At 37.2% G+C, this 72,089-nt stretch overlaps 1 long non-coding RNA gene and 1 pseudogene across 2 annotated transcripts; one reads left to right on the top strand and one right to left on the bottom strand.

Moving 5' to 3' along the window:
* Positions 1-30,040: 30,040 nt before the first annotated feature.
* Positions 30,041-31,640, top strand: LOC308562932 (coatomer subunit gamma-1 pseudogene; annotated as a pseudogene). Its single transcript has one exon. The product of its transcript is annotated as a coatomer subunit gamma-1 pseudogene (transcript).
* A 3,670-nt stretch (positions 31,641-35,310) lies between these two features.
* Positions 35,311-57,554, bottom strand: LOC308562667. The gene is made up of 4 exons (XR_013999644.1): positions 57,372-57,554; positions 53,458-53,508; positions 37,878-37,928; positions 35,311-36,524 (listed from the first exon to the last, which is right to left on the bottom strand). It is a non-coding gene; the product is annotated as an uncharacterized lncRNA (long non-coding RNA).
* Between the last annotated feature and the right edge of the window lie 14,535 nt (positions 57,555-72,089).

Here is a 72,089-nt window from a genome sequence, read left to right on the forward strand (position 1 = left end):
TTGGTATAGAATGGATTCATATAGTACTTTTAGAGTACTGCATATTTTAACATAAAAATTGAGTTTTATAAGAAAACTTGCAATGTGAAACAAATTACATATAGTTTATTTATTTTATTTTATTTTATTTTATTTTATTTTATTTTATTGTATTGTATTGTATTGTATTGTATTTTATTTTATTTTATTTTATTTTATTTTACTTTTTAAATTTATCTTTATTGTTGAGAGTATTACAGGTATACCATTTTCCCCTGCAACTGACCCCCTCCACTTCGCTCCCACCCCCACCCCAGGCCTTCACCCTGTTACTGACTGTGTCCATGGGTTATGCATATATGCATATAACTTCTTTGGTTAATCTCTTCCCACCCTCCACCCCCCTTCCCTCTTCCCTCTGAAATATGATCGTCTGTGACATGCGTCAGTGTCTCTGGATCTATTTAGTTCATCAGATTCTTTTGTTCATTAGCTTCTTCTTAAAGAAGACCCAACATTTCCTGTAGTGCTGGTCTGGTGGTGATGAACTCCTTTAGCTTTTTCTTATCTGTGAAGCTCTTTATCTGACCTTCAATTCTAAATGATAGCTTTGCTGGGTAGAGCAATCTTGGTTGTAGTTCCATGTCTTTCATCATTTTGAATATTTCTTGCCACTCCCTTCTGGCCTGCAAAGTTTCTGTTGAGAAATCAGCTGACAGTGGTATGGGTGCTCCCTTGTAGGTAACTAATTGCTTTTCGCTTGCTGCTTTTAAGATTCTCTCTTTGTCTCATATAGTTTAAAATTATAGAAAGTGAGAAATGTTTTATATACACCTACAAATATATGTGATGAATGAAAGAAAATGTGTGATAATGACAAGTGACATATTAAGGGTAGGAGATCTGGTGGAAAGAGGGAAATAAATGAGACTGAGAGCAACCTTATAGCAGGCTTCAAACATATTTAGTGCTTTACTGATAAGTATATAGCTCTTTATTTTATAATTAAACCTTTGTTTCTAAAATATTTTTAGAAAAACTTTTTTAAAAATTAAGAACCTACCCTTCCTTATAGTGAATAGTAAATATTGTTTTATATTTTCTCTCAAATGTTAAATTTTACTTTTATATTTTTTGTCTATAATACACCCAAGACTTTATGATGTTAGAGGACCAGTTTTATATATATATATATATATATATATATATATATATATATATATATATATATATAATCATTAGCTCCAATATTGCTTATTGAATAATTCATTCTATTTCAAATAATTTTTTAAATTATTGAATTTTTATATTTTTTATATTTGGATGCTTTTTCCTGGGGCCTTTATTCTACTTTCCTGCTGCATTTGCTAATTTTTCCTATAAGATAGCACAGTTTTAATTACTCTAGTTTTAGGTTGTATGTATATATATATATATGTATATATATACACACACACACACATACACACACACAATAAATTAATGATTATATATAATCAGATGATATACATAATTTATACCATCTGATTATATATATATCTCCTGATTTCTCAATGCTTGGTGGAGAATGTGACAGTCCCTCAAGAACTTATATTCTAGTAAGGGCTGCAGAAGCCTAGAAGGGAACAGAGAGCAAGGAAGCTAGACACCATCTTTAACTCACTTCCTTCCTACTATCCTGGATCTTGCAGCTTCTAATGAAATTGTTGAGAAAGCACTTAAGTTTTATCAACTCTAAAATGTTTAATGTTTAGCCTTTCTTGTTCTGGATACTGGGAATTCAAAAATATAACTAATAATAATATAATATAATAATTAAACTCAATTAAGCCAATATCAATATTGCAGGTGGCTCTGACAAGCCTGTTTGCTTATTGAGATACGTAACTATATGACAATGAAGTCATCAGATCTTACCAAATGCAGAAAATTGCTGTCTTATCTATTTTGAGAAGTAAAGAGCTCCTGTCTAATATCTCCTGTTTTATTTACCTTTCATGAAAGAGCTAGCATGGTGGATTGTATACAGTACAGGCAATAAAATAAGTGTGACTTGAGTTTGAACCCTGCCTTCTCATTTTTAATTATTGTATTGGCTTAGACAAGTCACTTACATTCTAAGCCTTGGTTTATTTTTCTGCTATATGAGGCCACTAACACTTAGCTTGCAGAGTTATAAAGATTAGGGATAAGCTACTAAATTATCAGGCACAGTTCCTGGCAAATCACTGTCATTATTATTATAGGTAGAAAAAGAGAAAATAATTTAAAACAGCAGTATGGTTATTACCAAAGGGAAAGGGAGTGGGGCGAGGTACAAAAGGGGGAAGTAAAGAGGGGGGTAAACGGTGATGGAAGGAGACTTGACTTTGGGTGGTGAACATACAATACAGTGTACAGTTGATGTATTATAGAATAGTACACTTCAAACCTACATAATTTTATTCAATAATGTCGCCTCAACAAATTCAATATAAATTAAAATAATAAATACATAAGCTTTTTAGTTGTTTGTGACCTTGTTTAATCTGATAATCTGAGATTAGAGTATATGGTTATGAGTTTTAAGGTCTCTCATAATTCTCTTGCTTTAATAAGGACTCATTAGACAATTTGCAAATAGGTCTTTCCTGCAAATGAATCATAATACATACATAAACTTTAAAAATGTGATGAATTCCTCCCCTTTTAGGTAAAATAATGTTCTTCCTTGTGCTGGAAAGTTAGAGGTCACTAAGTATCTAGGGATGATCTCTAGTCAGGTTTGGAGAACACATGGAAATTATCTGGTAAGGCTTTCTACTGCAGAGAGAGTATACGGTAGACTTCATAATTACCCTTTGAGCAGCATAGGAATAATTACTAACAGTCTCTTGGTTGATTATTTGTTGACCCTTGTTCCATCAAGACATCTGAAATATACCCAAAAAGATTATAAAAAATTTCCAGAGCATTATATAAGATGATAATTGGAATAATTAGAAAAAATATATATTCATTTGTTACTGGTTGAAGCTGAGGTCTCCAAAAACATTGTATCAACTCTTAATTGTATGTGCTAATAAAATGTTAATTTTTTAAAATAAGATGCTCAGAAGTCTGATTTAATGCAAATGAAATGTGAATTTGGAAACGAGTACATCATTGCTAATTATTTCCTTCTGGATCCTTGACAAATTGGCCTTTTGTAGTTCCTTTAATGTTGAATGTAGGCCTTCAATTATCTTTCTGTTGAGGCATTTTTCTTCTATGATTTCAACAAAAGCTATGTCCCGGAAATGAAGTCAAAAGGAATGATGCCAGAAAAAGGACTGTTTCTGGAGGAAAACTTCCAATGGGTATCTCCATCAATACGACAGATGGGAGTGGGACCTCAGCCTGTGTGTTGCCTGTCAAAGGCCAAAGAAATAGCAAGGGCCTCTGAGATCACCCGTCTCACCCAGACAGGAGTTATCTCTCTTTCCGCACACAAGAAACGAGACAATAAGGCTTAACTCCTGCTCCTTACTCAGCTGCTACATCCGCTTCAGCTTTCCCCTCCCATTTTAAAGTATAACTGTGGGGACATAAATAGTATAGAGGGGTTAAAGCACTTTCACTCTGCTTTATTTTAAAATACAAATGCCTGAGAGGGGAACACATGGGTCCCCTAGCCTTTGGCCTGAAAGAAATTGAATTTTCTCATGATGGCGTGACTTTGTTTAGCATGATGCTAAGGGCAAGTGATCTCTCTCTCTCTCTTTTTTTTAATATGTTTTTATTGATTTTTTATATAAAGAGAGGAAGGGAAAGGGAGAGAGAGATAGAAATATCTATGAGAAAGAAATATTGATTGGCTGCCTCCTGCAGGCCCCCTGCTCGGGATCAGGCCTGCAACCAGTCATGTGCCCTGACTGGGAATCAAACCAGCGACTTCTTGGTGCATGGGAGGGCACTCAATCAACTAAGTCATGCCGTTGGGCAGGGCAAGTGATCTCTGAGAGAACAGACAGGAAAACAGAGGGGCAGAGTTGTTGATGACAAGGAAAATGTCACTAACATTATGGTTTAAACCATTAAGGACTACTGATTTAGTATTTGGATTTTTTTATCTTTACCTCTAAGCCCATATATTCAACTGGTTATTTGACTGTTGTTACATCACCACCTTCCAATTAGGATAAAAACATAATGTTGAATATCATCTCCTAATTTGGAAATAATTGAATGAGAAGAAAATGCAACCAGTTGTTATGGTTATGGGCCAGAATTAAATCATTTGCATTTACATCAGCATGTGGAGGTATTGATAGAACCTGAAAAGTCAACTAAAATTCCATATTTGTGATAGGTCTCTTCTGTGTCAGGCCTCTCTAACTGAGCTTTGCTTGGCCCCTATTAATGATGGTCTCCTAAGTGACACAAAGAGAGTTTAGAAGAATCAATGAACAGTTATGTTTTCACTTAAAATGTCAACATAAGGATTGCTTTGCTGACAGCTAAAGGGAAATAAAAAAACACTACTAAATATAGAAATGCTTTCCCAAATAAATTTATTTTCTTCTTTTGCCCTTCATGCATACTTGCTAGCAGACCATGGAAAATTATAAAAACACCACATTAAAAATCTATGATTCCATGTTTAATGCTAACTATCACATGGGATTCATAGTATCAGAAAGCAAAAGCGATGAAAAGTTAACACAAAAATGGTTAATCAAATGTTTCTTCATTTAACTGAGAAAAGTAAAGAAAAAATAAAGAAGAAACCTAATTAAAGGGGTAGAAATTGAAATAATATTTCAAAATCATTTTTATATTTCTATATTATTCCTGATATCTTTGTTGTAATCATCAATATAATTCACATTATTTGTGCCTGTTGTGAATTTCTATCAAACGTCAACATTTGAGAGGCATTGCCACCACTTAGCCTTATTTCCTATCATTTATTTGAGGAGCTGGGGAGATAAAGACAATGTAAATCTTAAAATAATATAGCTTAGGGAAAAATGGCTCCTACATATTTAGTGGTGTGAACTGAGGACTAACAGAAAAAGAACTGTAACAAACATGCCTAAAACAGGTCACATTGAAGTGCCAAAAGTCTCCACACCCACCACCTCAGTGTACGGCTAAGAATTGAAAGGCCTCGTAGAATGTTGGCATAAGGTCAACAAATTAATGTATGATTATCAAGTACTGATTTAGCTTGAGGTAGTTTATGAAACTCATTTAACAGAAAGCACACCTGTGGGTTAGAGTACAGCACAGATCAGTTTAGAAACGGAAGGGAAATGTCTAAACCAAGAGACAGCATGAAAGGAACTGCATCCCGCCCCTGAATGCTGAAAACATTATATTGAGCATTTAGCTAATTAACCATTTTATACAATATACAGTAAAGAGCATGCATGTATCTTAACTAGCTCAGGTAGTTTCCAAAGTTGGATGCACTTTTATAGACCATATATCCAACATTTCTACCTTCCTGTCATGTAAGAATCCTAATGATATGACAGATAATCATTTAGTTTCTTCTAGAACAAGTCTAGTGATGTGTGGACCATGACTTCTAACGCAGCCACTCGCTTGGATCTGCCTGGCCCTGGAAAGAGCTCTTCTTTTCATTCCCAGTTTTATCTTTGGAACTGTCCAGGGCAGTGATTTTCAACCTTTTTCATCTCCTGACACACAGGAACTAATTACTAAAATTCCACGGCAACCCCCCTATATATATATATATATAATTTTTTTTGCCTATCCTGCAAAAAAAAAAAAAAAAAAGGTATGATTTTGATTCATTCACACTGGACAGCTATTGTTGTGTTAGCTGTTATAATTTTTTTTTTTTAATTTGACAATCTAAAGGAAAAGAGGTTAGAGCCCCTGACTGAATCCTCAAGTACTGTATGTTTTAAAAATTCTTGCATCGTGCTGTTTGAAAATCACTTGGTCCAGAGTAAATTTAAGCCCATTCCTACCCAACAGCCTTGTGCACATATGAAATGTCTTTCAAAGCCTTCTTCAAATAAGATACCTAGAATTTCTTCAATAATTCTTTATCAAATATGATTTGAGGGGCAGTTTTTTTTAGAGTAACTCGTAGAGTGCAGGGCCCATACCATTGCAGGTGCTGCTGATCTGACCAGTGCATACACAAGTGGAATTTACTGAGGGTTATTGACATGTGAGGATGGTGTGAAGATCATAAGTCATGAGTTAGACAGACTCTGAGGTACAAATAATATGATCTTCTGAGTGTCAAATTGTATCTTCTTCTTTATCTCATAAATTTGTTGAAAGATACAATAAAATTAAGTATGTAAAGTGCTATAGAATTGTTGGGATATAACAAATAATAAACATTTCTTTTATTCCTCTTTTTCCATTAAATACGACAAGCACAAGTAAATAAGCAAATTACTGGGTAAAGGGGGGGGGGTAAGGTAGTCAAGATCTATAATTTTTTTTATGAGCTAAAGATACAGTCTCTAAATCTTCCCCAGCAATATATTCATACTATTATCTTTAAATTTGAGGATAATGCTCTCTCATCTTAAATTTGTATTATGTAGCTGAAGAGCTGAATACTGTCCCCAATAAATTACATAAGTTTTGATTGAAAGAATATTTGATTCTTTCTTGTTAATAAAAACTCATTTGCTTGGGGCAGAAAATGAGGTCCATCTGAGAAGCAAAAGTTCCCTTGAAACAATGAATTACTATATAGTAATAACTGTAACGATAGCAACAAAAGTAGGCTGCACACTTTCTTGAATCAGGCAGCTTTCCTGTCTTCCCTCTTTCTTCCTTCTCCTAAAAGTTCAAGCATGACATTTTGTGTCTTATGTGTATCAGGCACAGCACTGACGCTTCGGGAAGCAGATGCAGCCTGTGCTTGGCCCATGATAAACCAAAATGATAGACGAGGGTTGAATTTCTTGTGGCTTCATTGAGATGCTCCATGGGGCATATCCTACACATTGACCTCTTGTTATGTGAGGCAAATAAACTCCTCTTGTTTAAGCTACTATTAGTCATATTTTAGGCAAAAAGCATTCTTAAGTGATAAATCTCACTCTGCACATACCATGTACTTTGCCCAAGGAACAAATGTAAAATGTTGAAATGGCTAGATTTATATGCAATTTGCAAAACAAAAGAGTCATACTCAACACACAGCACAATAAACATCCCCCCAAAATCTTCAAACTTGGCAAAAAAAAAGCACCCCAAAACCCTATTTTTGCATGGATTTACACTTGGGCTTAGAAAGATTAAAACAGTTTAAGTTTCCAGGTACTAAGTGTCCAGTTTTTATTCCTTAATTCAACAAATATCTCCTTATTGTGAAGGCATATTTGCTTCACTCTTAGAGCTTCAGTCAGTGATTTTCATAAATGCATGTTCAAAATTGCTGCTTTCCTGTCACTACATCCCTGTATCATCCTCATGTCTGAATGTCATATCCCAGTGCTATATTATTATTCCAACTCAACCTTATTTTATTAATTTCAGGGACATGTAAACTGACATTTAGACTAATTTTGTCATTTTTAATCATCTCTAAGTCATATATTATTGTGTTAACTTTCTAACAGGTCATTTTTAGTTTTATTGAAAATATCTTTTAATATTTTATGTATAACATTTCTGGTATCATATTTTACATCTTCAGCTCTAAACTTCCATTGTGTCTTTCTCTTTGTCTCATCTTTTTCAAGGATCGTATAACATGTTACCATTTTAAGAAAGCTTAGTGATCATGGGTTACAATTTTTATCATATTAGAACAAGAAACAATGAAAATGTTGAAAAAATTAAATGAAATCAACTATGTAGAAATAAAAGTTAAGTTATAGATCATTGATAGGCAGACAAATAATTTTTGTCCTCAATAATTCAAATGGATCTTGTTCAGCAGAGATAAAATTGCTTTCTATCCCAAGAAAAGATTATTCCAAATATTACATTTTATTTCCCTATAGGGTATTAATCAGTTTGCTTCTATTAGCAAATGTATTTTATCATTACTGATTGTCTATATATGTGACTATTCTTCAAATTCAACTTTCACATTTACTGATTTTCGCATTAAATTGAGCTCAACAAATTATTAGCATCTAAAAATGTTATATTGACATGAGTCATGATTTCAACTTGTTGAAAAATTCATACTTTGGTGGTACTACTAATCCCATTTTATAAGCAACTGTGATGTTTTAATGTTAAAATAAATAGACGATTGTCTAATTTGATTACTTGAATACTAGCAAGTCACAGACTTTAGCTCTTACCAGTTCTCTCCTCTTGCCTACTAATGCTTGATTAGTGATGTATCTGAAATTTCAACTTATGTTTATGACTTTCCACTCCCTGTAATTCTATTTTTACAACTGATTATCTATATATTGAGTTGTCTTATTAACCATATTAACAAAAACAGACACTCATGTCCTAAACAAGAAAAGAGATACCTAAAAATAATGTGAAGTCCAGGAAAAAAACCCTCAAACTATTCTATTTCATTGAATCTGTTTATTATTTTTCTTTTCATTAATGGTAAAGGAGGAACTACTAGGCAAGCAGGAAGGACCTCATCTTAATGAATGGAAACATACAGCATACACTATTTCTGCTTCTAGTTACTAAATTGCTACAACCCTTAGTAAATAGTGATCATTTAACTGTGGAGGGGTGTTAAGGGCTATATTTTTATTTTGTTTTATTGTGATACTTATGTATACAGGTTTATTATATTTTCAACCTGCTGTCCATTTGTTGTTGTTTTTTGTTTGTTTTGTTTGGTGTTTTTTGCAACAGTTTAAGTTTAATGCTTTCCTTCTGGAGTGAAAGATGTTTTCATTTGAAACAATGGTGGGCAAGTAAAAAAAACAAACAAACAAAAAAACACAAAGAATTTGTTTTTAAAATACCATATTTTCTATATTTAAAAAAGAAGGAAAAAATAATGGAGTGTGGCATTCTGTTTAAGGATAGCACAGGGACAGAAAGATGTGTCTCATTAGACCTACTCGTTCTCTGTCAAAGACTGAGAGCTGCACAGAAAAATAAATAATACCATTTACTCCCTGGGCAGAAATATTCCATCAAGTTTATTTTTCTCTTTGAATAGCATGGTGAGTAGGAAGAAAGGAGAGAGAGAACTATGGTTTGAAAGACATTTCAAAATTATTCTTTGCAAAATATTTCTTTTGGAAAGAATAGCATATGCATAAAATAGCCCATTAGCTCTTGCTCAGCAGTGCTCCAACCTCAATCTGATATCTGGTTATGTTCCTTTTGTCAGCAATCCTCAGCTAATGAGGACCTTAGTTTAAACCAGTGTTTCCCAAACTGTGCAGTGGGAAAACTTCTTCTCCAGGAGTTAGCAGTTACTAGGTTGGACCTGACAGGGACATGGGTGGGTAGTTCACAATTAAATATGCTTGTGAAACCCTGGGCTGATTAAAATGAAATGCTTTTTGCAGAATATTTTGGAGACTTTGTTATCCTAATTTAACGTTTAAAATTTATTTTAGTTATTTATATTAACAGCCTACTGAGGTTATGTTTGATGGAGGATTGATGAGTGCCTCTTACCATCCTGCTGTCTGGAAAGGGTGGATCTAGAACAAAGCTAATCCTTGATGCTAAATTGAAAAGTCTATGCTGGAATACCATCCCTCTTTTGTTTATCACCTATCCCCACTGGCCATACAATGCCATCTTGCCCTGGCAGGTGTGGCTCAGTTGGTTGAGATCGTCCCATGCACGGAGGGGTCACTGGCTCAGTCCTGGGTCAGGGCACAGGGCAGGGTTGTGGCTGTATCCCCGGTAGGAAAGGTGCAGGAGGCAGCTGATTGACATTTCTCTCTCTCAATTCTCCCTCTCCCTTTTTCTCTTTATAAAACCAATTAAAAACATATTTTAAAAAAGCACAATACCATCTCTTTTTTAGCCAATCCTATTAATCATATACCTTTTACATTAAACAAGTCACTTAACACCCTCTCTGGTAAATGGAGTTGTTTTGATAATCAGATTACATCATGGAAATGAAATATCTTTGACAACCTTGAACAGTATTCAAATATAGCACAATGGTATGCTGAAATCCATCACTGAGGGTTATCTGGTTCAGATAATTCACGTGGCATTCAAGAAAATGGAAATTACTCGAACAAGGTTACACAGCTTATTTTTGCCAAACTGCAGCTGGAACCGAGGTCCCATCATTTCTAGTTCAATGCACTTGACACTATGATTATTATGCCTACTTGGTATGGGTTTTAGAACATTTTTTAGATAATAAATTTTGGGGGAGGAGTATATCATATTTACTTGTAGAGCATTTGAGACCACCTGGGAGAAAATAACAATAATTGTCATATTTAATAGTATATCTATAGTAACACCGTGCATACTAATAAAAACTAACAAACATTATATATATCAAATGACCCCTAAAAGAGTCCCTAAGGACATATATTTTTATAGTTTTGAACTCACAGTTCAATGTCCTGAGCCCATAGCATTTTATAAAAATATATAAAATAGTAGATTAACTTGATTTAAATGCCAAGGAGATGAAGATTTGGACGGACAGTGTTTGCGATGTCCATAGCTTTCTCTCTCCCTCTTTCCCTTAACATAATTGGCTTTGACTGGGCAAATCATGTTGTTTTCATTGTAATGTTATTGCAATTTATGATTCCATAAGACACATGAATAGATTTTTATTTCATTTGCTTTGCATTTCATTTTAAATGCCACCCAAGAAAATTACCTATACAACTATGCATACCACCTTTTATTAGCTTCACCATGTCTCCATTTTTGTATTTTTGATCACCATTAAATTTTGTTTTAGCTGTACTATAAAATTAACTCTTCTTTCACAATTTAATCATTTACCTTTACACCCGTTCCTTGTGAATTCTTTATCTGTAGCATTGTATTAAATACACGCATATATCCAGTAAAACAAAACTATAACAATAATAATCTGCTTATTATTACATTACATTTATGATACAATTTTATTTTATTTCCAAACAAAAATCTTGCCTTAAACATTATCTTAGTCATTCTTTTAATAATCTTTAAGAAGCAGACAAAGATATAAAACCCTGAAGTGAAGATATATTTTTTGGTTGACAAATTAGTTGTATCAACCTCTTATTATATGTAAATGCACAGTTTCTATTCATAGTACTAAACACAGACACAATCAGATAATGCCATTTTCATATACTTTATGGCAAATGAAGACTCAGTGATGGGATTGGCAAGTACTGGGGAATTAATGTGACCCTGTGAATTATGTTCCAAAAAAATAAACAATTTCCTTTCATTATTTTTCTCCTAGAATTGGAGATAAATTATTTTCTCTCTGCATTCTGTTTATTTGCAAGCTCACATTTGTCCATTTGTGTTTGGCACTGGCTTACATTTGAAATTAGATTTTTTTCTTTTTAGTTTTATCCACAAATGGATGTGTTTTACAAGATCCTTAGTGTTCCAGTTTCTCTTTTACATGTAGTGGGAGATTCTGCAGAGAAAGGAAAAACCAGCAAAGAAATGAGCATAATGAAAACTGGACATATTCTTACAAATGCCACCCCAGACGTTGTAGTCAAACTTAAACCTTATTGGAGTAGAGAGAGTTTGGTGTAAGCAGTGATAAAGGAAAGATACTGTGTTGTACCTAAATCATAATGTCTGTCATTCTTTTAGCTATTAACATCCATTTGCCGTCAGGTGTGGATCTTTCAATAAATTGTATTCCTTAAATTACTGAAGATTTCATAAAGTAGACTCTGTTGAGGCAGTCATGTGCTATGGCTTTTTAAGGCTTTGGGGGAAATAGTGGGCATTTTAATATTTGCCAAGTCCTCGATTAATGACCATATTTTATTTTTATTTATTTATTTTTAAAATATGTTTTTATTGATTTCAGAGAGAGGAAGGGAGAGAGAGAGGGAGAGATGAGAGAGAACATCAATGATGAGGGAGTCATTGATCGGCTGCCTCCTGCACGCCCCCTACTGGGGATCGAGCCCCAGCTGGGGCATGTGCCCTGACCAGGAATCAAACCCTGACCTCCAGATTCATGGGTCAACCACTGAGCCACCTTGGCTGGCCTTAATCACCACATTTTAAAGAGAATCTGCCATGACTGCAGCATTCTCCTAGCCCTAGGAAAACTGTGAAGAAGAAAAAAGTAGCGCTCCTTCTACTAATGGCCTCCAGACTGAGAAGAGAAAACTTGAGGTAGCCTAACCTGTCTAAAATAGCGTGAGATCACAGGAAGCAGAAGGTGTTTCAGACTAAAGATACTCATTGGATGACACCCAACCCTCGGTTATCCAGCCAACTCTGCTGAACACTATCAGCTCAGTGTAAAAAATGTCAGCTTTCTTTTTTAAAAAAATCTATTGGGGCAACACTGGTTGATAGTACATCATATAACTTGCAGGAGTACATCTTTATAACACCTCTTTAGGCCCTACGATGTGTTCTTTATGCAAAGTCTATCCACTTTCTTTTAATATGTATCTATGATGAGTCTTTTCTTTGAACATCTCCTTTCAAATAACTTTGGAACATCTCATTGTTTTTTACTCAAGATATATTTATTGAATTCCTACCTGGGCTAAGAACTCTCCTGAGGGCAATGGATACATAAATAAATAAAACCATAAAGCTGAACAAGACAAAGTAAACCAACCAACAAAAACACCAGTTTTCATAGATCTTATACTCTAGTGGGAGAAGAGAGGCGATAACTTAGGTTAAATACACAGCGTCTCAAATGGCTATGCTGATGATCACAACTGCAGCTGAGAAAAGCCAAGAGTCCAGGTGACAGGTCTGTGGGAGAGTCTGCAATTTTAAGTGGGGCGCATCTGACAGATCTTGCCCTAAGGGGGGTTTGGGAGCGAAGGCCTTCTAGACACCCTGGAGAGCCCCAGGAAGCTCTGCGGGGAGAAAATGAGCACCAGCTCCCTGTGGACACCTGCATCCGGGACGTCCCAAGGAGAGAAGGAAGCATGTGGGGAGGTCTGGGGAGCAAGGAGGAAAGAAGCAGGAGGTGAGAGCAGCAGGGCCATCAGACTAGCAGAGCCGCACGCTGCTGTAGTAACGTCGGCGGGTGTCAGGGAGCCACGGAGGGCTTTTCTTCAGAGCAATAGCAGGACTGGACCAGACCTTTGACAGGATCACATTAGCTTCCCTGTTGATGATAAGGCACAACGAAGCCATGGATCCGGTGGGAGGCCCGTCCAATAATCCAGGTGACATCTGATGTTAGCTTGACAGAAGAGCTGGTTCAGGATGATCAGCATGGAATAGTGACACGTCGTGGGATTTTGAGAATACATCTTTAAAACCAAGCTAGCAATTTGCTGACAGATTAGACACGGGGTCTGAGACCAGAGAGGATCCAAGACAAACCTGGAACAATAGCTAGAGGAGCTTCGAGGACGAGAGGCCATGAAAACCATGGGGGAATTGATCTATTGTAGAGCGAGTCGTGACAGCGAAGAGAAGTGAGGAGCTGGGGCGATGGCCTCCCAGAGAGAGATGGGGCCTCGTGGGCCGTGCGGAGCTAAGCCTGGGGAGCACAGAGGAAAGAGGAGAGCGAAAGGGAAAATCAGGGGTCAGGATGATAAAGAAAAGAGGGAGAGGAGGGAGCGAAACATGAAAAAAAAGAGACAGAGACAACAAAGAAACACTAAAGATTCAATGATTAGGGCTGCATGTTTCAGAAACCAAGGTGAAAAGAAACAAAGATTGGATTGGAATTGATAAGTGAAAAGCTTGGTTGTGGCAAGAATTAATTTTTTTAAGGCTAGCTAACAGTGAAATTTGCATAGCTGTCACTCAAAAATATTCACATAATTAAGTGTTCAAAGTGGCAGAATTTTAAAGAGGGAGGGAGTTCATCTGTATTTATGTATTTAGAATTTAACCTGGAAGCAAAGGGACCCAAAGCTGTGCAAAAGGCCTAATTTCCAAAAGCAACCTCATAGATTGAGGATAAACAATATTTGTGACAGAGCAGAGTTTATAACAGAGGAGTTAATATGTCTCTTACATATTTGTTCTCAGATATCCAGTTTGCTCTCAGGAGTCCTACCATCTAAAATTTACATAATATATGGTTTTAGAATTTATAAGAGAGTATATCAAGTTACAAGACCTTGTGTCTATCATGCATATACACCTGAATTGAGCAGTTTTAGCTGAATTTAAAGACAATCCTGAGGTAAGAAAAATGTTCCTCCCTTCAGCATAAAAAAGAATTTACATTTGCTCTTGGAAAGCTGAAGAGATAATATCTATGCACATTATATTTTATTTGCTATCCTGAGGGTAAATTCAGAGACTATAAATATGTGACTTAAGAGTTGGGTTAGACACACAACACCAATTTAGAGAAGGTAGGGACCTAACGTGATTTACTGAGTAGATATCTAATAGCCTAAGGTATTACATTATATATATCCAAAGTAGAAGAAAACAAGAAATGGTGGAAAAAGCTAAAAAAACCCAAGTGGTCAAAGACCATACAAGCACTGTCCAGGGAGAGAGGCCCTATATCCCAGTCTTGGGAACTATTAACTTTATGGCCAGAGAAGATTAATCCGGGAATATCCAAAATATTCTGATTCCAGTCCTCCAAACAACCTTCCAATAATAATCTGGCCCATCCTTTGTAACACACTTAGGTGGAGCGATGGGCCACCTCAGCATCTTAGTTTACATCACAGGTGCATTCTCATTAGACACCAGGAGATTTTCTTCTTCATTTTATATCACTTCCTGGGAGCTTAGATGAGGAGCATCCACCTTTGGGAGGAGGTGGGTTCTATTCTTGGTGAACTCACAAAATCAGGTATGTGAGTACAAAACATCCAGCAAGTAATTGGTACCACTACAATTTTGATGATGGTTACCTTATAAAAATGATAATTCCATGGAGATTACTTTATATTGTTTTTAGTTTGTGAGTGAAATAGCAGTTCAGAGCAGTTCCTATCGCTCCCTTCTGCATTGAGCAAGGCCTAGAAAGATAAGGAACTGCTTCATCTACACGAATGTATATGTCAGTTCACTCTGTGAGTGTAATTGCTTATCCTGGTTACGGGTCACTTGCAGACATTATCCAAAAAGAGGTTTAATTTACTTGAACCTCACTTGATTTTAGAGAAAGTGAGAGAAAGAATTGAAACAGACTCAAAATCTAGAATTTGGGGCAATTGTACATAAGATGAGGCTCTGAGTGGAATTTCACACTCTTAAAATATCTTCCCATGGTCTGTAAACATTCACATTTACTTATTCCCCTGGGTTTTTATTTTCATTATTTAAAAAAACAAACAAAAAACAGAACTAAGAGATAAATATTTTATACTCCTAAATTCCCATGCCAACATAAGTGGTCAGGAAAAAAGTAGGAGGAACACAATATTGATTAAAACTAACTTTATGCCAGGTAATTTTAGAGATACCATGACACTTATGCCTCACAATAGCCCTGTGGCTTAGGAATCAGTATCCCCATTTGGTAGAAGATGGAATGGAGACACAGGAAGGAAAATGCCAGCTTATTAAATGACAGAAAAGAAATAAAAACCCCAAAATGATTAACTTCCAGGTTTTTATGCTCCTACCCCTCCTTTACCATAGATATAGCGAGAGTAAAAATTTTCAAATGCCTAAGACTGGGGAGACTTTCAAAATCTTGAGTCCATTCTACTTACAGATTTTTTTCGTCATAAACCTATATTTGTACTATATTTAAATCTTATAAAAGATTTAGTACACGGGGCTGCATGTTTAAAGCATTTTATTTTTCTCATTGCAATCCAAGAGTCATTACTGCAAAGTATTGTCCCTTTCTTTTGAGGTCAGTAAACTCACAGGTGAGTCTGTGCATTATATTTTTACTTTCATGTTAATGACAAAGTTAATCATTCATATTAAAGACAAAAGTGACAGTTCTTAAACATTTCCAACTGTGACAAATGATATAATAGATTTTGCAAGAAAATAAATAAATCAACAAATACTGGCATATAAATGTTCATAGCACCACTAATCACAATAACCCAAAGCAGGGAACACCCTCAATTGCCACCAAAGGGTGTATGCATAAACAAAATATGGTATATCCGCACAGTGGAATATAAGTCAGCCACAAAAAGGAATAAAGTACTGATACATGCTATGATGTAGGTGCATCTCAAAATCATTATGCTAAGTGAAAGAAACCAGACACAAAAGGCCACATATCGTATGATTTTATTTATACAAAATATCAAGCACAGGTACATTCATAGAGACAGAAAGCAGATTCATGCTTGCCAGGGGTTGGGGTGGGAATTTCCTTCGAGGGTCGTGAAAACATTTGGAAATGGAAGTTATGATTACACAATATTATGAATTGAATGTCCTACACACCACTGAATTGTATATTTTTAAATGGTTAATTTTATGTTCTGTGAATTTCAACTCATTTGTAAAAATGAGGATGCTATTAACAATTACCTTGAAAAGGCAGGTGTAAACTTGGATGCTACAATGTCATGGTGATGTTATAAGGTGACCATAAAATTTGTTTTCTACATGGAAAAATATGAAAATAAAAAAAAAAAAGATGCTATTAATAATTACTCTGGACCATCAGACATAAACCCGGACTATTTCTGGCAACCTGGGACATACGGTCCCCCTATTTATAAAGTGGGCATCTCAAATTCCAAAATTTGGTTCTGTGTCCATAAAATTTCTTAGTAACTTTATTTATTTATTTATTTATTTAGAAAAAGCTTGAATTTTATTTATTGACTTTCCTGCCTGATTGGAGGGATTTACTTTCAGTCAGTATTAGTACTTTCTATATCTATCTCCAAATTGGGAAGTGATATATAAGTATATATAGCATGTTTAATAATGACTAAAATACTGCATTCAGTTGCTTTTTATTTTATCACATTATAGTATATTACTTTTCATTTTATTCCCCAGTTTTCAAGGATCATAATGGTAAAGAGGTCATTTTACCATGAATTCTCTTTCCACGTGCTTCCCTTTTATCTTGTGATTGTGTATGAGAGGGACGTTTTCCATGATTCCAAAGGGAATGTTGCTTTGAGGTCCTGCAATTCGTGGAAACTGTATCACTTTCATGTGGCAGATGTCAGAGGCAAATGGCAACCCAGAGCATTATGAAGGGAGTCTTGTGGATGCCAGAAGTCCCCATGAATATTTCTATGCCCAAGTGCAGCATGGATGGACATGACATGAAGAGTGAATGCCCATGCCCTCAAGGTCTTACCAGGCTGGACAATGAGTGATGGTCAGTATACTTGTCATTTAATTAGTAAAATAATTTTTTTTAATGTCAAGTGTTTCTCTGTTTAATTAGTATATACTCTTTAGATAGCCAGGACCTTTCCTGCCATCAACTAGTCATTGCATTTGAGCTTTGCTCATGACCTTGAATAAAGTCACTTTTCTCAACCAAGGGTAGTCCTGGGAAGAGACTAAGCTGAGAATTATCAGCTGCTATTGTCCACAGCAGCTAGGGAAAGAGGAACCGCTGCATGGAGAGTTGGCATCTTGGCTGTATACATGTATCTACAATATCTTTAGCTCTCAAAATGAAAGCACCATGAGGACAGGTATAAATGATATAGGTCACATGCCTAACATCATCTAGCTAAAGGAGTCACTCAATTAGTATTGTTTTTGTTTGTTTGTTTTTGTTTTTGTTTTGAAAGGAAGGGAGAGAGAGAGAAACGTAAGTGATGAGAAAGTCATTGATTGGCTGCCTCCTACACACCATCTGCTGGGGATCGAGCCAGCAATCCAGCATGTGCCTTGACAGGAATCAAACTGAGGTCCCCTGGATTATAGGTCAATGCTCAACTGCTTAGTCATGCTGGCTGGGCAATATTGGGTTTTTAAATAAATATGGGAACAGAAATTTTAAGGAAGCTAGATTTGAACTTCCAGTGGGAAGAGCATGTGAAAAGACCTACTGGTGAAGGGCTGGTAGAGAGGAGACACAGCTAACTGCAGGAAAAGGGAGGGTTTGAGAAATAATTGGAGATAAGATAGGAGAGTTGGTGCCACATCATGTTTGCCCTTGAGAGCTAGAGAAATAATGTCATAATTGTTAGAAAAATAGTCTTATCTCTCAAGTAAAAGTATGGAGGGAGGGCAAAGTCATGTGAAGATATTTATTTATAAAAGGGAACATATATGAAATGACTGTGACCTGAAGGACCAGTTAACAAGGTTGCTGGAAGTAATGTCAACATAAGTTGAGTAGGTGTGACTGGTGGAGACAGCAAGGTGGAGGATTTGGGTGCAAAGAAATTGGCAGTTGTAGGTCATGTGCTGACCTTAGAATATCAGAGATGACAGGGAACTGCAGGTCAGAGACCACCCAGCCTTCACAGCTTGAAGCCTGGAGGAAAGCATATTTGATGGGAACTACAAGCAAGAAAGTTTGGGTTTGGGAATGATAAGATTCTATTTTAGATATACTAAGATTGAGGTAACAGAGAATCCTCTTAATAGAACCTCAGACATGTCAGCACTAAGTGAAGAGCCCCAAGGGATTCTCAAGCTGGGACCTGCCAGTTTCACTATAAATTTGTATGTCCCCTTCCAAAAGCTATTTATACCTTAATAAGGTTGCTACATCTAAGTGGGAAAATGGTCTTCCATCCCATCATCTGTACCTGCAACAAATGCCAATTATAATGCTCTTAACAGGACTTGGGTTCCAAGTTTTATTGAGTCAGGCCACATGCCTGGATGATGAAGCTTTGTTCGACACAGACTGGATGGCTGCACTTCACAAAAGGGCAAAGTGATTAATGGATGGTCTTTACTTTGCCAAGCTTTGGGGGATCAGACAAGAATAAGAACCATTTATGTATTAAATAAATGATAAAGATATTATTTTTTTGCCAGACATTAGATCCCCAAATAGAAATGCATTAAGCTTGACTATGACTTCCAAATTATTCTTTCCAGGGGGCGAGGAGATTCTGGGAAATAGTTATCATGGTTCAGATATGCCTGGAAATAGACATTGTGGGGACATGCCAGCTGAATGGATGAAATTTCTGTTATTGGTCAGCTTGAGTAGTCAGCAAACAATCTTAATGAAGTCAAGATCATAGGTTAGGTCTCTCTCTAGGTCAGTTAATTCTGCTTCTTCACTGACAGTGGAATTAAAAGCCAACTGTCTCACTAACTGGGAAATCCCATAGTGAAAAATAGATGGATACTTTATAAAAGCGTCCACATAAAAGTATCAAAGAAAGTATATAAAAATGTTAATGATAGTTAATTTTGATTATTAAGATAAGGAACAAATTTTATTTTTATTTTCATGGTTTTGCAGTTTTCAAATACTTGAAAACAAGTATGTATAATTTTACAGTGATTAGAAATGCTAAAATAATCTTTAAAGATGTAATCTCTTTATAACTCCTCTCTCTCTGAAAAACAAAATAAAACACAAACTTATTTTACAATGTTTTGGCTGCAATAGTCCAAACTTTTCAGACCATTGGAGAACAGGGGGAAACCCCCACTGATTTCCAGAAATTCAGAGTCTTTAAAAATATATTTATTTTTTTAAATTTTTATTTGATTTTTTTCAAAATAAACACTTCTGAAGGAGACAAGTCTGAGAGTAGAGTTGTACATCACATTACAGGGGTTCTGCATTACACAACATCTGGTTATGCCTCATTTTGCCAGTAATATTTCATCCAGAACATTTTGTTCCCATTATTATCATACATAATAGGTACTCTGTGTTATTTTTATGGTTCCAGCTCTCACATAAGAGAGGCGATGGGGGTTTTTGGGGATGAGGTATAGGGATTGGACAGAGACATGTCCCAATGGAATGACACGTGAGCCACCAAGATGATGCTACACCACTGCAAGAAAGTGACATTACCAAAGCATTGTTTATGATCCCATAAAGTTTGATCTGTGGATATTTTATTGAGAGGGATTCTAGCAAGTGGAACTCAAACATCTCTACTTCAAAATATCATTCATTTATTGCCTCATTCAATCATTTCATCAGAATCTGTGAAATATGTACAAATTGATGTTCCAAATATAATGGTGATCAATGACAAAAACAAAGAAACAGGTAGCAACACAAAAGACCCTTGCTCTTGAAGGTTTTATAATGCACTGAGGAAGACAAATGTGCAAACAGCTAACTATATTAGAAGGAGACAGAAATTAAAAAAACAACAACACCCAAGCTTTATATTGTGTTTAGTTAAATGATTAACTCTGTTGAAGAATTTGAAAGACAGTATAGAATTAAAGCTTCTTAAAAAATGAATATGATTTCTATAGGCTGAGTAGTGCAGGAGGGAGTTCCAATGGTGCAAGGATACTGCTGTCACTAACTCATGCTTGTCACCAGGAACTATGTACCAGTTTTACTTCTCAAGTTTCTTAATTACACCTGCCTTTCTCCATTTTTATTTCCGTTGCCATTACTGTCATTTAATCTTTTGTAGTAACATCTTCATAGGAACTTATTCTAAAATACAACGTGAATATTTATTCAGTGTTTTACTCTGTGCCAGGCGCTGTATGAAGGAATCTCACTTAAGTCTGAGGTATGGTATGTTCTATTATTAGCCTCATTTTACAGAAGTGGACTCTGAGGCTTGAGAGCTTGGTGAAAGAACCAGAACTTGAATTCAAGCAGCTTGACTTGCTAATGTACTCTCAGACCCTCACCTTGCTCGGGGGCAGAGGTCAGTTTACTATGCCCCCAGGCCAAATCCAGCTGGATGCTTGTTCTTGTATATAAAATTTGTAGTAACACATTTATACCCATATGTTGACATACTCTTTTGAGTTACACTGGCAGAATTAGCGCAGAGTTAAACAGTTGTGATAGAGACCATCTGGCCTGCAAAGCCTAAAATATTTACTATCTGGACTTTGACAGAAAAAAATTGCACTCCCTTGAAGCCACCTGGTATTCTGTAGATTTAGAATTCTCTAGTATATCTACTCACCATTGCAAAAAATTAATTCACATAAAATATATATGTTAATTGTTTATTAGGTGCCAGGTACTAGTCTAGCTGCGGGGGAAAAACAACTAAACAAAACAGACGAAGCTCCTACTTTGTAGATTTTATATCTTAGAATGTAGGGGAGAGGGGAGGAGAGACAATGAACAAGATAAGCAAACACATAACTGCATAAGGTATTATTAAAAATTAATAAATAGCATGAAATCAACAAGATAAAATGATGGGCTGGAGTGAGGCTGGTGTGAGGGGCGATCTTTGGGTTGTCATGAATGGCCTTGCTGAAGAGGTGCTTATAAACATAAAGTATTAGGCATGTGTAGATTGAAGTTAGAGTGCTCCACACAGAACAGAAAGCACAAAGCCTTAGTGTGGGAATGAACTTGGAATGCTCAAGGAATTGAAGGAAAGCTAGTGAAGCTGCAAGGCAAGCTATATGGAGTAGAATGAGCCCAAAACAGACATGCAAGCTGAGTCAACATATGTAGGATGGCTGCCCGAGACAGTCACTTGGACCTGCATCCAACTTTGGTTGAGAAAGAGAAAAACCTATTTCTTTTAGTTGATGAGAAACCACCGAGATACAGGAACCATTTGTTCTTGCAGCATGTTTTAGCCTCTCCTGAGTAGTGTGCATTTCTATCATTCCTGGTTTCCCATCACTTGGATTTCAATACCCAACTCAAATATCACCTATTATGAAAAATCTTCAATAAGCATTTATTACCTACTATGTGCCAACTACTATGCCAGATGTTAAATTCCTACAGGAATAAAGAGTTCATTTTTTTTCTGCCCATCAAAACTTCAGATTAAAGAAATAGCATGCATTATTAACCAGATGCAATGAATTAGGTATTAATATCAGATGTTTGGTCAGTGTGTCATGGACCATAAAATATAATTTAAAAAGAGGTGGGAGTGTATTACTGATGCTGAAATTCCCTATCTACATGTAGGTCACTTTGCATTGGCTAGGTTCACTTCCCTAGTAATCCTAAAATGTAAGGAGTAAAGGCGTCATTAGCTGCATTTTATAGATGGAAACAATGAAGCTTGGAGATTATAAAGAGCTAACTTGTGATGACCTAGCTGTAGATACTGGAGTAGAGAATTAAGCCCTGACTAGTGTTTGAAGTCAAAATCCAGTCTGTACTTTGCCTGATACAATGACAACAGAAAAAATCACCGCAGGCCCCTTCAGAGAACGGAGGAAGCTAGAAGCTCTGAAAGATTAACTCAGCTTTACACTAGGCTTTCACTCACTCACCTCATTGATTCAGACTGAACCCCTTTAAAATCTCTGACGTTTTAACCAGAAATTTACCTTGCTTAAAACTGTTTTATTTCTTAAGCACACAAATCAATGAGGTAAAGAAACTCACAAGGGTCATATTAAAAATAATTATGTGAAAAATTTGTTTTCAAATGATATCCAGCCTCTCAGTTTCCAGCTCACACATAAGGAACTTGGAAGTGGCCACTCGGTCCCAACAACAAGTTATAAGGTGAACAGACTGAAAAGTCAACAGATTTTCTTGGAGAAATGAGAACACAGGGAAACTGCCGCAGGACCCAGTGCCAGGGTGGGGAAACCTGACCTGCAGTGGATGCCTTACTGAGGTTCAGTGGTATTCACGTTCTGAGAGGGGGACCCAGTCCTAAAGATTCCCTCACAATACTGTGAGAGTCACCTAAAGGATCTCTCTCTACCGGGCCTCCACAGTAAATATCAAAGAAAAATCCCTGTACGCTTCCTGGCAGGAGTAGGAGAAAGGAACGATTTTGAAATACAGAGAGCACACTCTTCATGTTTTTTGTTTTTTGGGTTGTTTTTGTTTGTTTGTTTGTTTGTTTTTAATAAGGCCTGTTCTCAGGAAGAAATAGTTAACCAGAGCCTAACTGACCTGAGGAAGGAAAAATCCCCAATGTCAGTCTCCTCTAAGCATCCTGCCCTAAATTGGGGCAGGGAAATAAAAGTGAGAAATACTTGTGAAGTTCAGAGTCAGCAGACAGAGTCACTAAAAGACTGAACCTAATTACAGGACCCAAGAATGCTTCCCCTCCCCTGCATCTTGCCACCACATTAATAAAAGCCTAATTACAAAGTTCCTTTTACCCAGTGCATGTTGTCTGCCTATCAAGAAAAAAATTACAAATTTTACCCAATTACGTGAAAGGATCTATTTACATACAAATGATCAATGATCCCATCATTTTAAATATCCTTAGATATCATTTAGCTAAATTCTCTTGCCTCAAAACAGAGGCAATTTATACTCAGGTTAAAAAAAAAAAGAAAAAGAAACACCAACTAAATTGGGCAGTTCATTGTAATTCCAGCTATAAATTCTGTAGGAACTTGAAAGAAGCAAAAGCAGTATCTTTGCAACTCACTCTTATCAGTGGACTTAGCAGTGGGAAGTCAGACTGGAGATGTCCTGGCCACAGGGCTGGCATCTGGCTATGCAGTTAGGAAAACACATCCATGACTCCAGTTGGCTGAAAATACTCTCCAAATGAATTTAAAATTTTAAAAATTGGAGGCCTCCACAATTAAAGACATAAATGACAGCTTGCATGGATCATAAGGAGGCAATTGGACAAATTTAAGATGAGCAGAGAGCAAGGGCAGAAATAAGGAGACTCTTGTTTTTGTGGGTGGTGAGATTAAACCAATTTGCAAAGCCTGACTGTTCCCTGTCTCCATGTGGCCTTCTATTTACATAACCTGCCAGTGCTCTTCATTCTTGAACCCTTATATTATATACCTCTCATTAGACATTTAGCACATACCTTTGTAATTATTTTATTGAAAGTTTTATGTATTATGTGAATTCTTAGCCCCAAATTAATTATAGCTTTTTGAGTAGTTTGCAGCCCTTAATACTTATTTAATTGATTAGTTTGTATTCAACTCCTTTATTGCTCCTTGCCCATTTTCATGGAAGGGTTAGGACAGCTCAGGCAATCACTTGGCTGGAGCAATTTTATCACAGGACCTCCTGGTCCAGTGCTCTTCTCCAGTCCAAGTTTGCCTTCTTGGGAGGGCAAGAAGCAGCTGTTTGTCCCTTACCCATATGAGCTGTATTCATGTGTCTCTCTTGACATCTGGAAGCAAAGACAAAATATTTTCTGGGAAGAAATTCAGACTTCATCAGATTCTATTTTTGTCCCCAAATCAATAGTTTCTGTGTTTAATTAAGAAGAAAATAGAGACACTGAACAAATGAGTTAAGACTGAGTTGACATCTCCTCCTGGTGTTATATTAAGAAACATTCATGGATCCTTGCTCCAAAATGACAAAATTGCTCCCAGAATGTGAAATGAAACAAGCTGACTAATTCTTCATTTAGAGATATGAATTATTAATTGGTAATCATTAAAGCCAAACTTAATCCATTTAAATCTCAGTATTCCAAGACTTTAAAATAGTAGTTCCAATGATAAAGCCTTCCTCAAATGTACTCTGCGTGCCTTACTATGCACCCTTTGCACGCTTTTTCATGAACACATGGACATCTGAAAAACATTATATTTGGAGTCAGGAGTCCTAGATGATAGTTCAGGCCAGTCTACGTAATTGGGTATATGACTTCAGTGTGTCCCTTAACTTATCTTGGCTCTAAAACTTTATTCTAAGGAAAGGGGTACTGAACTAAATGGGTCCTAAAACTCCTCAAGCTATGTTATTCAATGCTATGGATATCAAAGTAGCATCTTGAAGTAGAAGTTTTCCTCTTCTTTTTCCCTGAAATATATGATTCTTCACAACAAGCACTGTATTCTGATAGTATTCCCTTGCCTTCTTTCCTACCACCCAAGCTCAACCTCTTTCTGAAAAGTTATTGGCTCGTTAAATGGAAGAAATAAGCAAAGCCATTTATCCTGAAAACATCCAGCTGGTGTGAGATTTTGGCCTATAGTACATGCTAATTAAATAGAGAAACATTTGAGCTTAAAAAAAACTTAACGTACTAATTAAATGACAAGTACTCCTCTCAAATTGTTCCTTTGCCTTACTGTGCATTTGGAGAATTAATTAACAATACAATCAGGCTACAGTCCTGCAATGTCGATATGGATGTGATTTGAAGATACAACTTCCGTTTTCCATCACGACTTTTTGCATTGTCCTTTTGTTGTTGTTGTTGTTTTATGGGAGCTGTACTCTAATTGAAGATACTGGGTCTTTCCATTTGTCTGTGTAAAATAATTAAAATGAGTTTGTGGAGTCTTGCGAGCTCTGCACACAACTCAATAGTACGTTTAATGGTGCATTGCCTAGCCCCTGACACAGGCATGTGTCTTGATTAGATCTCTTTAATCGTTTACTAGAAATGAGCAACATATAAAGCCAGTTTGGGTTTTGATGATGTCCATATGTTGAACACTTTTGAACTGGGTGATAATAATGCCTCTTGGGTATGGAACCAGCTCATCTGATAGACTAAGTTCAAAGTAGATTAATGCCCTGCAGTAACGAGGAGAGGAAAAAATAGAAACGTGGCTTCTTTTTCTTCCTGCCTTGAAAATTAAGGTGGCCAAAAGAACAGTCTTTAAAAATACTGTGAGTTTTTTACATTTGGATTTGGTAAGTTGCTTTTCTTTATTCTTTCTTCTTCTGCCATGCCCTTGCCCAGCACCCTCCCTGTCCTAGAGCCTCACAGAGCAGACCCATGCCATCCGGCTGCCCTGAGTGCTGGCGTGCTGCCAGAGGCGGGCATTTCAAGGAATGACAGGGAGGTGGCAGGAGATAGCAGTGAGACTGAGATGAGAAAAAGCTGATGGCGAGGTTTTGTGGCTGGGTATGCTCTGACCCAACAGTGAAGTTCAAGCATCAAAGAGTGAAGCTCTTGGTCTGGGGATGGCATCTGGCCAGTGTCCAGGGCTCGGTCACTCCCTGATTTAGCCATAGTTACCCCTTTGGAGAAATATTAGTTAACATTCTCCCTGGAATTTCATCACTTTTGTTGCATGAGGCTACTGGATAAAGTTGAACAGTACTGTAATGCAGTTTTTCTCAAATATGTATGTGCTTTTTATTTTATTCTAAAAATCAGCTCCTAACCATAGAGTGATATACATCATCCCTTCTGGACATCAAACATCTTGTCCTCATGATGACTATAGACATCATTACTTTGGCATCAACACCTTGGTTTTCTGGTCAGTGCAGGCAATAAATAATCAGTAAACATAAATGTCTTTCAAAAAAAGAATGCTAGTCATTAAATTTCCACTACTTTATCAGAAGGTACAATCTAAATTGTGAGATCCAGTGAACACTGAGATAAATGATATTCTCCCACTTTTACTTTACCATAGTGGTTTTTCTAATAATGCCCTAACTTATTCACTTTAGGTGATGTGATGTTTTCTGAACAATTTTGTTTTATCTTGATACTTGGAGGGAAGGGATCCCATGCCGAAGGCATGGTACATATCTCAGTATCCATCCCCCATTATCACTCCTGCTTCAGATCCACTCATGTCCTGCTTTGCATTCATTTATTCATCCACCTCTTCAAAAACATTTATAATAATTATAACAACAGTCATAATAGGTACAATTTCTGAGTTCCTAAATTGTACCACTGTGTTGGAAATTAGAGAAACAAAGATGAATCATTCACAGTATCTGCCCTTAAAAAACTTGAAGTGTAATGGAGGCAACATCTGCATAAACAGTAATACTGACATGTATTTAATGAGAGATAACTAGAAATCTTAGGGACACAGAGCAGAGGTATTTAGCTCAGCCTCAGGATCCAGCAATTTGTTTCGGAGTGAGTGACACTATTTAGAACTGCCACAGTGCCAGCCAGATTCAAGGTTTTGATGCTTGTTACTAAACAATGACTAAAAACTCATTTTTCTCATGGAACTTTCAGATTCTTGGGAAAAGAGACTAGTAAGCAGGCAAGTAAGCCTCTGTTCATAGGTGTTATATATCTGCCCCATTAGATTATACATTAAGCCCAGCTTTGAAGTGGAAGGTCAAAAGTGGCTTGTCAAAGAAGGGAAATCTAAGTGTAGGCCTCGAGAGTCAATAGGACTCTAAATCCAGTTGGGCAGGTCAGCAGAAGAGCAGAAAGGAGGAAAGTTCATTGCAAGTCCCAAGAAGCATGTGTCAGAGAACAGCAAGTCATTTTCAGTGAACTACAAAGTCATGTACGAATTCTTTGTGGGTGAAGTCTGAAACATAAGGCAAAGAAGAGGCTGAAGTGGTAAACCGGTATAGCAGTTGGGCAGATTGCAAAATGACTTCTATGTTACTTCGAGATGCTTAGACTATATCATGAGGACAAAGACAACTATAGAAGGTTTTCTTAAAAGATGAATAACACAATCAGTGTTTATTAAAATACTTTGCCCTGTTATGGCTAAACTTACACTAAAATCTAGACCCCAGTGTTTCCCCCAGTTCATGTTTTGGACTAACTACAACAGCTTTGCTCTTTAGCTATGGGTTGCTTTTTTTCTTTTTTTCTTTTTGGTGCCATTTCCACGGAGAGGATTCTTGGTGGAAAATGCATGATTATAAAGGGCTTTCTCTCCTTTCCAGCTTTGGAAGTTATTTTTCATAGGCATCTAAAATGAAGAATTTGGCTCCATTTTAGAAATTATGTTCAGATAATTTCTCTTTCTCAGTTATCATATGTGTAGATAGGTGAATGTCTTTTATATATGGGTTATCAGGAAGCTGAAAAAGCCCTCTGAAGATATAGGTTAGAGTGACATAATATTCATGTCCCCAACCACAAAAGCAAGTTGAATAATCTGAGAGATTGCTCTAGGAAGGGTACAATGCTGCCCAGTATTAACCATGTTTCTGAGCTTCTGCAAACTTGGTGCTTTAACATCTGCCCTGCATGCCTATAGTGGACACATCTTGTTCTGTACAACTTGATAGCATGCCTGAGTCACCTTGCCTTGGCCTTCTGCCTCCTTCATCATCTCCACTCCTCAGTAGACCTACTCTGAGGGGTGCACGTTTAAATGCAAACCAACCAATTGGAGTCTTCACCTCCCCCAAAAAATACCCTGATAGCACTCTCATACTCTGGACCACTATATATTTGTCCTAATCACCTCAGATCCAGGTGCCAGACAACTAGGGACAGTCCCTATGCCCCAGAGCCTGCTGCAATTATTCAAACTAGTCCTTCCTACATCCGCATACTCTACTTACCTCTTCCTATCCATGGAAACCACACAAAAGGAACTTGTCCACAGTTTACCCCTCTCCCTCTGCCTCATGACCTGCCCCAGTGATTCCCCATGTGGCCACCCCCATAACGTGACATGTACTCCCTCTCTTGGCATCTGTGAGTATAATCAACTAGCTTTCTGACAGCAGTTGCTCCTGATCTATTGGCCCACCATACCTAAATAATAATAAAACCAATTAAAACATGCCCTAGCGATGAAACTGCTCAATGTGCTCAGGGCTTAGTTTGTCAAAGTGCTTTTACACATGGAATCTCCTTTGATCATTTCTCTAATCCCCTGAGTGAAGTGGTTTAGCTGTGACTCCTCCTCATTTTGCAGAGGAAGAAAGGCACAGAACCATCAATTTGTCCGGAGTCACGTGGTGATGAGGTGGCAGAGCCAGAACTGGAAACCAGATGCCCTGATCTCATGCAAGGTTCTGGGTACTATGCCAAGCCTGGCTGTTTCCCGAGGAGTCAGAGCAAATGGGAATTTTTGTATTATCAGCCCTTGAAAATTGGAGCAAATTGGCGTGCAGGGCCATCTGAAATAGTGGCATGTCTAATTAATCAAAATATGGTCTATATGTAATAAATCAAGTTAATTGGATAACAAATGTTTCTAAGTAAATGTGTGGTTTTTTTTCAAGACTCTATTAGTATTCACATGAAAATAATTCATGTGAAATTCTAATATCATTCAGGCATATAAACTTATGATTTAAAAAATCCTTTAAAATGCTTGTTCTCTCAAATAGTTCTCTCAGTGCAATCCTATTCATCTTATTCATTTCATGAGTAAAACCTTTACAATTATTACATAATATGAAGATGTACAAATCATACAAATAAATTTGTTACTCATTCCAAATTAATGAAGACTGGGACAGGCCATTAGATATGATCAAATCCAATTTTCCCTTATTTTTGCTTAAGGAAAGAAGGCCCGAGTTGACTGAAAGCCCGTGTCCAGCTGATGATGGATTTAGAACAAGGTGTGGTGGTTCGGATCTCTGTCTGTAAATCTTCATGCCCTCCCTTTGTTAGAGTTCCACTTTCATGGTATCTGCTGAGACTTCGTGATACCATCCTTTGGAGTAAGCAGAGCTCCATTTGTGTTAAGCTTTACCATGTCAAGCTGATGTCAGTCTGACAATTGTGGGCCAAAATGTCAATATGTATCTCATGTTTCTACTCACCCTCTTGCACTCCTGTCATTTGTCAAGAGAACACACCAGGAATAGCCACTGGCCCAAGAACAAAGAGAAGACCCATGGAAGAGATTAAATTCAGAATCCAGTCTGGAGCCAAGCCAAGCAGTGCTCCAGGCAACTGCAGGTTTGAGAATGAGACAAAAACAAATACTTGTTATTGGAAGCCACTGAGTTGTGTGATGCTTTCTTCCAAGGCATTATTGCAACATTAGCTGACTGATATACCAGGCCATTACTTCTCTGTCTTCCATTTCAAGGTTCTTTTGATTGTACATATGTTGAATTTTATGAATTCAGCTTAATTGTATGCAATGTTTTCTAAAGAAGTATAAAGTCCCTCAGAAAAATGTGATCTTGTTTACTTTATTTTAGGGTTCTTGACCATCTACTTGAACAAAAACCTGCCAAGTGCAAACTATACTGGGAATAACGCAGAATCTTATGTTGTACTAAAAATGAATACTTTCTATCCTATCTATTTAGTTAAAAGCAGTGTGTTTGTAGGCTGAGTAGATCACTTACCTACTTTGAGTAGATGCCATGAAGCATCTGTTAGCAGTGACAGCCTATAATTTGGACCTAGAGAACCTGATCATGAATTCAAATCACAGCATTGTCACACTGGCCATCACCAACCTCCTCAACACTGGCAGTGGGTGCAGCATTGACCACCTAGTGAAGCAGATCTCCTCTTTTATGTCAGAGATCTTGGTGAATTCAAGGCGGTGGTTACATAGGCCATCGGTGCCTTGTGTCAGAAGTATCCTCACAAACACACTGTTCTCATGAACTTCCTGTTTACCATGCTGCAGGAAGAGGGTGGCTTTGAGTATAAGTGGGTCACCATGGACTGCATCATCAGCATCATTGAGGAGCACTCAGAAGGCAAGGAGACAGGACTGTCACATCTGTGCAAATTCACCGAGGACTGCAAGTTTACTGTGCTGGCCATCTGTATTCTGCATCTCCTGGGCCGGGAGGGGCCCAAGACCAACAACCCCTCCAAATACATCTGCTTCATCTATAAACAAGTAGTCTTGGAGCATGAGGAGGTCTGGGCAAGTGCTGTGAGAACTATGGCCAAGTTTAGAGCCCAGAATGAGTAGGTGTTATCCAGTATCTTTGTGTTGCTGAAGAGGTGTGTGATGGAGGATGACAAAGAAGTTAGGGACTGAGCCACCTTGCATTACAATGTCCTGGAGCAGAGGCAGAAGGCCCTCAATGGAGGTTATGTCCTAAATGGTTTGATCCCTGGTTTGGAGAGGGCTCTAAAGCAATACACTTTAGAACCGTTAGAAAAATCTTTTGACCTCAAGTCTGTGACCCTGGTTTCCACACCATGGCAGAACAAAGAACAGAAAGCACCCCCATCACAGCAGCCAAGCATCCTGCAAAAGTGGCAGCTACTTGGCAGGAGATCTTCCAAGAGCAGTTGGCAGTGGTGCCAGATTTCCATGGGCTGGGACCCCTCTTCAAGTTCTCGCCTGAGCCCATGTCCCTTACTGAGTCAGAGACAGAGCATGTCATCCACTGCACCAAACACACCTTCACTGACCACATGGAGTTCCAGTTTGACTGCACAAACACACTCAATGACCAGACCTTGGAGAATGTCAGAGTGCAGATGCAGCTCACTGAGGTCTATGAGGTGCTCTGTTATGTGCCTACCTGGAGCCTACCCCATAAGCAGCTTGGGACCTGCTACACACTGGTGGCACTGCCCAAGGAAGACCACATAGCTGTGGCCAGCACATTCATCTGTCTGATGTTCACTGTCAAAGACTATGATCCCACCACTAGGGAGACTGACAATGAAAGATAGGAGAATGAATATGTGCTGGAAGATTTGGAAATGACTATAGGTGATCACATCCAAAAGGTCATGAAGCTGAACTTTGGAGCAGCCTGGGTTGAGGCAGGGGATGTCTGAGAAGGAGGAAACATTCACCTCGTCTACCACCAGGACACTCAAAGGGGCTATGGGAAATATTGTGAAATTCCTGGGCATGCACTCTTTTGAGAAGTCAAAGTGCCAGATAATAACACCCACACATTACTCCTGGCTGGTGTGTTGCAAGGTGATCATGACATCCTGGTGAGCTCCCAGCTGCTGCTTTTGAACACAGTTACAATGCAGTGACAGCCAGAAGTTCAAGGTAGCCTGACCAGATGGCAGGAGTGACTGCTGGAAGTGGGGAGTTGAGTGACAAAGAGACACTTAAACAATGTGTATAGTCTGTCCAAAGACAACCTTTGAGTTTATAGCCTTTACTGTTGCTCTTAGCAAGCTCTGTACTTAAGTCCTATCTCTTGAAAATCTTAATAACCTCTCTCCTTACCCTCTTTCCTCCATAACAAAAAGCAAGCAAACACTGTGTGTGCATGTGCATGTGTGTGTCTGTGTACATATAAAGTCTTTACAATTAGTGGCACACACAGTGGTGGTAGGGGCCTTGGCCCCAGTCTCTCTGGCTGTATCTGATCAATGAAGGAGACATGAGGCCCATGCACTGGCCCTGTGTGTTTGGCAGCTCCTCCGATGCCGGATTCCAGTGTACAAAGAACATGCTAGCCAGGGGCACAGGGATGGAATGGAAAAGTACTCCTGAAAATGTGTCTAATTTCTTTCAGATGTCTTCCATCGGCTTGGTTGTTGGCATGCTTTACTGTTTTCCATTTAGTACCTTCAAATATGAGTGAAAAGAAAGGTGTTTTTTTTTAAAAAGGACATCATTGATCCATATTTATACATATGTATGTAGAATACAAGAAGTTAACACACTCATAAAATGCAGCAGTATGTAAATATATACCTATGTGTGCTTTTAAGAAAAATACCTGATTAGTTTTTACTTAATTAACTTAGATGTTTCTGTATCGTTTATTGATGCCTGTAAAAGAAAACAATAATAAATCATTTATAAAAATGGTCCAATTTTTTCTACTGGGAAATATAGCCAGCCAGACTTTCTCATAAATTGTTTAGAATAATGTGACTCTGCAGTGATTTTTCTCTGATATGTGTGTTTAAAGGAAGAAAGTAACAACCACAAGCTTTGAAAGGTGATTTTATTGGACGGTGGTGAATAGGATTTGCCAGGAGAGGAGGAGGAGATGTGTTGGGAAAATCTGTGCATTTTAACAAATAATGCTGTATGTGCCTTCCTTGTATCTTTGCTAAAGAACAGACTCTCACTAGGAAAACAAAATCAAAAGCTAGATCAGAGGCTACAATCCACAGACAAAAATACTGATGGCTGTAAGTAGGTAAGAGGGTAAATAAGTTCTCTTTTGTCTCTCTGGGCTTTCTATAAACTTCTCTCTTGTGGGGACTTAGGTGGTATTAATGCTGGGTCTCCAAGCCAAATGTTCTGAAACTTTCCCCTCCTCATCAATTGCAAAAGAAACAGCTTTCCAGCCCTGCCTCTGGTGACGTGCCTCATCTTGGAAAAGATTTACCCAGAACTCATTATTTAAACATGAGTTGCTCTCCTCTCTAACTAAATCAATTGTTCAAATTAAAAATGCAAGGGGAATGCTTAACTTACCTAAGAGAAACAACTGTGCTAAAGGATATAAAACATGCTTTAAAAAATACAAACAGATGACATGCCATTCATTTCAGTTCTGGGACTGTAGGTCTCCTTTGTACCTTACTTTTATTATCACACAGGGCAATTTACAAACATTTTCATCATTACATTATAGTTGTTCCTTGTGTATTTCTGTTTGGATAATGAGATTTGGCCCACTGGATGGTATCATCCACATTTTTTTAAAAATCATGAAAAGCATTACATGTCATTAAATATTCTTTCACAAACTCATATTGAAAGCTGAATATTCTGTTAAATTAATATAGCTCATTTTATTTAACCAATGACCTAATGTTGAATATTTAAATCATCACTTTTTTCTTCATTACAAACAATGCTGGGATGATGTAAACATCCTCATAAGAAAATCTCAAAATATTATCCTGATTAGTACTTCAGAAACATTCCTACAAGTGCCATTATCGGGTCAACGAGTGTGCATATTAGATTTTAGATACACATTTACAGCTAACATCTAGAAAAGTTGTACCATTTTTTTTTCAAATCCACTTTTATTTATTTACTTTTCAACGTTTAAATCCTTGAGGGGTACAGCATTACACAGATCCTGCGTCCAATGGCTTTAGCAGGAAGGTTGCTCAGAATTTGGCATAAACCATGCCACTGCTTCCAGGAGCAAGAGTTACCTTTCCCCAGGTGACTGGTTTTGTTGGGTTGGCTACCAGGAGACACTGTGTTGTTCTTTGCTTTGTACACATTAGCACGTCTCTCGTCTAGATAGAATTCAGGTTCATCTCCAACATAAACACCTTCGATTTTAAGAAGAGCTGTGTGCTGGCTGGGGAGACCCTGCTCATAGCCAGCAACGACGGCTTTAGACTAGAGCCTTCCAGACCTATTTCTTGTTATAGAGGTCCCATTCCCAGCAGGCCTCCACAGGCTCCAAGGCGGCGGGGAGGGCTGCGCCAATTCCTATTCCCATTAATGGTAGAAAGTGCTCGTTTATTTATGGTATCTTTGCCAACCGTCAGCACTGTCGTTTTATTATTTTAATCTTATTATTTTTAATATGCATCTTGATTTCTACTGAAACGTAGCATTTCCATTTATCTAAATACCATCTCTATGTACTGACTGGTGAATTCTTATTCATATTCCTCAACAGAAACACTCACACGTATTAATTCAGACCTTGTGATAAGGCAGTGGGATACAGAGGGAAATGGGACAGGCCAGGGCCATGCCTACAGGGAGCTGGCAGGCAGGCAGGGCAGAGCACATTAGAATGGGAGCTGAAGGATTTAAAGGGCTGGAAGGCCCCCAGGACTTTATCTAGAGCCAGGGAAGAGCCTGCTAATGAAGAAGAGAGGTCAATTTAAGTTTTAGTTTCATTGTTACTTTTGATTTTTAAGTGCTGTTCACCTATTAAGAATATTATTATTTCCTCAGGGATATACTCAGAAAGTGCTCCTAATTTGCTATTATTTGTCTTTTAATTTTGCTTTAAATTTTTCTCTTGTCAAATTTAGAAATTAATTTCCGTATAATTTTACCATTGGTCATACTTGGAAAGGTATTCTCTACAACAAGATAGTAGAAACCCTTACCAAAAGTTTCTCCAATGATATTTATGTTTTTTTTATATTTAAGTCTTTACATGGAATGTATTTATAATGTTACAAGATAATACTATAAGGGTTTCTGGGTTTTGTTCTGCTTTAGAGATTCTTTTTTAACCACAAATGTGGAAAATTGACCCAATATTTTTTAATGGTTCTTTTTTTTTCCCCCCAATGAGTGATGGAAATGTATGCTATACTAAATTATTACTGTGCTTTCAGCACTTTTAAGTTTATTTTTTATGTATCGATGCCAGTGTCAATTAGCTTTAATTATCATGTTTGTATATTTTTATATAACATTTCATAAGACAAGATCCTCCTCAACACATTTATGTTTCAAATACTGCTTTTATATTTTACTTGTAGGTATTTTTATTTGAATTGCTGTATTATTCTATATCAATTGTGAAAGAACTGACATATTCTCAATATGTGCCACCATGGATTATATTCATTGTGATATATAACTCTTTAGCCAGCTCAGGATTCACTGTTGGATTCCTACCTCTTTTTCTCCCTATCATAGCACTTCCCCTTCTTGCTGATATGTAGGGTTTCAGAGCTAAAATGGAAATATTAAATTATTAGGTAGCATGCATTTGGTTTCTAGAATAAATATTGACATTCACTTAAAGGATATTATTTATTGTCAACTCTTCATTTGATCTATACTAATTCTCTATTCATGAGTTCTTCATTTGTCGTCATTTCACAGAGTGATAAAGTACATCTTCCCACAACTGCTTCCAGCAGGGAGCCTGCATATCCTGTCCTTCGTAATCTTGAATGCTTAAGAACATCTCGTTTTTCTCCCAGATGTGAAGAACGCAGCTGACTATGCAATATTTTCATCACAATCACTTTTCAAAACCTGTGAACATATATTGGTGGTACAGGAAAAGAATCCAGCCTTTATTAGTTGCTATTATTATTATTATTACTATTATTACATTATCATAATTTCCCTTAAGGATTTTATTTTCATTTAAAAACTCAAAAAAAGTAAAGTTTGCATTCTGGTATCTCTTCCTTCTTTTAATATTTCTTAGTGCGTGGTGATTGCTAACTCAGACACAAGCATTTCTTCTACCTAGGAAGTGTTGTTTGTACAATTTTTAATCATTGCTTCAAATCTGTTCAGGTGTACCTTTCTGAGACTCTGCTAGATTATAGGAGATCCTGCATCTGCCGTCCATATATCTCATCTCTTCTCTAACTATGGTCATGGCTATCATTGGACAGAACTATAAATTCTCCTATATTGTCTAGCTGCTCTTCACTGCTTTTTAATATCTAAAATAAGATTTTATTCCTATGCAATTTTACATGATCTCAGATTATTCTTCTATTATGATTGCTTGCTCTGCTCTCTTAGTTACTCTACTTTCTTGAATCATATTATAAACATGTAAAAATTATAAAACAGATAAAAACATATTCTAAAATTTTTTCTTACTAGCTTAGGAAATACCTGTCAGACTGTTTTCCCAAATCTTTTTAGGCATTTCTCCTTAGATCGTTGTATCTTTTCATAGGCATTTTGATTTTTCTCTATTTTTCCAAGAGCAGTGATTGTTCCACCGAAGTCCCCATGCTATGCCAGCCACTTTTTGCTGCACCCACATGCTTTTAGGACCCATTCTACAACACTCTATACTTGCTGTGACCACAGGATCGGGCAGAAGCTGTTGGCTCAATGGAGAGGATTCCTGAGAAAGATGGATTCCAGCCCTTGTGTCTTAGCCACTGCAGACATCAGCTCATAGCATAAGAGGTCTGGCCTTGACGATTCGGTTTTCTCTCTGTTGTCCTCTTGATGATTACTCCTTCTGGAAAGAAGCTCTTCTACAAAAGTAGAACTTTCTGTTCATTGCAAGCACTATTATCAAGGAAGTCTAGCTTCATAGCTAGCTTCCTGCTAGTTGATTGGGATAACACTGTTTTCCGCTTCCCCCTTTCAAATTAAAGGTGTTAGTGAGGTTATAACATAACTTTCCCTAATTAATTCCTAAGTACACTGCCCTTTAATACAGGAGAAATATGAATTCCTTTGGCACTTTATCAAGCAAAAATTCCTCAAGGTTTTTCACATTAATGACATTACCTTGTAGGGCTGTTGTAGTTTTTTTTTTTTTTCTTATTTTCCCCATATTTATAATCAATTAAATGAAGATTATTGGAACAATGCTATAAATGCTTTGGTTAATATTGCCAGGATATGCCAAAGTCTACAATATATTAAGAGAGAATTATAGTTCTTGAAACAAACATCAACTTTTCAAGAATTCCAATAGGATGATGCCCTGAAGTAATCTGAATTTATGATAGTTGATAATAAGACCTTTTTAATTTATTATTAATAGCAATGCCTGGATAGTAATCACTTTATAGATGAAAGAATAATATATTCAATCAGCCCACACTTATTAAATAGTTATGGTGTACCTTACTCATGGCAAGTTGTAAGAGGAATACAAATATATATAATACAAAGTTACAAGTTTTGCCAGAAATGCATTAATTATCTAGGTACAGGAAAGTAATATTTTAATGAAGTAACTTATATATAACACTATATTATCAGACGTTAAAATTATTAGATTCATAGAATGTGTAAGTTAGGATGTGACTATAGTAAGTAGTAAAACAATTGGGAAAGGGGAGCTTATGCTGCACCTAAAGGTCTAGTAAGATATAGATAAGTTAGAACAGAAGAAAAATTTTACTTGGTGAAGTGTAATTATAACAATTATTATTATAACAACTACTACCACCACAACTTACTATTTCCCAAGCACTTTACTGGAATCATTTTATTTAATCTTCTCAACCATTTTTGAGCTAACAGTAGTCCCAATTCACAGTGAAGAAACTGAGGCTCAGTGGATGACCTGGTCTGGATTTGAACGCAGACTGGGAAGCTTCAAAGCATAAGATTTTAATTGCTATTCCTTATTTTATAGGACAAAAGAGTAATTGTTGATAGTAAATATAGGATATGTGGGGAACAATGATGGATTCAGTATAGAGATAAAAAGAGAAAGTTACCCAGGAGAGGGCCTTTCAAAACGTGCTTGCATCAACAGCATTTGGACTGAAGAAGACCTGAATGTCATTCACATCCACAGGAGGCAGTTTGAGTAGGCAGTTTACCAAGTATTTTTAATTATTAATAGACCATTTCCCTTTATATCTTACCTCTCAAAAGATTTCCATTGCCTTTCTTGTATGGGAAAGCACAGCAGAGACCTGAAAAAACATTAAAAAGGTGCCTTGAATAACCCTCAGGAAAACAACATAGGCCTGGATTTGGGGAACTGAAAAAAATGAGAGGCTGTAATTGAGAGAATCCTCCATACACTTGAGCTGAACTTTTTTGGCATTTAGTATCTTTATCAGAGACTGAAGGGAATTGGGAAGGATTTATTTTTAGGGCTCTTTTCTTCCTAGTGGCTTAGAACTACTTTAACATTTTATAATGAGTTCTTGAATGCTACATGGAGAGAGAGAGCCTTGCCTCTGTTCTCAAGAAGGCTTTGAATTCCACCAATGCTACGTAGCTAAAATAGAGGGTGTTTCATGAGTCATCTCCGATTCCCTGAGGAAATGGAAAAGCAAGTCAATATTTTTTCACCTGGGTCTGATGGCTCTTCTCTGATCTCTCTGCACCTTTTCTCTTCTACTCTTAGCCTTACCATGGCTGATTTAGGTTTTCCATGATTTATGCCTCTGTGTGTTTACAGATTCTCAGTTCACCACCACAACCTTAACATGTCCACTTGTGTGCCTGTCTTGGAGGAAGATAAAACTCCACGATCTGAAAGACGTTTTTGTGGGAGATGCTCCTGACAGCACCCCTTATACATAAAGATAGGACATCTGTTGGGCATTGTTATAAATTAGCGATTTTCAACCTTTTTTATCTCATGGCACACATAAACTACTAAAATTCTGTGGCATACCAGAAAATGTTATATTTTTGCTGATCTGACAAAAATAGGTAGAATTTTTTTTTTTAAACATATCTTTATTGATTTCAGAGAGAGGAAAGGAGGGGGAGAGAGAGATAGAAACATCAATGATGGGAGTCATTGATCGGCTGCCTAGCCCACAACCCGGGCATGTGCCCTGACCGGGAATCGAACCCCCATTGCCTGGATCCTAGGTCGACACTCAACCGCTGAGCCACGCCTGGCTGGGCAGAATTTTTTTTTTTAATGGTGTGTCTCAAAGTGTCAGAAGAGGTATATGAAGCAATTATTACTAAAGATCATTTTGAACCTTGCTCTGTGAGGATATCTTCAGGTTTATTTTCTCATTTGCACAAACTATGTTTGTTCTTTCTAGGGATGCCTGTGTTAGTCTATCATTTATTTTTATTTTTTAAAGTAATTTATTTATTTATTTTTATTTATTTTTAACCCCTTTTTACCCCCATTGATCCCCTCCAAAATAGAAGGGATTGATTGATTTGCAAAAATAATAATAGTAATTACCTTTTTGCTCCAAAATGACTTTTGAAAAAATCAGGTGCCTATACTTTTATATAAGAATTTCTGTTACCAAGAATTAACCAATCAGACACAATCTTATTACGTGACGTGATCAATAAGATTCAACTCTATTATATGACCTGTATACTTATGGTTCAAAGGAGGGCATTCAGACAATTATTGTTGTGTTGTCTGTTGTCATTTTTTTATTTGACAATCTAAGGTAAAGAGGCCAGTGTCACTGACTAAATAGTCAGGTGTTGCATGTTTTAAAAGTTCTTGCGGTGCACCAGCATGCCTCTTGTGATACACCAGCATGCTGTGGCACACTGTTTGAAAATTGCTGCTATAAATATTAAATAACTATTATTTACTGAAATATTAATAGTGCTAAGTCTTTTTTCTCTAGTCGCTTCCTCTGTTCCCACTCTTAAATATCCCATGCAAATTTCCCACATTCTGTGTTTATTCAACTTACTTACGTAGGATATTAAGCTAATGTACCCAGATTGTACCCCAACATGGCTTTTATTTGGCATCCACATTAAGACTGGTAGGATTCTTATTTCCTTCCAGAGTGTCTTCAAGATTATTTCTGACTTGGGGACCCCAGGTCACTATGCCTGTTCCTGGATTGTTTACTACTTCTTTTCTACAGGCTCCCTAATATTTGTTAGTCTTACTTTGGTCCCTTAATTCATGAATAAAATGTCACATTTCTTCCAGTCCTGGGCTTCTTACTGTGCTGCGCTGACTGCCAGTTTCTTCCCAATGCCTCATGTCTCTCTGTGCCTGACTCCTGAAAATTGTCTTCTTTGCTCTTACTCATTTCTTTCCACTTGGCTTGGCTTTTATGCACGTGTCCTGTTATGAAGGCTGACTGGTGAAAAGTTAACTGCACAAATCTTTGCTTAGTTTTGTTGAAGGCCATGTGGCTTTGAGAGGTGATATTTTCCTGGTACCTTGCCCACATCCTATTATTCCTGTCTGGTATTCAAGAGTAGATGATTTTCTCTTTCCATTTCAAAGCTCTGATCCTATTGAATCACTTACACTCAAATGCTTGTTTCCAATGTTAAGGCTGATCCTGACTTCCAATTGTCATCAAAACAGAGGTATCATCTACCCTACTCTAGGCCTATGACCGATCATTCTCTGGAAGACTCATCATGCTGCCTAATATTTAGGTTCTTTCTAGAATCCTAAATGCCCAGTTTATGGACACTGATTTTCCCAAATCCTAACAGTGCAAGTGAAGAATAAAAAAAGAGTATAAATTTAAAATAACAAGAAACACTTTCAGCTAACAGCAAGAGGATGACTATTCTCTTATACCTTCCTAAAAGTCCATCAATGTCATTTCCATAAAATTTTTAAAATCACCCTAATTTAATTATTTTCATTTTTTGAGCCCTATATTACTTGTTTTATCAGTCTTATAGTAATTATTGCATATTCTTTCTATTGTCTTTACTTGTGTCTGAGTCTTTTCTTGTAGAGTATATGCTTTTTGAGGGCATTTTATACTCTTGCATTCTCTCAAGCTTTTGATACTCCTTTCCTGAGGCTGAAACTCAAAGTCAAACACTTTAAAAACACTCAGGAGGGTCCTCCTTTCTTTCCCCACCTGTCAAGCCAAGTGTTACTTTTCTCTGTTCAGATGAGCAGATCTCTTAAGCACTCCCAAAGAAAGCCACTTACCCATTCTGATGGGCTCAGTTTTTATTCATGTGTTTAATATTATCTGGTCCTCCATAAATACCATGCAAAAGGTTAACTTATTCCTAACTCAAAATCTTTTCTTTCTAATTGGTTCCAAGCCTTTCTACTCTCTTCCAGATACTTCTGTCAATAAACCTCTCTTTCAGTCACTTGTTCTACAACTTCCCTAGAAATTGAGGCCATTAGGAGTAAGGCCTTCATATCTCCTCCACATCTCCAACCTATAATTTTATCCATTATTTTTTTGTGCCTGAATCAAGGGAGCTTCTCTATTATTTTTTTTTCCATAGAGAATCTCTCTACCTGTGTCTTTGATTTCTTGAAAAAAATTGTTTTGGACATTTATGATCAAATACTTCCTCTTTCTCCTATTAATTTCTCCTCCCCCACAGATGTCATCCCTTTTGCTTGACAATGTGTTTACACCCACATTCTCATAAAACCATCCCCTCCACCCCACTCTCCACTTAACCTACAGTCTATTTACATTCAATAACAAACTGAGTATTATAATCTCACTCTATTCTCTTGCTTACCTCCAAGCCTATCGATCAAACTTCTACCCTGACATTCCAGCTGGAGTTGTTCTAACTGAAGGTCATCAAATATCTGCTACCTGTCAAATCTCAGAGTATTCTTTTCACGGCCCTTCTCTCTGGACCTGTAGGACCATTGGCTGGAAATGTGATCCTCTTTTCTTTCTACATTTTGAAACTTTTCTTTCCATGAGGTTTTATGAAATCCCTCGCCTGTTGGCTTTTTCTACCTCTCTGATTATCTTCTTTTTTCTCTTTTACCCAATTATTGCATTAATGTTGATATTATCTAGGGTTTCAACTTTAGCCTTCTTCAATGATATTAATTATAATTGAGATTATTTGAGTTCTACTCTGTGCCAGTACCTGTTCTATGGCTTATGAGTTATCTCAGTTACTAAATAAGTGGGTAATTCTCTCATGCTAATTTACAAGAGTGAAGACTAAAACTGAGGTAACTATCCCATGAAGATAATAAATGGAAGAGGGATTATTAACATCTAAGCATGCTGAGTCCTCAACTTGTCCAAAAGTTTTTATGGGTAATTTTATCCATATCAATGATGCTAAGTATTATCTTTATTTTCCTGATTCTAAGATCCATATCTCCAACCCTGACCTTGTCTATAACTCAATCTGTGTTTCTACATGTCCTTTAAATCTTGAGTCCCACCCAACTTTCTTAACTTATCTTTGGCCATAAAGAACTCTGTCCAAGTCATGGTGGTGACCCAATGGTCATGGCTCTTTGCCTTGCTCCTGCTTTACTCTCTGCAGTAAAATGCCCTAATCTCTATATGTTGCCCACAAGGCTCACTCTTAAATGAGTCCTCTTTCTTTAAGATCTAACTCAAACACGTTCTCTTATTTCTAGCTTTCCCTGACTTTCACATGCAAAACTAATTTTTGCCACTTCTATATGCTATAAAAATACTCAATGAACATAGCTCCATTATAATGTTTAACCCAGCATTGTAGTTTGTTTGCTTGCCATGTTTTTTAATCAATAGATTAATTTATGAATGCCTTTTTACATAGGATAGAAATCAATATGTCTGTACATAGTATGACTTCAGTAATCATTTCTTGAATGAGCAAAATGAATATGCCTCCAAAATTACATTTTAAAAATAGCATTTTTAAGATTAGCGTGTGGTCCTTATTTATTCCTAGCTCATGTCTATAGCTACTTGATGCCTCCAGAACATAGTACTGTGATCTCTGAACTCTACCCCACATGATTTCAGCTATGTCAAGAGCCATCTGATAGAGATAAGTACAAATATTGTCTAAATGACAAGGTTGACATTGAATAAGTGCATGGCATGAATAAATTATTAAATCAATAAACATTTTTCTTAAATTCCTTCTCTTCCATTTCTGTATATCCATTCCCTGCCTAAATTTTAAAAACCCAGTTCAAAGATTATCCCCTCCATGAATTTTTTTCAACAACATGCAGTTGCAAGTAATCTCTTTTTTTCTGTGCTCTGTGTCTATATATCTCTTTCATGATGCATGTCTTCATATCTTGTATCTGATTACTTCTACTAGTCTATAAGATGCTAGGGTACAAAATTCTCTTTCTTGTCTTCTTTAATATTCCTTGTGCCCAGCACAGTTTTTCTAACAGTAGGCCCACAGTGAGGATAATGATTCACATGGGACTAATCATAAATTCCTCTTTAATTAATCTCAAAATATATAGTTGAATAACTTAGACCCATTAAGTCAAGTCAATAAGCACCAATTACCTGTTAGGACTATGCCCAGCCACATGCATAGACTCTATGACTTTTATAGAAGAAAAAACATACAATTGCTCCCCTTTTAGCTTTTGTAAAGTCATTGGAGAGACAGGCTTTTACAAATGAAACTGGAGAACTGTATGTAATCAGATGAGTGATTTTTTCCATTTACATCATCACCATTTAAATGATGGAAGGAGATTCTCTCTCTACTTCTTAATTGTGTCCAATGATTCTGAACTTCAACAGCTGGAAGTGAACAGTTTGACTGACAACAGTCAGTGGAAACTCATGCCTGGGAATGAGTTCAAAGCACTATCATTACCAAGAGCAGGATTGTCAAAATCAAGTTCAGTCCATGGGGGAATAGCTCTCATGAAGACTATCTAGACAGGGGAAGGAGATGAATCAACACAATTGGGGATTCAAAATGTGAAACTGGAAGCTATTTGGGTAAGGTTTGATGCTGAGGTCACTATTGCATTTAATGGCTTTGTATGGCTAACAGTAACCACCAGGCAAGAGTTAGGAACAATTTGTCCCACTCTAGGAAGAGTGCCAATCTAAAGTGCTTATGTGTCCAGATCCCATCCACTAACCTCCATCCTGACTTCAATAGCATTTAGCCCTTGACCCTGACAGTTTTCTTAAGTGAGCTTTGTTTGAACCAAAAATTCAGAAAGCACTTATGAACCTTTGAGATGATGGCTAGGGAATTTATTTATTTTTCTTTAAAATACAATATTATGGGTACGCAACTCTTTGTTTTAAATAACATCTGGCCACTGATGCAGCTCCATATAGTTTATTTAAAATAGCTATGAAAATATAGAAAGGTTAAAAACTAAAAAATAAGCAAAAGTGCTCCCTAAATACTGAAAATGTTTTTCCAGAAGCTGGAAAGTATTAACTTTTATTACGAGCCTGATGGATATGAATTATTTGAAACAACGTCTCCCCTTGTGAAAAGGTTGCCATCCCTTCCAGCAGGGAGAAGGTTGCTTTCTGGTTTATCCCTGGCTCTCAGACCACCCTCTGGCTTAGATACCTGGTCTGCTCAGTCAAGGAAACTGAATGAATGCCTTTCCCCTGCCTATGTATAGGTACTGCTTTTAAACATTACCTACAACCTCACTTATACCAAATCAAAACAGCTTAACGTTCAGTTACCTTAACACCTCAGAAGCCCAGTTGATTTAAGAAAATATATGTGTGTTATTACTAGAACATAGATACATTTGTTCACATAAAAAAGGTGTTCCCCTTTTAAGGCACTTTATTTTCATGCTTTGAAAAGTTATTGCAATAAATTCATTTTGTTCAGGCAGGACATTTTACTGTCATTTATGAGAAAATGTTCTTAATAATAAACAATGCTATGATGTCTATGACTCAAGAATGCCCCCTAGATGTTTGCGAAGCACAGTCTGTATAGCTGTTCTTGACAGAAATACCTGGCATTTGCAACTCAAACCTCTTAAGTAATTTTACTTATCAAAACATATAAAAATAGCCAAGGATGTCTTAATTTGTGAGTTTTCTGGCATGATTAATGTGACCTCACTGAAGTTACCTATGACTATCTTTCCCACTCCTTGTTTCTCTGATTTGGGTTGCTATGACATTACTAGTGACATCTTAGTGCATCACATTTTTTAATGCAATGTAGCAAATGTTTTCCTGTGAAGATGACATTTTAATAGGTCAAAAATGCTACATATCTGCAATATTATATGCTTCAGTCTAAACCATGGTCACATATTTTTAAAGTATATATTCATTTAAAATAGTTTTAGAGTATTTTTGTTTATGTGCTCTCAGATCATTGAATAAATGGTTCATTTTAAATTGTTTATGTGGGTGAACAAAGCTTTCAGGGAAGATGATGTAAATGTATTTCCCCCGTTTCCCCAATCATAGCTGAACACCTAAGGCATTAGGTATAAAAGAAACATAAGATGACTCTGGAAGGTAGAGAAGAGAGAAGAAAGACCAGATAGTGACCTTGGGACACAAGAATCAATACGGTGGTACTTCTCTGGGTTAGTTTTCTCTTCGCTGCATGTCTTCCGGACTTGGAACTGAATAAGTCAATGACCCTTAAACGCCAAAGGATGTGCATTTAAACAAGCAACAAACAAAAAACTCCAACTCTAGGCTAAGGACCGGGAAAGAGGCTGACTAGTAAGACAAAATATTTAGACAACAATCCCCCTATGCCAGTCAAATGCCACAGAAAAAAAACTGTGGTCACCACCCCCATCCACTCTGGCAAAAGCCAAGTGAAGAAACTGGACTTGGACACTCGCCAAGCTATAAGAAGGTGCCCCAACCCCCACCTTTCTGGAGTGATGTCAGAGAAGGCCAACAGGGCAATAGGGAGGCTAGGACTTTCTTCCCCATCAGGTGGCAGCTCCTGTGCTACCAGCAGAGACCAAGAAGAAAGCAGTAACAAGGAGCTACTGTGCCTCCAAGCCCAAGAGGAATCAATGGAGTTATAGTGAGAACTCCTGCTCCTTAGTCTCTAGGAGGCCCTCCATCCTTACCCTCCCTTGGCAGGGGTAAAGCAACACTACCTTACTTCTTCCCCCTCTGGAGACATTTGAGATAAATCTGGCTAAAACAGATGTTTAACTAAGATCCAGAGTCTCATAACACAATCCTGACATATACAGATTTCAACTGAAAATCTCTTTTCATACTAAGAACCAGGAAAATCTCAACATAAAAAAAAAAAAATCAATAAACCACACCAAGATGACAGTGATGTTAGAATTATCTTCAAAGACTTCTTCAAAACCCAAACAGTTATTGGTACCTAGTCAAGCAGTATATAGGAAATCAAAAAAAAAAAAGCCAGGGAACTCATCATGGTGTTGTTCCTCAAGCCATCAACTCTGGCCAGTCTTCGTTCTTCTTTTCAGCTTTCAGTCCTTCGATCACTGTCTATTGATAATGTCCAAGGTATTTAGTCATATTTAGAGTAAAAAAAGCATGAAAAAGTAAGTTTGCACTATCTCTTCCCATAGCAAAAAACTTCAGTAATTGTTTTGAATTAATTTTTATTTCTATGTTTATTTCCTTCACCACAATTACTAGGAAAATTATTTTTACCCCATTGTTTCTTAAATAGATGTTGTTAGCAAAGCCTGGCTCTGCTTTCAAGAAGAGCATACTCTGAAGGTTAACTTAGTTCTTTTCAGCACCAATAGTTAATACATATATGCAAAATAAATAAATAAATGCACATACCATTAAGCAACAGCTAGGGATTACAAATCACACTGCCTCTATATGTATGAGTACATATGAATATAGTGGAATTCAGTGCTGAAACTTATGTCATACCTAGATAAGAGTAAAAGTACCTTAAGACACCTACAGAGTGGTGGGCAGAATCTCCTAACTGCTGATATTAGGTCTAAGTTTTACTGTCCCTTGACACCAAAACCTAAGCTGTAGGTTCCAGAAATCTGTTACTACACTGGCTAATATTTTGTGCTGTTGTTTGTGTGACTTAATAAAAATAAGAAGTGATTGGTAGAACCTGACCTAATCCAAACCATTATATTCACAATATAACATTATCTTAACAATATAAATTGTTTATCACTCCGGTTACCTAAGGATACTTTATTAAAATGCTCTGCAAATCACGTATGGTGATACTGACTTCCTTCCAGATGCTTCAAGTAGAATTTGATGAAGACATTAGGAAAGTATTTGTATTCTGACCCTGCCCTTCTTTAAGCACATCTCACATTGTCCTGTGTCATTTAGAATTGAACACTTACTTCTCAACTCAAATAATCTGCGGCCTTTAGTTCTACAACCTCTCAATTTCAGATTTTTCAATACTTTATTACCTAGATTTTTCCAGAGAAAATTCCTGAAAAAAATTGGCTTGGCAACAAATTTAGGAAAAGTTCTAAGTGTATTTTGAAAAATGTTGGGCGCACCGGCTCAGAAGGCGACTTTCTATTCCCTTTGCTCCTCTCTGTCCATTTCTTCCCTTTGCCTTTTTCCCCGGCCTCCTCCTATGCCCCCCCTCCTGCTCCCTCACGTTCCAGTAGCTACTGTTCTGATCCAACCTAATCTTTTGCTTAGAAAATATATCTTAGAGATTAAAATCAACATGAAAAGTTCAGTTTCTGCCATTATCTGGAATTCCGTGATTTTGGACTCTACTCCCAGTATCTCCGTATCAAGCATCTCGCTGGCTATAATCATCTGATTTGACTGTTCACTAAAGGGCCTTGTGCTTGGTCTCACGTGTGAGCAACATTACTTAACCCAGTTATTCAGATAAAGTTCTATGGAAGACATGTCTTTGCAAGATATAGCTGATTTGATGTGATCTGATATAGAATGAATATTCCAGCTGTAAGGAATGAACCTAAATTATGGAACTATTTCAGTGAAGAGGACTGTTAGTTCAACCAAAAGGAAAAACTGAAAAGTAGGTAGTACAGCAGAATTATTAATAGATCTGGATCCTAAATTCTCATTTAGGTGGCTTCCAAGATTCCAGAATTTGTTTTCTCTGTCCCTCCTTCCTCTCCTCCCCACCCCTCAAACGGTTATATTCTCTGGTCTGCTGCTTTGACCAATTCACTCCCCTCACATGAGCAGTAAACTGAAAGATGAAAATCTCTTTCAAGAAGGTCAAGGTTTTAAAGCACACTGGTATAATAATCTCCATGAGCTTTCTGCAGGTCATTCTGTTTAATAATAATAAATTATTAATTAGCATTGCTTATAATGAATAGTGATGATACTCTTCATTTATTTTATACTACAGATGAATATGATGTCCTCTTACTAAAAAGAGCATTGCCATTTTGGCAACAATATTATTTTACTGTAGAGTTATTACTGATGGTGATGGTGATTCTGTCAAAAGCTACACCTATTTGTTATATTATATGTATGATAAAGCCTGAAAATTACTTTAGTCTTTGTCAAAAAAGGACAACTGAGCCATATAAAAACAATTTTTATAAGATGATCAATATGTCCCCTTTTATACATCAGATGATATTATACTGCAATTCATTTGTTCATGAATAATAGTAAGATTTATCATATGTTCTTTATAGCCATGTCCCCTGCCCAATGTCATTTCATTGTGTAAGTCATGGTATTTTATTAATCACTAACTGTAGCTTCATGAGGTAGGATAAGTAAGGTATTATCTTAGCCCCATGACTTCACAGTAAGAAAAATGGAATAGGGCAAGGGACAACTCCTACGTTATTAAGTAGATTAAATTCTCATTAGAGTAGAGGCCATTTTCCTAAGTACAGGAGAACTCAAAAAGCACAATGTAAGTGTCTCAATTTAATATTCTTTCTTTTAACTTCATATTTTATGTTACATGAGCAATAAATATTTACAGTAGATGAAATCACTTATGACTCCAAGATCCAGAAGAAAACACTATTTAAATCTGCGCACATAGCCTTCAAGTAGTTTTCCTCTTGACTTAGAGCAGATACATAGATGCAAAACTTGAGTATTATAAAACAGGGTAAGTGATAATTAATTTAAAATTGTCTTCTTCTTTACCGATATATTGTAAACATGAATTATAACTGTGATACAGAAATGAAACAAAATTCCAGACATCAAGAAATTTATAATTGATGTTGAAGGTGAAGACTAAAACAGATGCAAGAATATAACCTTCGTGACTGCAAGGACTGAACCACTTAGGTGGCTTAACTTGGAAATTGAAAGACGGATGGATTTATGGAGAAGAAAAGATAAACAGAGTTCTCTACAAGGGCAACAAGGGAAAAGGCACACAAAAGAGAAAGTATGAGATCTCTCTGCCATATACTTGCAGACATTTGACTTGGAGCAGAATGGGCACAAGAGGCAATATTGACTAGACTCAAGTGCAGAGACCCTGAAAGCTGGATAAGGAGAGTGTTTATCTTTCAGGCATTTGAACAAACACCTGGCCACAATCTTCACTAATTGTGCAGTGTTGAGAAGTTGGTTTAAACTTTCTGGCCACCAGTTTCGTCATATCTATAATTAGGACACTAAAACTTCCCCATAAATTTGTACAAAGATTGAATGAATGAAAGTTTATAAAGGATTAACACATAGTAATCACTCCATAAAATCTGGTGACTTTGATCAGCGTTTTACATATGGTAACTTGGCTAATTTTTTTTTAGTTCCTTTAAAAATTTTATTATGTAATATTTGATACATGGCAGATTATAAGTGCTCTGTACATTTTATGAAGCATAATAATAAACCAAGCACTTGTGAACTGACTATCCACCTTCAAAACTGAAGCAGAACCAATATCTTTGAAGCCCCCTGTGAGCACCTACCCAGGGACAGAGGTAACCATGTTGACTTTTTAAGTCCATTTTAAGTCATAATTTACATACAATAAAATGCAGCCACCTTGAGTGTGTAAGTCCATAAACTTTGACAAATGTGTATATAACAGCAGAATCCCAAATGTAACAAATGAGTAACTACCACCCTAACAAAGATATGAAGTAATTCTATTACCCTAATAAGTTCCCTTTTTGCCCATTACAGTCAATCCCAGCCACATTTTGTCCCAGGCAACCACTGATTTGATTTATTTCCATACATTTGTTTTGTCCACTTTAGAATTTCACATAAATGGACTCCTTTTTGTACTTGGCTTCTTTCCCTCAACCCAGTGTTTGGATTTATCCATATTATGTGTTTCTACAGTTCATTGATTGCTATGCCACATCCTCTGACACTTGGGTTGTTTCTAGTTTTGGCTATTATGAAGAAAGCTGATAGGAACACTCCTGTACAATACTTTTTGTGGGTATGGTTTCACTTCAGTTAAATACCCAGTAGTGAAAGATCTAGGTATAGAGTCAATACTGTAAGAACTGTTTTGGCAAAAAAAAATAAATAAATAAAATTTTTTTGTTTGTTTTATGTTTAACATTTCACTGCCACCAGAAATATATGAGAGTTCTGGTAGGTCCGTATCCTCACCAACAATGGGTATTATAAAACTTTAATTTTAGACATTCTCATTGGTATAAAAGAGGCATCTCTTTGTGAGTTTAATTTTCATTTATCCATGACCAATCGTGCTAAACATCTTTTCATATGCTTTTCTGGTGTCTGATAAAGTATTCTGTCCACTTATTTTGTTTTTAAAATATGTTTCATTGATTTTTTAGAGAAAGAGGAAGGGAGAGGGATGGAGAGATAGAAACATCGATGAGAGAGAAACATCATTGGTCGGCTGCCTCCTGCACGCCCCCGACTGGGGATCAAGCCCGCAGCCCCGGCATGTGCCCTGACTGGGAATGGAACTGGTTTACCTCCTGGTTCCTGGGTCGATGCTCAACCTCTGAGCAACACCAGCTGGGCTGTCCATTTATTTTTGTCAGACTCTTTGTTGTTGTTGATTTTTAAATAATTGAATTGCAAGTTATTTATAAATTCTGAAGGCAAGTTTTTTGCCAGGGATATGCACTGTGAATATGTTCTCCTGGACTATGATTAGCCTTTTCATATGCATAAAGGTGTCTTTGAAACAGCAGAGAGTTTTAATTTGAGGGAGCATAGTTTATTATTTTCCTGTATGGTCTGTGCTTTCTGTGCCCTAAGAAATCTTTGCTTATGTCAAAATTGTAAACATTTCCCCTTTTGTTTTCTTTTAGAAGTGCAGTAGTTTAACCCACCTCTAGCGAGGTAAGGCATTGATATCCCCAGTTCAGGATTATGGAAAATGTCATGGAGAGGAAGGTGGTGAAAGTCACATACAGGCCTATTGGACTTCCCAATGAATTACACTTAGGGGAAGGGAGAATGCCAACAAAATAGGACTGGAAACTTCTGAAATCAAACCCCAAATTCTCTACCTCTGTGCTGTGCGACCTAGTATAAGTAACTTTACTGCATCAGGCTTGGTATCCTCATTTCTTACTTGAAATTTCTGAAATCTAACACCAAATTCTCTACCTCAGGGCTGTGTGACCTTGTATACGTAACTTCTCTGCATCAGGCTCAGCTTCTAAGCTTTTTTCTGCTTTTCAATCCCCCACCTCATTTTTTTTGCCTCATTTTTTAAATGAGGGGTTAGAACGGAAAGCCTCCAAGTCCCCTGTAGCTCTAATTTTATAAGTAAGCAAAGCCCAGTTTCCTTTATTACAGCCTCTTGAGGGCCAATCACAGCTGCCTCTGGAAGATTCTCGTGTCTATCGTAAATGATGTGTAAACTCCTCCAGCCTGGCAAACAGAGGGGGAGCAGCGCTGCTGTGCCGTTTCACCCCTGTGCGCTGGCCGAATTCCAACCCATGTAATTGCATCCACGGCCCCCGCCTCCCCTGTGGTTTCAGTTTTAGTTGGGATGGAGTGTGCGGGGTGCCCACCCCCCAGTCCGCCCTGCCTTCTGCAGAAGTCGGGCTCTATTGCTCTGCGCCACAAAACACCACCAGGGCAGCCCCTGGGGTAGCTTCTGTGTACAGGCCCAGCAAGGGGACGCAGGGAGGATGCTTTAATGTGGGCAGCCTGGAGATCAAAGGCTTCCTATCAGTGGAAATGTCTCTGGTTACTCCCTCCAAGCACTGAGAAGAAAACCAGGGCCTGGGCAACACAAGGCGCAACGATGGAGACAACCATACAGTTTGGAAGGAAGATTACATTTCTGAAATTTTAAGGGAAATGAAAAAAACATGGCTCCAGGCAGAAAACACATGCAAGCCTGTGTTTATTTCCACGAGGCTGCTGCTCCAGAGGTAACCTCGCTAATTAGATTTTTTGTGTGATTTTGTTATTAGATCTTTGTTAATGAGCTTACACCATCTCATCTCGCCTGCAGTCTCCCCAGGCTGCTCTGGAAGTCTGCACAGAGAGAGCAGAGGGAGGTGCCTGAGTGGGAGGCACGTATCTGTCACCCATGCAGCCATACCTGCTTTATATGGGACATTGCAGACACTGTGAAAGCCCAGTGAGGCAAACGGGCTGGACATCTTTGACCTTTAGAAGAAACTGATGATCCAGGTAGTTAAATGGCAACCTGGTTGAAGAAGGGGGATGGGGGATTGAAAAGCAGATAAACTGTTACCTGTGACCTAAACCTGCCCGAGGTCACTGCTATTTGAATAATGATTCACTCATTTCTTTTTTCTAATCTCTCCCCATCCCAGTTTTATTTTTTTAATTTTATCATGTCTTTATGCCTTATGAATAACCTTGTTCGGTGAACATCCAGAAACCCAGGATGAGGCTGAATTCTGTAGCCCACGCCTTCACTCTCCTGCCCTTTTCTCACTTGCTCTATGAAAGGTCAGCATCCTCTGAGATACCCCCCTACTGTATGAGTCTACAGTTCAAGATCCTAACCTCTGGGTGTGCACTGTGCTTTTTTGTGCATGTGTATGAGTTAATGTGGTTAACCTTCATGCCCTGGAGTTATAAGGATTGACTTGAGAAAGAAGTTTCGAGTCTTACAAATTATTTCACAATAGTGTAATAGAACAATAGAGTTCTCTTGATCAAATGAAGTATGTTTGCCCTTGAAGGGCAGCAGAAGATGTCACCCCCAAATTATGCCTCTTTGGCATAAGGATTATTTTGAAAAACTACAGGCAGAGGAGAAGCTCTTGGAAACAGAGAACCACTCCTTTGGTTAGAGAAATTTTTATTTGTAGAGGAAATCATTTGTAAGAATGACTCGAAATCATAAGAGAATCTTATCAATGGAGAAGGTACAGACTTACATCTGCAAGATAATTCTTGCCCTAGTTTACCTTGCTTTTCCTGGTAACCTCCCCTACATCTTTCTTTTGTCTTTAGTTGAAGCTGGTATATGAGATGGTGGCTTGGGCCATCTTGGGAAATTACTCATATTTTTCTGGGTATCTCTCATATGTATGTGAGGCATAGATGTTATTAAAATTATATTTGTGTTTCTCTTGTTAACATATATTTTATTAATTCTCAGTAAAAACTCAGAAGGGGAGAAGTAAACATTTTTCCTCCCCGACATGCTTCATGTCATTACTAAATTTGGCAAAAGTATCTTATTAAGAATTGCACTTAAAATGAAGAGCAGAATCACAGTTTATTATTCCCAGAAATATGCCCCCTTTCATCTTTCATAGTGCTGTCTTCGTTTATTTTGTCATTGGTTATAACTGCCTAAGATTTGCCTTTTCTTTTAACTGTAGTTTTTTAAGGTCCCTGTTGCCAGGAAGCAGAGGCTACCATGAAAATATTATGCCAGTAGCTTTAATGCTCATAAAGCTATTACCTCTTTGCAGTATAATCCATCTTGTCTTCCTATGACCCATAGATAAGCAGTCTGTAGGAAAAAAGGAATAAAGAAATTGATGGTGTCATTCTATCATAATAACTAAATTTCCCTGAACTACTCATGTAATTTTTTCTGCCTCAATTTTGAAAATATGAATATCTGTCTCACCAAAATCACAAGGACATAGAGAAAAATAAATGTATGTGTTCAAAAATATTTGCCGAATCCCTGCTTTTAAAAAATTCAAAACACTATTGTTGGAATTTGATGAGGAAGATGTATTTCTTACTCTAAAATGTCTTATGTTCTAGAGAAGACAAAATGTAGAATGAAATAGCAGAACAAATGCATTTAAAGGCATGATGGGATCTCCATGGAAAACTTCATGGGAAAAGAATCATTGGTGCTGGTCCTAGAAGCACAATGGGGTGGATTGTATCACATCTAGAGGTGACTGTAGCAAAACAGTATTTCAGAAGAACTGCTCTGGAAATAATGGCCTGAAAGAATGTTGAAGAAAACAGGCTGTATCAAATCCAGTTTTGGGAAAGTGCTTTTGGACCAATAAGTGCAATGTAAATGAAACATAAGATCACTGTTATAAAACCCCAGTGGAATCTGTTTTAAGGACATTTTCATTTCAATATTGGAAACCCCTAAAGACACATACATTTATACTTAGTGCTTTTTTTTTTCTTAAAGCATTGTGAAGCTGGTGGCAGAAAGACATTGAGGGCAGAGAGTCCTAAACAAGACTTCTAATTTTCCTCTTTAGCTTTGCTCAGAGGTCTCTGCTCTCCATCTTCCATGGACTTCGGCTCCAAATACTAAACACAGCCACTTAGAAACCATTTGAATTTCCTTGGAAAAGGAAAGTTGTAGTAGTTTCCTAGGGCCACAGTAACAAATGACAACAAGCACGGTGGCTGAAAACAGCAGAAACATGAATTCAGTCCTGGAGGCCAGAAGTCCAAAGGGAAGGACTGCGCTCTTTCTGAAGGTTCTAGGAGAAAGTCCTTTCTTGTCTCTTTTAGCATGTTGTGGCTTCAGATGTTTCTTGGCTTCATTATCGTATCCATTTGCTTAGCAGCCATAAGGAGGTACCACAGACAAAGTAGCTTGAACAACAGAAACTTATTTCCTCACAGTTCTGGAGGCTAGAAGTCTAAGATTAAGATCTTGGCAGGGTTTGTTTTATTTAGAGGCCTCTCTTGGCTCATAGATGGTGTCTTCTCTCTCTGTCTTTATATGGTCTTTGTTCTGAGTGTACCTGTGTCTTACTCTCCTTTTTTATAAAGACACCAATAATAATGGATTACAGTTCACCCTAATAAACTTATTTAATTTTAATTATCCCTTTAAAGGCCTTAACTCCAAATGCAGCCTTATGCTGAAGTACTGGGCATTAGGACTTCAACATAGGAATTTTGGGGTCACAATTAATCCCATCACAACTACAGTCTCTGTCTCCATCTTCATATTGCCATCTTCCCTCTCCTCTTCTCCCCTTCTGCCCATGTTAATTCTTCCTCTGCCTTTCTTTTATATGGATACTTACCATTGGGTTTAGGGTTGACCCAGAAAATCCAGGATTATCCCCTTATCTCAAGTCTTTAAATTAATTGTATCTCCAAAGGCCCATTTTTGCAGGTTCTGAGGAATAGGAAATGGGCTATTCTTTGGAAAGCTATCATTACCACAATACAGTTGTGTTCCACTAAAGTATTAGTTACCCTAAGTCTTTCATCCATATTCATTTTTTTTTCTTTTTTCTATATAGGAGTATGAACAACTGTAGTTAAATTTAAATGGAGATAACATTTCCTAGGGAAGGGAGACACCACTCTACAGAGATAGTTACAGCATAAAGTATTTTGCTGTAAAGTATTTTGGCTTACCTGGAAAGTTTTAATTTTATCTTTTAACACCAAAGATTCAAATAGCATCAAGGTTTCAGGTTGTTGGTTAAAATTTAACAAGCCTTTCTGTATCTGTACAGAAAGATAGCAGGGAAAAACAGAAATAATATATCTAAGTAGTAAGATTTATGACTGCTATAAATACCTTTTTTTCTAATTTAAAGTCACTTGTAAATGTTTAATAAAGATGCAGATTATCTAGAAATTCACTCAATTATTTAGATTAAACTACTTATGCATTGACAAAAAAAAGAACCATGACTATAATAATCTAATTTAAGACAATATTATTTAATTAACAAATATTTATTGAGCAAACAACTATTATGTGTCTAGCTATTGACAAATTAGTATTGAAAACCCATTTTATGGATTCTCATTGTACTTAAAGGCAGCACCACACTGTTTTGTGCTAAGACTCATACAGTCATGAACTCAGTCTCACAGGACAGAAAATAATAGGTTTTCCAGGCTACCTAGAGAGACATTTAGGAAGTAATAAAATATTAGCAAGCAGTTCAGAGTGACCAGAGAAAAATGTTCTTGAGAAACTATAACATAAAATGAGAAAAGACAGCAAGGGCTCTTTTGGAGTGGTCCTGGTACCACATGCTTAAGAATTTGCATTTTATCTATTGGGCAGAAAGACAGCATTGAAAATTTGATGAAAATGGGGATAATATGGTATATAATTCAACTCTAGAAATGGAAATCTAAATCTAGTATAATTTTGCAAAGCAAGAAGTAAAATTTATACTAATACCATATTTTCTCATAGTACATAAAAGGAGACTTAAATGTATGAAAGATACACAATGTGAATATGACAGTTCTTTCCTGATCAATTCAATGTTACCTCAATTGATATAATTTGTTTGTTTGCTTTTTAACTATAGAAGTTACTTCTATGTTTCAAGGGGAAAAATAAACACTAAAAAAAAGCCAGCAGTTAAAAAAAAAATAGTAATAAGGGGAGGGAGAGAACATATAAACCTTTAAAATACATCATAAAGTTGCTGTAATTAAAACAGTTTGCCCAGCATAGGAAGACTAACAGCAATGGAAAGGAGCAGCAGGAGGGGAGTTTACAAAAACTCATGAGTATATTAAGATTTTAATATGATGAAGTCATTATTAAAAATAGCTTCATCTTTAGCTTCTTTCACAAAAAACTAATTATTGATAGATCAAAGAAAAACATGAAAAACAATACTCTATAATACCAATAAAGAAAATTTAATGTTTCAGGGGAAAAGTTCATGATACAAGATTTTAAAATTTTTTTTAAATAATAATTTCTGACTATACAAAGATATTAAGTAAAAATATCAACAGAAAATATTGTGTTTTTTTATGTGACTAACATATATTAAATGCCACTTAAAGTAATTATTTATAAAAAATCTATAATTACATAAGAATACTTATTTACATGTGTCAAGCTTCTTACAAATAAAAATCTGAAATAAGACAAAGCAATTTTGTTAAAAGGTACTTAAAAAGGAAATAAGAATGACTTTTAAATATATGAAAAGTGTTGGTAAGAGTGTGGGAAAAGATGCTCTCTCAACACATTTGGTGTAAGTACCAGCTGATGCAACCTGTTAAAGCTACATCTTCCCCAGTCTTCTAATATCAACAGTGATTGTGGATTCATTTTACCTCCTGCTGCTTTCCTTTTTAGGATACAACATAGAGAATTATACTAGTTGAATACTCCAAAGTATTTAGAATTGGGAAACCCTAATCTTGCCTTACCTTCTTGTCTACAATTATGAGGGAGACAAAGCAGAGTTGTAAATAACTCGCCTTTTATCGTCTCCCAAGGGGCAGTCTCTGGACAAGCCTGAGCTGACTTCTAAGGCGTGAGTGGTTCTGCAATCACTACTTATGAGGCAATTTTCACTTTGATCTCAGGTGGGCACGACTATGATTTTCAATGCGCTTAATGAAGAGAAGTCAAATTCATAACAGTCAGAAACCAGGACTTACCTGATGTGAACAAAATAAGGAATTCCTCAGTGACAAGAGGGTGGTTCAGTGATGCTCACAGTCCACCAGATCTGGTGAGTTTTCTCATTTCCAGAACCTGATGAGTGTTGGTGGGTTTAGAGAAGGTGACGTAGCTTGGGCCTCAAATGAGCCTGGTTTGAGTTGTTTTGGTTAGGGATGAGTAAGCTCAGGGTCACAATGAGTGGCTTTAAACATTTTTTTTTTTTTTTTTTTTTACAAAATTTCAGTTTGGCAAAACTCAAAACATTCTTTTTTGTCAAGCAGTTTCCCTTAATTATTAAACACATGCGGATGCTGTGGAAACTTAATCCATGTGTTTCTCATTCGCTTGCCTTCAGTTCATCAAGTGCTCTTTCGTAACAGCCTTTGACGTGAAAGGAGCATTCTGGGGCCTTTTCCTGAGGAACAGGAAGTGCTTTTCTGCCAAAAACTAAGTGAACTCTAACCCCCAAAGATTTCAATTCCACTGGAAATGCTGAGGTTACCCCTCCCAAAAAAAACCACACAAACAAACAAAAACAGCCATAGGATTTAACTCGGCAAAACAAAAACATGTCCCCCAATCCTTCATTTCTTCCATTTAGTTGTGGAAAATTACCTGGTGAACACTGGGTTTGTTTCCTTTTTCCTGATACCACATAGCTGATTGTTGAGTCACATGGAGGCAGAGCATTTGTTCCAACTGCAGCTGATGTTCCTGTGCCAACACATATTTAATAGGTTGTTGGTGAAATACTCTTCACCCTCAGGAAGGGGCTACAACATGGAAAGGAAAAACCGTGCTTTCTGATCAAGCCCTACTCTATTGTAACCATCAGGATTTCTTCTCTGGGTTAGGCAGTTAGCTACCGTGGTGAGGTTAATCTAAGCAATATTAATGTAATTCACTGTTATTGTCTAGGAAAGGAACCTGGTCATTAAAAATAATTTTTATTTATTTGTGTGTTTTTTTAATTCCCCACAGTGATAACAATGTACAGTCAAGTTTAAGAATGGGTCTCAGTTCCCTTGGTACTCAATGCACATCTAAGCCCACCTCCCAGACCTATTGAATGAGAATCTTCACCTTAAATAGATCCCTAGTGATTCATGTGAACATTGAAGTTTGAGAAAAAAGTTTTGAAAATGCCAGTTCTTGAGTTCACCACCAGAGATTCTGAGTTAACTTGGCCTGGGCATTGGGATTTTTAAAATTTTTTTAACTCCCCAGTGGTTTCTAATATACAGAAAAGTCTGAGAATGACTGAGCTACTTCCTGGAACCTCAGGTTGATTGAGATTAAGAAAATCACTATCAGAATTTGATGGTAACCTATTTATGACCCTAAAAGGTAGAAAAAGGTGACCAGTAATTTTATCTTATGAATTTATTTACTGCCTATTTCTAGGTTGAGTGGGTAATCACCAGATTAAATGACTACCCTGCAAAGAATTCCCAAACTATCACCTCTAAGAAAGTATCACATCACTGGAAAAGCTGCCGTTCATGTTTCATTGATTTTCTTTCTAGACTTTCTCTCCAGAAATACAGATCTTCCCATGAAGGTAAATATCCTCATCACTGCAGTATAAATAAAGATGCTCAATCAGTTTCCAAAAATTTAATCTTATACTGTGCTACAAGTGTCAAAGTATTGAAATCATAGAATGTGTATTCTGATCACAGTACAATTAAACTAGAAATAACAATGAAAAATTAACTGGAAAAGGCTATGTTTCTAAATAGATAAATAGGCTTTTAAGTAAACCAGGGGTCAACAAATAAATCAGGGGAGAAAGAAAAAAAAACGAATTGAATAATATCACAATATGGTAATAAAGCTAAATCTATAATTAGAGGGAAGTGTGTGTAATTAAAACAGTTAAACAATATGTTTTTTTAAAACTTAAAATTAATGAAAAAGATAGAAATAGAATAACAAAATAAATCCTTATAAAGTATAAGGAAGGAAATGACAAAGATGAAAGCAGAAATTAAATCCATATGTGCATGATAGATCTTCAAAGCTTAAAATGAACTACTTTAAATTCATAATCTTGGACAAGATTATTTGTGACAAAAAATCAATGCTAGGACTAAAAATGTGGCCAGCAGTACAAATCATACAATTAATAGACAATCAGAGAAAACAATGAAAAACAATGCAAAATCATTTGAAATATTTGGCGATCAATTTTGAAATGATCAAATTTACAGTAAAACATAATTTCCAAAACTAAGCCTAGAAAATTTCATTCAATCTAAATAAATATTAATAAGCTGCTTCTACATGTGTGTGTACATATATATGATGTGTCATGACTAATTCTGAGTTAGTCTGTACATATGAGTGATTCAAAATATTACTCAATGTAATTTGCTACATTAACCTAGAAATTGATAAAAATAAAAATCACATTTAATTATCTTAATGATTGAAAAATATTTTTTTATTATTTTAATTCATATTAATAATAAAAATACTTTTAGCATCCTAGATTTAGAAAAAACTGCATTTATCTGATGAAACATTACTGCACAAAAATCTACAATAACCATCATATGTAGTGATAAATGTTGAGTGACAATTTCCACTATTATCCCTTGTACTCAGTATTGTATTGGAAATCCTAGCTAGTGCAAAAATGCAAAGACAATAAATAAATTTCTAGTATGGAAAACTGAAATAAAGGACTCATAGTCATTTGCAGATATTAAAACCACATAAGAAAATCAACTAGAACCTACAGATAAGTTATCAGAATTGACTCACAGGGTTGCTGAATTGCCAATAGTAAGTTTGTTAGCTACTGGTCAGTTTTTTTAAAAAATCAGTTGTATTTTATATTTAAGCAAAAAATAGTGTGATTTTTAAAACTATTATTTATAATCGGAAGAAAATCAAGTGGCTTAGAAAAAATGTAATAGAAGATATGAAGTATCTGAAAATAAAATATTATTGATGAAAATAAAAGACCTGAATAATTGGGGTCAACCATATTCATGAAATGGAGGGTGTCAAATGTTTCTAAACGAATCTCTCAATTCAATTCAGTCCTAGTGAAAATCTTGTCAGCCCTGCCCCCACCCTTTTGGCATGTCTGTATGACTTGAACTAATTCCAAAAACAGTTAAAAAATCTAGAAGAGAAATTAAGTGAGTGCATACGCGATAACAATAATTATTATAAAGCTACAGTAATTAGATTGAGGTGCTATTAGGCTAAGCATAGACATAAGGCCAAATGAAAAAGAATATAGAATGGCAATGGACATACAATGGCATCTGGACACTCCAGAGCAGTGCATAATGGACTGTCTTTTCAATAAATATGCTGGAACCATCAGCTAGCCATATAAAAATATAGAAAATGTACCTCTGTGCCACAGCATACACAAATATCAAATCTAGATTTATTGTCAGTTACAAATAAAAGGCAAAACAAACTTATAGAAGATAATATAGAAGAATACATCCATTGCTTCATCACAGGAAAATCTTTTCTTATACATGGAACAAATATAATCACAAAGGAAGAACTGATAAATGGACTTTATTAGAATTAAGAATATCAATCCAAAGACCATTAAATGACAAGCCACAAAATGGGAGAAAATATTAGTAATACTTAAACCTGCAATTCTGAGAGAATTTTCTTGAGCGTTTCTTAGATAAAAAGTAACATCAATGTAGCTTAGGAAAGTTACTAACCTGAGCTATGTGAAAGGAAGCATGATCTCTAACAAGACTCTGGCTTAGATAAATGAAGTCAACTTTTACTAAGGAGAACACAAAGAATTAGAAAACCAACAAATTTAGCATATGGTTAATAAGTAAATTTCAGGCATCACAGATGAAATAGAAAGGAATGGATGAGACATACATTAGGATTGTTAAGAGCCAAGAACTAGAGATTTCCAGGTGAAAGCAGTACATGGTGATGTCACTGGTCACTGACTTGAAACCGGAAGATGTGGGGCATGTTTGGCTCAATTAAAGTCTTTATTTCCACCAGAGGGTGGAAATTATAGAGGCCCATAGATGCCCATTGCAGTCAAAGCTTAAGAAACATGTGGTTTATCCCCAGTTCTTCTTTAGGACAGGCAATAAAGAAATAGAGACTACCTTGTGTCAGTTGGTATTTCCAGGGAACTGTTTCTCTAGCTAGAATGTACCAGGACCTAACTCCACTGGAGTCACAAAGGAACTGGGAGTCTGAATGTCATATATATACTGTCATCAAGTCGTCACAGAATCAGAAAATTGCATTTGGCTGTGGCTTTATCTTTTCTTATTTCTTTGTTTTTCTATAACATCTTAGGGATTGTTTTCAGTGCTTTTGCAGAGAGAGAGAGAGCGAGAGAGGAAGAGGGAAGTAGGGAGGAAAGGAAGGAAAGAGGAGGAAGGGGGGAAGGAAGGAAGGAAGGAAGGAAGGAAGGAAGGAAGGAAGGAAGGAAGGAAGGAAGGAAGGAAGGAAGGAAGGAAGGAGGGAAGGAAGGGAGGATTGTTGTTCTCAGATCAGTTAATGTCTGGGAGTAAGAAGAAAGAGAAAACACCTGACTGCGCTTTATCTGAAGAACTCGGATAAGCCCAGCACCTTGGAGACATGGTGAGATCACGCCAGCTGCAGGGTCAGGGGAAAGTAGCAGAATCGAGGCTGTGGGTGGGATGACTTGTCCAGATCAAGGGCACTGCTGGGAATAACTGAGATGGTTGCTTTTATTTCAAAATTATTAAAAAATATATAAATGATTACAAATCAGAATGTTAAAAACTGCCCAGATGCTCATTATCTTAGGCCCTGAATCACTTTCAGTCTCTGGGTCTCTCCCATTATTGTCGTATGTCCCAGGCCTCGTGGTGTGAATTTTATATTTCTCCCTGAGAAGTGCCCTGGGACCCTGGGAAGCATGGCTCTTGCAGAGCTAAAACCACATTCAAGATAAAATTAATGGTGAGGGAGAATATTCATTTAAGACTGAAGCAGGGAAGAGGCACCACAGGCAAGTTGAGGGCAGAGCCTCTCTAGACAACTCTAAAAATAAATTGCTCATCCAGTTAGGTCCCTGGCCTCTCATGTCTTTATTCAGCACAATATGGGTGGGAAAGAGTTGACCAGGATTTCTCAGACATTTGAGTACAGGTCAGTGAGTGCATAGCAGCTTACAGGGGTCTCTGAGGATGCCCTGGTTTCTAGACATCTGAAGGCGTAGGTAATTACCTTATTAGCCTCAATGGTCTATGTTAAGTTGAAAAATTATTTGACTGTAAAATTAAACCATTTTAACTTCTAGCTAAGTGAGTCTATTGCCAAATCTCTCCAGAAAGCAGCTATGCAGCTGGATAAAGTAGACAAAACAAATATTTTGGTGACTTAAAAATTGATAAAAGGCAGATAATAATCTGAGAAGCATTGATACTTGAAAAACTGCTGATCTTTGAGTATATATGAACTGTGGGAATAGGTGGCGTTCTGGCCCGGGCAACTTTCATCTCTGCAGCTTTGCTGACACAGGGCAGGGCAGGCCCTGAGGACTGGCAGCTTCTGTGCCACCATTAAGGTGGCTCACTTGGCCTGTTATACACGCCTACACTCCCTTCCATCAATGCCGGAGGGATTATTCTCATCAGGAAGAACTGCGTGTAGAGAAGGGTGAGTACCTTTGCTACCCAGCAACCCTAACGAACCCTTGAGCTACAAGTCCTTGTGAAAGGTGATTTTGATGATTAGGTCCTCAGACAAAGGGAAGCAGTCTCTACCTAGAGATGCCGCATGGGGTTTTGGCCTGGTGCCCTCCCTGATATGGTTTCCAGATACAACCTTTTTGAAAAGTGACTATTGCCATGCTCCTAGGCTCTTGTCAAAACTAAATGCGTGACCCATGGGAGGCTTGTGATTGAATTGGCAGATGGGTCCATTTGAGGGAGAATCAATTTAAATGCAACAACTAACATGATGGGAAGGACCCAATTAACCCACCTTGTCAAATGGAAATGAAACATGCAAGAAAGCAGCTGGCATGATCCTAGTGACATTTCACCTTTACGTGAAAAGTGACATTTCTGCCTGACAGAGAAAAGTGGCTGTTATTCCTTTAGAGAGAACTGTGTCCCTCCTTCGGCTGTACTTAAGGAAAAGTACTGGTTCATTGGAGCCCTCCATTCCCGGAGACTTCCCTAAATGCCTGAGACTCCCTCACTGATGGTTCTGCGTATTGAATTCCAGCGGTGTCCACAGGAGATGAAGGCTGTGAGAGATTGGAATGCAGTGCCCATAAACCAACGGATGCCAAAAATTCCTGGCAACCACCAGGAGGAGCTAGAAGAGGCAAGGAAAGATTCTTCCCCAGAACTTTCAGAAAAACCATATCTCTGTGGACACCTTGATTTTGGACTTCTAGCTTCTAGAACTGTAGGATAATACATTTCTGTTGTTTTAAGCCACCCAGTTTGGGGTAAATTTTTACAGCAGCCCTAGGAGTCTAACACATGGACCGAGCCAGGGTCTGGGCACTTGCTAATACATCTTGCCGTACCTGGATAAATGCCTCAGTCCAAGTGGAAAGGTCAAGTGGTTAGTGATGGTATTTATGGCGAAAAGGAAGATGAAGAAGTGAACGTTCAGGCTGAGATTCATGAGTATATTTTGTTCATTTTACCTTCAAGATCACATTCTCTACCTCTAGATATAATTCTGATCTTTCAAGGCCAAGCTGAATATAACTTAACTTCAAGTTACATCAAAATCTCCTAGTAAAATTCATCATTCCCTTCTCTGCATTCTCTCAAGATCACTCCCAGAACTTTGTTTTATTCATGTCACCCTGCCTGAATTACTTGTATTTGCATATCTGGTAAAAATTATCAAGGTCTTCGAGAATGGGACCTCTATTTTATTCATTTTAATGTTTTCTGGGGGTCATACAATGCCCAACTCACCATATGCATTGTCAGTAGCCAGTTAAAGTTTAGTGAATGAATCACTGTTTTGCATCTGTGCGTTCTTCATCCTGTTTTTCTAACATGGTTCTACTTGACTGGACTTAAAGTATGGAACTATGAAACGGATAGGGCATGAGATGGTTGATTAATAGTAGATAAAATTATTTGTGAATTCGTTCATCTAAACTTGTCTCAATGAAAAGGACAGGGAATTATGTCTACTTAATCTCACTTTTCTCAGTAAGTCTACTCTTTTACTTAGGTCCTTGTTTCATATTTTGCATTTAAAATAAAAAAAATGATTTTTTCCTTCATTTCTTGTTTTTATTCTTATTAATTAGGCAGTTTTATGCCACTGAGGCAAATAAACCTATTAATAGGGTTATGCCATGGAGCTCAGTTAAGATCTGTGAAGAATTTCCAGTTGTTTATTTTTCCATCTCCTAGAAAATTTCACAAATGAGCTCCCAATGCCCATTAAGTCATAATTTCCATTTCTACATAGAAAATGGGACTACAACTTGGCAAAAGGACTCTGTGTTTGAGCTGGCAACTGGCTGCTATATAATTACCATTGCTCTTCTTTATTAACTGCCCGCCTTTGCCTTATGTGGTGCTTTGTTGATAGAAGTAACCTCAATCTTGTTGCTATGGTGATAGTAAATGTAGCTGAGAAGATTTTGTTTGTGGTAAACAAATTCAGGCATATGCTTGAAGCCTGGTGGAGCAGTTTCCCAGCTTCCCCTACTCTCCTCTCCTTGCATAAAATCAAAGAACCCCAACTGAAAACCCCACAGCCTGGACTTGAAATGGAAAATTGGGAACCAGTCCTGAGGTTATCATTTTTTATGCATGTGGGAATGGCTTGGTATATATGCCTATGTTCATAAGACAGAGCCTCCTCTGCTGGAGGGGTTTCTCTGCAAAACACTATCAGAGAAATGGACCTGAGAGCTAGAGATAGCCTAGCACCCCTGGAAACTGTTGGCATCAACAGCAAAGCTGGGACAACACAGTAGCATAATGGGAAAAAAATGTTTCTCTCTTTTTCTTCTGAAATCCTCTCTGCTAGGGCAGCCTGACTTTTTATGTCTTGAAGAGATAATTCCTTCCAGAACCTGTTTTCATAAACATGGAGTCAGACACATTCAACTCCACTTGTTTGGATTCTATGAAGGTAAGCCACCATTTGTAGGAGAACAGCTACCAAGTAGACAGATAGAATTGAAGGTCAGGTTTACTTCTCTGAATGGGGGAGACCACATTTGTGGTTGGTCTGGTTTCAGTGACCCAAGTCACTCCCCATCTCTCCCACTTACTCCTCAAACGTTTGCTCTCCCACCTGACAACTGCCGCCTACAATTAAAACACCAAGACCTTCCCCCGCACTCTTCTTCTTTGAGGCAAGACTTTGATAGCTCACTTAATAATGAAAATTTGAAAAGCTTTAAGATATTATCAGCTACTTATGCCGACTGATATGCATGAATTAGAGGTCCTGGGAACAAAACAACAAAGGAAGAAAGTGGATTACCTAGCAGCATATGGTAAATCTTTCAACAGAGAGCAGGGGACCACAGACCTGAAATACCGAGAACCACTTTTTTTGAACTTGGTGATAGTTCCCGAGAGCTAGTAAAATCCCCATGTGCTTGCCCATTACTTTTACCACTAGAGAAAGAGCTTTGCTGGCCCCTGGTCCTCAAGTGCCCAACTCTACTCAAAGGTTGGGTTTTAACATGGCAACACTGGAAGCCAATTTTGAATCATCAAACAGAATTAAACTTCCTGCTAAATATTTTCTTGTGTTTGTCTCATAGGCTCACTGAGAATACAGTGCCTCAGGGTTCGATGCAGCTCATTAATTCATGTCTTCCAATGAGGGGCCTGGGGATGGTGGGGTGAGCAGTTCAGGCCAATGTTAAAGTGATTTCTCTGTTAAGAATACTAATCATAGTACCACAGGTTGGTGTGGCGTGTTTGTTATGAATTACCCATGTAAGGTAGCAAAAACAAACCAAAAAAATATTATTTCTTGATAAAAAACACACCCTGAAATTAATTAAACAGTGATAATAATAAAACTTACTAGAGGTTTACAATATGAAATAGAACTTTCTCTTAAATAAAATTTAAAAAAATTTTAAAGACATAAAGCTGAATAAGAAAGATGACACAACTGGGATTTCTGATACTGCTGCCAAGACTGATACTCTCAGACTTTGTGTTTTTTTAGGCTTCTAGCAAAAATGTATTTGTCTACTGGTGTCCTAGTTCTGTCTCGGGGACCTTCACCCATCACATCTACGCTCCTGACGGCCAGTCCCTAATGTCCTCCTATTCTTCTGCTATTGCTCAAACATCATTTAGACACATACAGACACACACTCACACACACACACACACACACACACACACACACACACACACGTTCTCTCTCCAGTTCTGCCTTGTGTTCTTTTCTAACAACTGATAGAGGTTCCCATTCAGCCACTCACTATGACTCCTTATGAGTTACTGTGCAGAAATCTCATCCTATTGGTGAGTGGCTGAATGAGAATTTTGGCCAATGCATTTCTTTTTTTCTTGGCAACTTCTGGTTAAAATATAGGCACTAATCCCCACCCATGTCATGGAGAGCCTGGTATAGAGGGGTCACACAGATCCTGGAGCCACCATCTGGACCCATGTTCATAATCATGACATTAAGAGATTCTTTAGCAAAAACACTTTATTCCTGAACAAATTTCTACCCATGGAACCTATTTTCCTGCTGAACCAATCAGAGAAACCTAGAAGAAAACTTCTAAGACTCACTTACCTCTGCTTTTAAAAGCCTGGAGCCAAAAACTGACCATAACTAGTCAGTCCCCAATCCTTCTCTTCCTACCCCTACCATGTGCCTACAGCTCTGCTTAGGGAATCTCAGATATGCCCTCCCCTCTCCATAAAATGCACCTGAAAAGGGGTCTTCCCACTCCAAATCCCAGTGAGAAAGGGAAGAGCCCAGAATTTCTTTGCCCAGTAAAATTATTATACTGCTTTTTTTTTTTTTTTACTTTATTTTTATTGTTGACACTATTACAAATGTCTCCATTTTCTCTCCATTATCCACTTCCACCCAGCCCCCACCTCCCTTCCCTCTGGCCATCATTACACTGTTGTCTGTATCCATGGGTTATGCATATATGTTCTTTGGATAATCTCTTTACCCTCTTTCATCCAGTACCCGCTCACTGTCTTCCCCTCTGAAAACTGTTGATCTGATCCTTGTATCCATGCCTCTGGTGTTATTTTGTTCATCAGTCTATTTTGTTCATTAGATTCCACATATAAGTGAGATCATATGCTATTTGTCTTTCTCTGACTGTCTTACTTCATTTAGCATAATATCCAGGTCCACCCACGCTGTCACAAAGGTAAGAGTTCCTTCTTTTTAATGGCTGAGTAGTATTCCATTGTGTAAATGTACCACAACTTTTTTATCCATTCATCTACTGATAGGTACTTGGCTGTTTTCAGATCTTGACTATTATAAGTAATGCTGCAATGAACATAGAAGTGAATATTTTCTTTCATATTAGTGTTTCAGATCTCTTAGGATATATTCCCAGAAGTGGGATTGCTGGGTCAAATGGCAGTTCCATATTAAATTTTTGAGGAATCTCCATACCGTTTTCCACAGTGGCTGCACCAGTCTGTATTCCCACCAACAATGCACAAGGGTTCCCTTTCCTCCACATCCTCACCAGTACTTGTCTTTTGATGAATTATTGATGGCAGCCATTCTGACTGGTGTGAGGTGATATCTCATTGTGGTTTTAATTTGCATCTCTTTCATGATTAGTGACTTTGAGCATTTTTTCATATGTCTATTGGCCATCTGTATAATGTTTTTAAAAAAATAGTTTTAAGATTGGTGCATGATCTCCATTTGTGTTGTAAGTGCTCGGCTGTTAATTTCAGTCCTATCCTAAGGAAAACAGTGTCACAGTGGGACAGAAGGGAAGAATGTAGGTCTAGTTGCCACAGCAACTAATAATTTAATAATGCTCCACTTGCAGCCTCTTCTATAAAGACCTGACTATGAAGGGTCAAGTATGACTGTCTATAAGCTCCTTTTTACTTTATAGCCCTACCAGTTTTCACATTGTACAGGGCATGTGGGAAGGTTGAGGGGTGAATAAGGGGAGCACAGGGATTTTAAGGCAGTGAAACTATTCTGTATGATACTGTAATAGTGGATACATTGCTATTATACAGTTTCCAAAACCCATACCTCTATATAACAAAAGCGGACCTAATGTAATCTAAACTTTAGCTAATAATAATATATCACTATTTGTTCATCTGGTATAATAAATGTGCCACACCGATACAAAATGTTAATAATAGAAAATTGTGGAGGGGAGATGGGGGCATATGGAACTATACTTTCTGACCAATTTTTCTGTTAATCTAAAAATTACTCAAGTCTCTGTATGAGAGAGAGAGAGAGAGAAAGAGAGAGAGAGAGAGAGAGAGAGAGAGAAAAGCTAAAGGTGAGGAATTGGGCTCCTCCAAGTCCCTTTAGTTATTCCCTGCTTAGTTCTGGAAGTGTTTGGATTGCTATGTCCACCCATATAAACCATGTGGGCAATGAAGTGAATTGTATTCAAAGAGTCTTATAAAAGGTAAAAAAAGTTGGACATCCCTCCTTCTCCCATCACCCAGCAGAAAACCCACACACACAAAAAGTAATTTGCCTATGCTTCAGTTTCTATAAAATGCACAGATGTGCTAGAATTTAGCTGCCTCCCGGGGGAGCCATAAAATGTTGCTCTGAAGTGTTTCAAGATTGGAGCATCCCAGGGCCTGGCACTGTGGTGGGACATGAGAGAGAAGACAAAGCACAAATTGAAAATCAGTATTACTTGGGAAGTTGTAATTTCGCATGTGTGACAGGCAGTCTCTCCCTGTATGTTAAGATTTCTTCCTCACTGCTTTCAGAATTCCTTGTGTCATGATATCGGGGACATAGCTTTCCCTACCTTTCTCTCCAGCTCGATTCACTCATCTTTCCTACGGTAAGAGGAGGAAGATTCGGGGAAGATCACATGTACAGTCTTTGACAGAAACTTAGCACGTCCTGTCTTCCAACTTTAGCTCTCAGCCTCAGTGCCACCTTCACCACCCATTTCCAGAGCATACACATCTTTCAGAATTTAGCTAAAATCCATCTCCTAAAACCCCATCCTGATAGTGATGGTCACCCCCTCTCTCAACTTCTCACTGAGCCCTTCAACAGGACAATTCAGAGTTCAGAGCTTGACCACATGCCACTGTATTGTTTGTTGTTTTGCAATTTATAATCTTGCCTAAGTTTAAAGAATGTACATAACTATATCTTTATACTTAATAATTCTAAAGATAGGACTTTTCCATTTATATCTGCTGAATCTCAACTCTTGTACATCTTTAACCCTGGCCACTGTGTGTTGGTTGAAGACAATATGGAGTATGTTGGAGATTCCAAAGAAGAGAAAAATTCAGAAGCCTTCTGTCTGCCCTATTTTTCTCTTAATTAGGCCCTGAAATCCCAAATTTTGACTATGACAACTTCTTAGGCTTAGTGGGTTGATTCTGAAATCATTCTTTTGAATATTTACTGAAATAAATATTAGTTAATTAACTAATTAGTTAACTAATATTAGTTTCATTAGTTAATTAACACAGAACTTATTGTGTTATGCTTGAGATTTTAGGAGCTCTAGGTACCACATAAGTGAGGAACTTGAGAGTCGAATTCTTCCTTAGGTAGTAAAGCTGTGGGACAGGAGGCACAGACCCCATTTGATTAGACCAATTTGGAGCATCACCCACAATGTTGGGCCTTGAGAGAGAACATGGCCCCAATGAAGAATCAAAGATTTGGGGTTCAACCACCTCTTCCAATAATAACAAGCCCTATGACCAAGTTTTTTAACCTCCTTAAAACTCAATTTTCACATCCAGAAGTGAGGTTTATTTCTATCTCACACACATCTGTGAAAACCATCCAAGAAAGTTGTTGCAAATTGTGAAATACAGATATGGATTTGTGAGCAATAAAACCAAAGGGCAGCATGACCTTATTTTCTACCTTAGGGAGATGAGAAGTTGCTAGGGGAGAGCAATTCTAGAAATATTGAAAGAGATTACAGTTACAAAGTTTCCCTACTTCAGATCTTTGCCTGGGATTAAGCCTTAATAAAGACACAGAGAATTCAAATTGACTGAAACAAACATTTGTAATTGTTTAGTTGAATCTGTCTTTTTTGTAAGTAATGAGATTGAGTCATAGAAAGATTATGTGCAAACTTGAGTTTCAATGCATAAGAAATAGTCACAGTTACATATCTATAGCTGAAGCATCTGAAAAATTTCAAATTATTGGGCCTGACATTTTTTATTAATTACCTTAACCATAGTTTTTTTTTATTCTGACCATAGAAACTTTGAAAGACTTCTGGCAAAGACCTGTCAATTTACCTCTTTTGTTTCCAGTGTTGATTCAACTCCTTTGCCTAATTTGAACAATAAATTACACCAACACCATGGCTTGGTAACAGTCATTCATGTTGTACTTTGCATTTATAAAGGTTTGCTTCATCCCACCTAGGCCCTAGGCAGTTTTCTGCAAAGGAGAAGGGAAAAATTACCCTCCTCTACAAATGGACCTTTTTCTATAAACTCCTCTCAATCCCTTATATCACCCAAAACATATTATTTCATGAAATTCTTATCAATGACAGATTATCCCGAAAGCTTGAGGATTTGGGGCACAAAAATGACCAAGAACTGACCAATACATAGTCATTTACCCAGCATTTATTGAGGGCTTACTGTGTGTTAAATAAAGATCCAAGAGGAAGCATAAAGCCCTAACCTACTCAGGGAAGAAATTTCTGTACTTCACTGAAGCAAAAGGGGCTATGGCATGGGACAAACTGAATTCTAAGCAATGATACATGGAGTTCAGTGGAGGGCTCACTGGACTGAAGCTGGGAGTTCAGGGGAAGATGCACAGAGCTGATTATGTGGACAATGATCTGAGGAATATCAAGGTTTAACTCAGCAGAGTGGAGGGTAGGAAAATGTCATGGGTGGGCGACCCCGAAAGGACACAGTACAGGGCGTGGCAAATCAGATAACTAGGTCAGTGAGAAGACTGCTGGCTGAAGAGAGAGCTGGACTGGGCAGATGATAAAAGATGAGGCAGAAAAAACATTTTAGGATAGACTGTGGGTCACCATTCCTGCCAAGATGAGAAATAGGATTTGTGTTAGCACTAATGTGTGAACAGAGGAATTGAGTTTCAGAGCCTCATCAGAGAGCCAGAGACATCCGAGACTGACTTTTGGAATATAAAGCCACCACTTGCAGAATGCGGGCAAGTTCTTGATTTCTCTGGGCTTTGGTTTCCTCCAGCTCAAAGGTGAATTAGTAAAATCTCATAGAAAGTAAAGTAGATCCTATATGATAGAATAAGGAGTGAAAAAAATACTTTTTGTCTGCTGTTTTTCAATATTGGTTTTATTTTTGGTTTGTTTTTACATAGCAGTATTGTTGATGTATGACTTTTTTTTTCTTAGCTTCTTAGTAATTATCAAAGTCAGAATATTCCCTAAAACAACGCATCTTTTTCTACCGATTCTAATCACTCTATTGGTTTTTGGAACCAACCTGTTCTCCCTGATAATGGGATCCTAGACTTAGAATTTCAATTTATCTCTTGTCAGCACTTCTTTACATTTA

Source organism: Miniopterus schreibersii (genome assembly GCF_964146895.1).
Source record: "Miniopterus schreibersii genome assembly, chromosome: 10".
Lineage (NCBI taxonomy): Eukaryota > Metazoa > Chordata > Mammalia > Chiroptera > Miniopteridae > Miniopterus > Miniopterus schreibersii.